Raw genomic sequence first — 64603 nt, 5'->3', positions numbered from 1 at the left:
AAAAGTGAGCAAACAGAGCAGGTGTAGTGTTTTAAATTTTATCCATTGAAACATAAATATCAGTGGAAGTATACATGCACACTTTGTATAGTGATAAATATATATCAAGTTGATTCCAAAGAGAATCTCTTAACTGTAATCACAAAGGGATATGCTTGATATTGTCAGTACAACACTTAATATTTTACATAATATGAGGTAAAGCCAATTTTGTAAATTATTTAGTTAAACAGGTTTTTAGTATTATTTCAATATAAGGAGCTATGAATGAATATGTACCCATGCTTTTTACCTGTGTTAGTATACAAAAAGCCTTTCAATTTAAACAATGTAAAAGGGTTTGTCCTGCAAATTTATTCTATTTGGATTTATTTTATTCCATTAAGAAATGGTGCCTTACAGTGTTCCAAAATGAATACAGTGGAATAAAGAACCAGTGTAAGTTATTGTTATTGCTAATGCTCCTATACCATGGAGGAGAAGGTGTGGAGAAGGCAGTCCGTCTCCTATGTTTCTGAATTCTGCCAGCAAAGCAGAGTACTAGAGGGTCAAGAATATTTATTTTGGACCTTAGCTAAAGATACTAAGTTTACATACATACAAATATAAAGATGTCCTGAAAATTGCTTGATTACATACACAAACTTTTGTGTAAAGGATTGCATGACTGTAGTAACTGGGACCTGGAAGTCAATAAGTAGAAACTAGTGAGACCGTTAGATCAGAGGTGCATAATATGCCATGAGAATAGTGTGAGGAGATGCTGAGTAATTTGCAGTAAGCTAAATATATATCTCAGTGATTAAGCTTTAATTTATGAATGTAATAGCAGTTCCATGTTTCTTTTAGCAAAATCTTTTACATGAACTATAAATACATCTGCTTTGATAAAATATTTTCTCGGTTGGCACCTCTCTCCACCTTAGGCTACTTTTCTCCTTTGAGAAGGGAGGGAAGGAAGTGTGTTCGCGACTCTTCTTACAGTCATGCCTGCAGGGCCAAGCTCTCTTCCTCAAGTCAACTAGAAAAGCATTAGTGGGAATTTTCCCCTACCCTTCACCTTCTGACATGGGCTCGCTGTCTCAGTTTGCTGTTGATAGGACCTTCTATTTCTCAGCTTGGAAACAGTTTGCTGAATGAGTTTTGCTGCTTTTTGCTGCAGCTTTTTGCAATCTAAATATGGCCATATTCAACACACAGTTGAAGGGAAAGACGTAAGCCTTGCTTGCATTTGGGACAGCAAGGTATGCCTCTGAAAGATGTGAAGATGTGAAAAAACAATGAATGTGCTCATAAGCAGAAATTTGTAAAAGGGTAATTGGCCTAAATTGCCAAATTGCTGCTACTTGACTGAATGTCAGCCATGTACATCAAGGTCCCTCCTGAGCCATGCAACCCTGTGGCACTTGGTAAGAGACATGCAGATTTTGAGGTTATGGGGTTTAGATTTCGATGTTTAAACGCCATTGTATTCACAAAAGTTTTGTTTTGCTTTGGGTAGGGATTTTTTTCACATCTGGCTCTGGTCTGTATAGATATCAATAGATGGAGCAAAAAAAACATTGAATCTTGCAGTGTTCTTTTTAAATCAGCAATCTTAAACACAAGGAACAATTATTCATAACAATCTTTTGGGTAATTCTGAGAAAAGACTTGAATGTGTTCATAATGTTTTCATTAATTTTTTTGACTATCACCACTTCAGATACCCTCATAAAATCTGCTTAAAATAGGGAACTTGCTCACTCAAAAGTACAAGAAAGACTGTACTTTCTTGTCTTGTTCTAGCATGAAGCCAGATTTAGGACATCTTGAATATATTTGCAACTGAGATGTTTGAATACAGTTTTAATTAGCTATTTAACTAGTGCATTTAGTTGAAATTGAGCACTAATTTGCAATATCATTGCAATCACATGTTCAGAGTGAAGATTAGCCTGTTTGTTTTCTATTGGAAGAAAGTAAAAAGCCATCTGCAACTTAATATTAAGGGTCTGCTCTGCAAATACAAGCATGAAGACATAGTGCCACTGTTTTGTTATGTACTGTGCAGTTTCTTTATTGGAATTTGTTCTTCTGCTTAAGTTGAGTGGGTGTTTAAAATTTCAGTTGGCAAGCTGTCAGGTTTGCCAGCAGCATTATAACTGTGAATATCATGACATCTGTATACATAAATTTTCAACCAAAATATTTGTTTAGCAACTTCAGTGCTGAAATAAGTGTATGAAAAAAACCACTTCTTCATATACACTGTGAAAAAAATGTTGACACAGTTCAGATCACCATGTATTTACCTTGACTACAAGATGTTTTGTTAAAGTAAATGCTTAATTCATTTTCTTGATGAGACTTTGAGATACCTCAGTAAGAAGAAAGTTACTTAGAATATCTTGCAGCATTTCACTCTGATAAGATTTAATATAGCCTAAGTGGATTTTAACAGAACTGTCTGAGGCATAAATATAGTTGAATTATAAAAAGCTGTCTATACAACAGCATTTGTAAGCTGCCTTTTAAATATTACCAAAGGTGGTAATAGAAATACACATGGAACATTCCTTGGGAATCAGAGAATGTTCTTGTCATCTAGTAAAAATATGGAAAAGACAAAATTAAGGAAATTGGAGGATTTGAGGATTCCTGAAGTGTTTGTGTAACTGGTTGTCCTGGGATACACAAAAGTTCTGATATCCACCTTTATTCTTTTCTCCAAATATGCCTTTTGGGCTTTTTGGTGTTCTGCCTTCTTTAAAGAGACTGAACTGCTGTGATTAATGACTCAAACATTCAACCACCTGCACTGATAATCCAGGTGCTGTAGGGGACTGTACTATTGGTGTTCATGGCTCAATCAGCAGTGTGCAGAGTGGCCACCCAGGCCAGGGGCTGAAGGTGTGCACATCCGACACCTCAGTCTACAAGCTGGGTGTTGAACAAGGTAAGAAAAGAGGCAAACTCTGTGATGTGGGGTGGTGTTTCTTTTTCCTTACCCAGATAAGTCAGCTGTGATAACTCCCTGGAACACTCCTGCTTAACCTGAAGATATTCATCTCTTGTTGATTAGCCATAATGGGCCATAGTGGACTGAGCTGCACTGACATAAGAGACAGCTGCAACACCTTGGAAGGTGTCAAAGACTCCCGAAGTATCCCGTGACTCACAGTGCTACATCATCCAGTGTAAAACTCCCCAGCTCAAGGGAGATATCTGAGGTGTTCCCACCTGAAACTGAGCATATGTAACTCTGAGTTTTGGGGCTTCCTCTATCACTCAAGGCTTCAGGGCTTCCACCACCTCAATGAATCTGGACTGCAACCACCACTTCAACCAACGAAGACCAAAATTGCAACAACCAAGTCTCATTGCTGGATCCAACAGGTGTCTTGCAGGTCCTTCTGGTCCCCTGGGGGGTCCACAGCCCTATTCCTACTGGCTGTATCAGCACCGCAGCCTCACTCCAGCACCACATAAGCATCTGCTGGTATTAAATCCCAGCTTATCTGCTGTTTCCTGCCAGTTCTGACTCTCCAATAGTTCCTGCCAGGTTTTCTGGGTGTGGGAGAGGCAAACCACACAGAAAGGCATCCGTCTTGTCTCTGTTCTCTGGCCACATGTGTTTTTTCCTGGGAGGGAGGCTGGCCACCGTCTCAATTTGGTCTGGTGAGTGGGGCTTGGGTAGTTCATCAGTTGGTTTAACCCAGTTTTATCGGTATTATTATTAGAATTCTTCTTGGTAAAGAGTTATTTTTTCACTTACATCCGAGCATATTTGGTTTCTCCCTCTGTATTGGAGAAACCACAGGTATTGAATCCAAGGGAGGAGACTTCTGTCTGAGGTCTCTGCCCCTCCAAATTGTCTCAAACTGAGACTCTGATAAGAGCAGAAACTTTCCCATAGGGATTTTGGAGCACATTTTCACAGAATCCCAGAATATGCTGAGTTGGAAGAGACCTACAAGGGTCATTGAGTCCAACTCCTGGCCCTGCACAGAACCATTCCCAAGAGTCACACCATGTGCCTGACAGTATCATCCAAACACTTCTTGAGCTCTAGCAGGCTTGGTGCTGTGACCACTTCCCTGGGGAGCCTGTTCCTCTGGGTGAAGAACCTTTTTCCTGATATCCAACCTAAAAATGCATCCTCTGACACAAGTTTGTGCCAAACGAATGGCATGAAGAATATACTCTTTCTCACTGGGCCCAGTGCAGTTTTCTATAAGATCACTGCAAAACTTTTTTAGCCATCCTTATTCCTCTATCCCTGAAATGGAAGGAAAGGAAAGACTCATCTTTAATATCTGCAGGTGTGCCAGGTCTCTCCTCCAGAAGTTTCCACTAATCAGAACATGACTTGCATATGCATTAGTGTCCATCCTTAGTTTCTCTGCCTCAAGCTTTTTGTGGTTGAGATCAGAAGATACTTACTGTATTTACTAAAATGCAGTTGCCAAACCACGTCTGAGACTGGAAACTGCATCTTCAGCTCTTCAGCACAGGTGACATACTAGGGCCTTACCAGGGCAGCCAACAGTGCCCTTGGGATGTACAGTCTTTGGCTGACGTTGGTGACTCCAACAAAGTTCTGTCCTTGCCTGGCAGCTCCAGCTAGCCCAGTCACACTGTTGGGATTACATGAGACACACGAAGATAGTTTCTGCCACAGTTGCAGGTTTACAGGTGTGAGTGTTTGGTAATGCCAGGCTTGAGGGTGCCTCAATTCCTGAGAGACATTTGCTGTCTGCAGAAATGCCTCCATTCCTTGCAGCCCACCCAAGACCTGAGCCACTTGCTGAGATGACATCTGTTGCAGTGGGCACCTCCGGGTTTTAGTACAGTGTTCAAGTGACAGAAGAGGAGAAAAAGGTTCTTGTCAGTCATTGTATTTACCTTGGTTTCCTGCTTTGGTTGGTGCCTGGTGGAGAAAATCTGATAATTTTAAGAGACATAGAGTTGTGCTGTAAAGGTAAGGCTGAATTAGAGAAACCTGTTTAACTCAATAATACTGTGCCACCCAGAGTGATCTCTCATTAGGCAGAGTAATACTGCTTTTTGCTATCTTAACTTTTGCTTCCCTTTCTTCTTCCTTGATATTTATCACATTTTATATATCTATCTAGTTAACAGCAGTCATCTGATAACCAAGAGCGTACACAGTAAACTCATGGGTTCTAATTTTAAAAGAATTTCCTGAGCAGTTTGTATTTTTACTCTGAAATCTCAATTATAAATTATTAAAAATGCAACATTGAGAAATGTTGCAGTGTTATATGATCAATTTATCTTTCTATTGCATCATTTTTCTTGGTTTATTTCACTGTTGGACATCTCACAAGACCATCAGAAAATTCCAGGTTGTGTTTTGGATTGTGTGGCGTTTTCATACATATAAATATATCTGCAATTTTCTGGACTGCTGAAAGAATAAGCAAGGCAGAAATAAAATGCTCTGACAACTCACAACACATCTTAGTCATTGGGGACATAACTGTTAATAGTCTTGGTGGATAATAGTCTTGATGGATCTGTTAAAAAAAGCACATAGTCTGAAAGCTTATCACAGGGAGTATGTGATAATGAAAAGAACCAGCAGATATGTAAACTCAATTAACCTGGTACAGTTGTGTGCAACCTATTTCTCGTTAAGCCAGAGCATAAGCAATGTTGACAGCCTGAGAAGTTCTGCAGCTTTATGGAAGAGCCATAGTCTAGTTCTTGGGATTTTCTTAATGTATTATATTCTAAATGTATTATATTCCAAACATTAATTCTATTCTTCATCTATAGCCATATTATATCGTGAAACTTATCTCTGTAAAGCTATGTTAAAAGTTTGCATCCAAGTCATTCTAGTCTAGAATACTACAGATTAAAGTGAATCTGATCTTTTCTTCCTTAGAAAGTTTCCCAGGAAGCATATGTGACTTGGTATTTTTTAAATTAGATTTTTGTTAAATACAGGAAACAGATTTTTCTTGACTGAAAGTATCTTTTCTTTACCTGCAAAAAAAAAAAAAAAAAATTCAAAAAAGAGATTTTTTAGCTTCTCAAGAAGAGAGTTCTATCTATATATCCCTGTATCCACTTGCAGTCAAAATTAACCCTTCTTTTCCGTGTCACTGGTTTCAGATGGCAGACTTCAGTTGCTTAGTGTGGGGATTATTTTGCCTCACTGTGCTGGTGTTTCTTGGCTGGCCCATAGGCATAGCCTTGTGTGCCCTCTATGGATTCCTTTCTCCTCTCACTGGTTTGATAGGACTTGATGAATTAAGAGAAGTGTTGCTGAAGGGCGTGTGTTTGGGGAGGCAGCGCACTTAGAATGCATACAATGGCAAGCTCCTGTGTTAGTCAATGGAGGCAGCTCTGCAACAGAAAAGCATTCAGCTCTATGCTGCTCTGGATTTCATATTTTACTCTGTTAATCCTAAACAAAGTTTTCTTAATTTTTAACTGTGTGAATTTCTCTTGAGCATGTCAGAGAAACCTTAACAATCCAGAGGTTGGTCTCCTAAAATATGCAATAAAAGTTGTAGCTATTGTTTTGAAAATGAGTAATGATAATGTACTTGGAGAAGGTAGATACGTACGCATTTCTCAGGCTTTCAACTTAATTTTAAAATCTAATTAAATGGAGAGGATTGAAAATGGGAGGATAGAACAGCCAGACACGGTTATATTGAGGAGCTGGACTTGACTGTGAGTAGGTTAAGAATGAGGTTGGAGGGCTGATAAGACATAGTCGAAAAACTTGGAGAAAACACACCCAGGAATGATATTTATCTTCAACACGCTTGTGGAAACCTATTACTCCTGTGAATGTAAAGACACCAGCCTGTTGCGGAAAATGCATGTTGTTATATGATGTTGCATCTGAATTTCAGCTTCCTTTTTTGTCTCCCTGAAATCTTTGGGCAAAGACAGTTCAGTGAAAGTATATCATGCTTGCAAAGTGAAGCACGCAAAGTCAGGAATGTTTCTATTACGGTAGCTGATTAAATAGAAATTAAATGATTGCATATGTTTTCTTCAGTAGGGGTCTTGGTATCATTCTGGGTACTACAGGGACATGCTCTGAGTGTGATATTTTGAATTTTAATTACAATCAAATCTATTCCAGAGCTTTTCATATGTGGATATTAATGTATCATCTTGTTCTACAGGACTCTTGGGAAACTCTGCGGTGAAGAAGGGCACAGTAAAATCCCTGAGGAAACCAGACAGTCCATCTTCTCTAGCCTACAGTTTAGAGAACAATGTCCAAGGCCAGTTTACAGAACTTATATAAGGCAGTTACTTGTTAAAATACTGAAAGGAAAGCATAGATAGAGAAGCAGCCCCCAAATATCTTTCATTTCCTCTTTTTGAGGACATATCTAATCATTAGCGTATAGTGAGAGATTCAGTCCTGTGTATATGTATCTATAATTATTCTTGTAATAGCTTCTGCCTAGAACTGCCTTGAACTTGGTTTTGCGAAGTAGAGATATGTGTTTCTACCACAGCCAGAACAGAAGAGGATTACATGTGCTATTTACCAATAAGCTACTGTACTTAAAAAGACTTTGTAAAATAAAGTTGGTCGTAACTGATGCATTTTTAGGTTGGATATGAGGAAAAAGGTTCTTCACTCAGAGGGTGGTTGGGCACTGGAACAGGCTCCCCAGGGTCACAGCACCAAGCCTGACAGAGTTCAAGAAACATTTGGACAATACTCTCAGGCACACGGTGCGATTCTTGGGGTGTCCTGTGTAGGGTCAGAAGTTGGACTCGATGATCCTTGTAGGTCCCTTCCAACTCAGCATATTCTGTGAATCTGTGATTCTCTGATTCTGTGATTTTTGAGCTCTTATAAAGCGATTTCATGCTGTGAATCTAGACTGGTAAGAAAGATCATCTAAGCTTTGAAGATCAATGTTATTTCGGAAATATCCTTGTCCTCATTTAGCCTCAATCTTGAAGCATCATCTTATGCTGAACTGGGTGATGATACACAGAAGAAGTTTAATATTTTAGAGGATAGGATCAGAGAAAACACAATGCTGACTGGGGTGATTCACTGGGAGTTTTTTGCTGATTCTGTTCTCTGAAACATTTAACTTCCCCTGTGTATTAACACTGAACTTGGGAGCTGTAAAATCTTCTAGGGTAGAGCAGGCAGATAAAACTTAGATATTAAACATTCATCTGACATTCATGTTAATATAAAAAAGTTTAAATATGAGATTTAGATTGGGCACAGTATGTGCTCTGGATATGGAAAATGAGAGAAATAAATGCACCCAAACTCAAACCCTAAAATTAGTGTGTGGTTCATGTGATGGACTCCCTATAGGGTAGCTTTTAAGTGCTGGAATGAAAGTGTATTTTTTGTTTAACTTATTCACCACAAACAGAATTATCTGGATAGTTTCTATTTTCTTCCTCTTTTATAGCTCCACAATAATCAAAGAGAATTGAAACAAATTTCTGAAAAATCAGATCTTTTGTTGAAAGCTGCTTTTGCAATATCTGTCTGTGGTAACTTTTTGTTCTGCATGGAAATACATTTTCTGAAATCAATGTTATAATTAGATTACCTTCTCAATCATAAATATTATTGTATGACTTCCAGCAGTGATTGTACTGGCTGTTAAAATGGAATATGAAATGTACAAACGTCTTTAAGTTACTGCTTAAGCCTAGCAGCTACATTCTGGGACTTTTGGAGTATTAGTTCGCTAGCTCTTTATTTCACTTCTGTTACATAACCAGTTGGTACCACAGGGTACCTGTTGTGTCCAGGCTGTATCTATGACGCCAAATCTCAGAGGGATTTGTTAGAGGTACACTGTGAGTTAGAATGTTGAGTGATCTCTATGAACACCTCTCTACTTTGCTCTTCCCTCTCCACCTCTCTCAAATTAAAAAGTAGTAGGTGATTGCTCAAATCCTTTTGTATTCCAATGAGTTTTGGAGCTCAGCAATCAAGACAGATATGAACGTCTGCCAGAACAGCCTCCATTCTTCCCTGTTTCCTTTCAATCTTAATCTAATTATTCACCTTTATTCTCCTTAACTCTTTCCTCTATTTTTTCCTATTTTTGTTGCTTTTTTGTTTAGTCCATTGTAATTTGCATCTTCTTTTTTTCCCTGTAAGATTTTTGATAATTTTTAATTTGAGGTTTCATGAATTAATTTTATTTTCCTTCATTATGTTTTCTACATTCCCCTTTAGCTACTTTACTTTGACGAATTTCCTTTTATATTTATAAAGTTGCTTTTATGCCTGACATAACAGTTGTAGAATTTGTTGTGCTGAGTATGTCTTAAGGGGCTATTGTGTTTTGGTTTTTTGCTGTTGTGTTTTGGATCACAGTCTGTTAAACCTTATGTTATTAAGTTTACTTGTTCAGCCATCCTTGATCACATTTTTTACTGTATCCTGCTGTTTATTATTTCCTTGTAGGAACGGACCTTCAGCAGTAAGTGTCCTTGACTGGTGGTCTCCAACCTTTTTTGATTGCACACACCTATCAGCAAAAAATGTTGGAACATGCACATCCAACCTATGTATATTTATTAATGTACAACTTATGTGTTATTACCACAGTAATAAAATATTCTGTACATTATGAAATATACAAAAAGACAAAATTGGAAAGTGAATGAGATAAAAATGAAACAAATACTATTTTTAAAATTTACAATTTTACAAATATATAATTTTATAATTTTATCTATTAATGGTATAAAAAATATTTTCCTCCTGCACCCCAGTGCATTGTCTTGTGCACACCCTTGGGTCCTTACCTCCCACTTGAAAACCACTGGTCTAAATATTCCTACAACAAGCATCGGTAGCCTCAAACACACTTCCTCCAAAGAGCACCTAACTTCCATAAGTATTCTTAATTTGTCATTATTTTTTCTGTAATTGAGAAAAGAAGGAGATTTTGTTACAGTTACAGAATATTTAACACAGCAGTAGAGTTAGTTGAAACAAAAATTTCTCTTCATTCATCTTTCTCTTCTCCATTTTTTTACCTTTCCTCTGTGTTTTTTGCCTATTCTTTTAATGTAAACAATGAAATACATTTACAAATCTGTCACCCTCTTACAGAAGCTCATATACAATTGTGCTACTAGGTTAGAAAGAATTCCTTTTATGTTCTAAACCAGGCCACAATTATTTCATTATTAAAAGTATAACAAAACTTCTTTTAACTTTATTCTGGCAGAACTTCTTAACCAGTTCTGTGGTAGTATTAGCACAGTGCTGGGACCACCGAATTTATGTTGAGCTATGATTTTCAACCCCCTTGTGTTCCTGTGTTCAAGATTGTATTTTTTTATTTTCATTTGAATACTGCAGAGATAATTTTCCTAAAGGTAGGGCCTCCAGTATTTAATTTCCTTTTGTTAATAATTGAACTCAGAATCTCACTACTCTGTGGCTTCAGGTGGGTATAACTGCTGAAACCAGCAGAGCTTTCTACAGCTTTCAAGCAGATCATCTTTGAATATATGGCTGAGCAAAGCAATTTCTTCATATTGACAACTATCTGTTTTTGTGAAAGTCATCTGTCAAACTGCATGCTCCAACACCCAGTAGAATGGGGTGATAAGTGGAAAATTTGAGGTGTACTGGAGCGGTTTTTTAGATTCATCAACAATTTCCTGTTTATCAGTTATAATCCGTACCTCATTGTCTCATGTATAGAAACCTCACAGGAATTCTAGGAGTTTAAAATTCACTAAGAAGCATGAGCATCTTCATTATAGCAAACTGGAAGACCTCTAAAGAGCTAGAAAACTACTGACTTTAGGACAGAGGTGGGTTGTTAGCTAGCCCAAGACTGTAATTACAGTGCATATTCCAGCTTTCTCTCTTAATGTTCAGGCTTTAAGGCCTCACTTGGTTTATATGCTTCCAGGCCAACTGTTCGAATTTTCAGAATATATTTAAACATGACATTTTCAGCATCCATCCTATTATTTATTTACCCTTGAATTTATTTTATGCTTGTATGGAAATTCACCTACTTCCTGGTGTTATAGAAATTGAGTCAACAAAATAATGTTTCAGTCACTTAGTTCAATATGACTAGTCCAGTTCCTGCTGGGCTTCAAACTCCTACAGTATGCTTTGAAGATGACAAATTAACAGGTTTGTAGGGTGCACAATGATTCATAATTCATGGTCAGAGGAAAAATGCTAGTTATAGTTCTACCAAATAAACATTAATTTATCCTTGTCATTTATACCTTTTATTTAACTATAAATATCTATTATCTCCTTCTTAATTTGATAGGAAACAATACACATAGACAACTCGTCTTGGGCTTATTCCAAAGCCTGTAAAGTCAATAAGAGTTTACTAAGATTTTTGGTGTGGTTTGTATCAACTCCTTAAACTTTCTTCTAAAAAATTTCTCTCAAACATATCATGTTTCTGAACTTGCTGTAGTTAATTCATTTTTCTTGCACTTGAGTACTTGAAACTCCCTGCATTCTAAGTGCAATAGTTTAATTCTTACAGCAGCCATTTAGATAATTTTCACTTGAGTTGTCATAGAGCCTTCACTGGGAACCAGCTTGACCACAAATGACATAAATATGAAATGTGCAGATGAGCTTCCTTTTCAGTTTCCAAAACTTTAGAAAAAAATTTACATTTCACGAGAGATTATGTATTTAAGGCCTTTACCTTTAAAATGATGTATTTTTTTTAAAGCATCATAGATTTTACTTGCTACTTTCAAAAAATATGGAGAGTGTGCTAAATGTAAGGTAGACTGAAGATACTGCAGTACCTAATTCTTAATTGCTTGTCACTCAGCAAGAATCTGGAGAATTGGCATAAGTGTGACAGTTCCACCTGTAATATGTGAGATGGCTTGGAAACCTCAGCAAGTAACTGTTCTTTTTTACTGATTGTTACTGAGTTATTTATCTTAGGGCCATTTTATCTCATTTTGAAAGTCAGTATGCTATCTTTGAAATTTTCTGCATGTCAAGTTATGTCGAATTTTAGTCTATCCAAGACATTTTGCACTGAGAAACAATTGCTTATCATGAGAGTCATTCCTCTGAGGGCAACCTTGTGGCCTGTAAGTTTTGATACTGTTTTGCAAAGTAGAAAAACATCTAGATTTTTATTGTGGTGACTGCTTTTGGTTGTATTGTGTGCATTATTTTGGAAAATATTTTATGGGGAAGTAATTTTTTCATGAACCATTGAATTGACATTTTTCTTTCCCTGAACATCTACTATGCTTAAGGCAACAGATTAAAACTGTATTTTCAGCAACATTTTCCCCAGTTGACTTAAATGATGAACTTTTCCCAATGAGATTTTACTGATGCCATCTGGTACTTTCTCTGATCTTGAATTATTGAGATTTTAGGTAGATTACCTGTTCCTTAAATATGCATCCTTTCAATTTTGACCCTTTTGATCAGAAGTTTTCCAGGGGTTTGTAACGGTTCAAACCCCACATGCAATGAATTATTGTTCCCAAGCTTAGGGTAGTTCCTTTCTGGCAATTCTTTACAGGTTGAATGACAATAACTAGAAATTTTACCTATGCTTTAGAGGTATTTTACCTTCCTTATTTATGGAAATATCTATTGCTGCTGCCCACAACTCTTATCTGCAGGATATGATGGACAACTTTATACAAAATGCTAATTGAAAATTGAATTTTAAACATCTTTGTATCAAGCATAAATAATTACTAAATTTGATGAGCCAGTAACAGGCCTTCCTATGTTAAGGATGACAGTATATGAAACAAAGTATTCCAGTACTTTGGAAATCCAGTAGTCTGTTCTACAGGCAACTCAGAAATGCCCTATTTTCTGTCATATTAATGAAACCTTAGTAAATGCTTATATAAAGTAAAGTCTTATATAAAACGGAGCCCTTTAACAAGAAAAATGAGGGAGACTGATTTATTTTTTCTGTAGTTAGAACTTTGGATTAATAAGTGACAAAATAAGTACTGGTAGAAAATATTTCCCATTGTCATTCTAGAACACTATTTAGAAAATTATTAAACCCTAGAACTAACCTCCTTTTAGTCTCCTGAAACTGTTTCCATCCCAAAGCATCCTGAATGGCTTAAAATGTGGTTTTGCTATTTTCATTTCAGTTGTACTCTTATTTTTCATTGTGGTATCCTTTTAGCCTGTATGCACATAACAGGAGTAGCTTAGTAAATGCTCTCTGAGATCTTAAAAGTCTGTCAGTACTGTTGTCATGTTACAAGTATATTTTATTGTTAAAATGAAAAATGTCAGTCTGGTATGGATCCTTATTAGTTGTACTGAATGCATCATGGGAATGCTGGGTTGAAATTAAGACACCATTACTGAATATAACTCATGGTAGGGTATTGATTTTGTAAATATTTGAGTATCCTTTATAAAACATACTATGCAACTAACTATTCATAAAAGCTAGTAAAAAAAATGTGCCTAGGCCATACCTGCACAAAAAAGGTACTCATATTATGAATTTCCTGTGAAAGTAAAATTCATCATCAGCTGACTGAAACTCCAGAAAATGGAACCCGTATTACATAACTATTCCTTCACTGGAAAGTCTAGATTTTTGAATTATGCTTACATTCTCTTTCTCTCTCTCTCTTTTGGCCATAAGGAGAAATGAATGACAGAAAGTGGATAAAATTTGCATTCATAACATGATACATAGTCACAATATATGAATTTATACTTTTAGTATGTTTTTTATATTACATAAACTCTGTTTATAAGGTAACTTTGTGAAAGCTTCTGCAACATTGTAGCCAATTGCTTAATTGCTTAATTGCTAATTGCTCAATTTTCAAGGGAATCTAATGATCACCAAGATTCCAGAACATTTTCATTTTGGTTATCACAGTTTTAGTTTTGATCTGTAAACTTTCATGTTTGAGATAATTTTCCATTTTTTGAAGAAGGTGAGATAAAAATATTTTTTCTATTTGTCTAAGGGGCAAAAATCCTGAAAATACTCAGAAACAAAATTTGGGAAAAAAATAGTTTCTATCAAATAAAATTTTTTCTTTGTAATTTCAATAGTGCTTTTCTGCAAAATAATGCTGTAGGTTTGTGGAGTTTTTCAACCTAAAGAAAATTAAATGACCTGACATGAGAGCATTCTTTGAAAAATGGAGTAGCAAACTTCTGGGGTAAAACATGTTTTGAAGAAGCTCTGTTTTTTTAGTAAGATAAATAATTTTTTCCAGAAAGTTCTGAGCCAGTGTCAGCATCCTCCAGTTCTGCTCTTGAATCCACTTACTGCAATGTTTTCTTTATATATCATGGTGCAGCTACACCCTTTGTTAATAATTGAGATGTTTTTATCTAAATCATCTTACAACTTCGCAAAATTGCATGTGGGAATCATCACATTTTTCTAAGACTCATCAAATATCTTTGTGTTCCTAATAGCATCAGTAGAATCCATTGGTCTTGTGATACAACATTTCTTCAGAAGGATATTGTGACAAAGCAAACTCTTTTTGTGTACACCACAGATTCAGAAAGCCTCATGTACTCGTATCTCAGAGCAATGGTGTGCTTCTTGCTTAATGGCGTGCTTCTGAAGCAGGATTCCATTCTTACATAAACTGTTAATTTCCAGTGTGACTTCAGTCAAGTCTCTTCGTTCTTCTGAACCTCAGCTTCTCATCTGTAAAGCAATACTTCCTTCTCACCTTGGTCTATGCAGATTAAGAATTGTTGCTCCTCCAGCTTTAACAAACAGTACAAGTAAATGCTTGAAGAGAGAGGTTAACAGAAAATCAAGTATTTGATAGTTTCCTTTGTTAAAAGTCAGTTCCTTAGCAAGAATGAAATTAAAATAGACTGCTTCCTTGTTGTTTTTCTTGTAATTATGAGGCGTCTGTCTCTGATTCTGGAAAACAAAAGGCAGCTGAGAAACAATCTGGATATTCTCACAGTACTTTGCAGCAGCTGGCAGATTCAGGTTCCTTTTGCTTCAAATTACTGAATCATTGAATCATAGAATGGCTTGCGTTGGGAGGGACCTTAAAGGCCATCCAGTTTCAACATCCCTGCCATGGGCAGGGATATCTTTCACTAGACCAAGTTGCTCAGATCACCATCCAACTTGGCATGTGACACTTCCAAGGATGGGGCACCCATGACTTCTCTGGACAACCTGTTCAGTGCCTCAGCACCTTCACTGTAAAGAATTTCTTCTTAATATCTAATCTAAACCTACTCTCAGTTTGAATCCGTTCCCCTTTGTGCTGTCACTATATGCCCTTGTAACAAGTCCCTCTCCATCCTTCTTGTGGGCTCCTCTCAGGCACTGGAAGGCTGCAATTAGGTCACCCCAAAGCCTTCTTTTTTCCAGGCTGAACAATCCCTATTCTCTTAGCCTTTCCTCATAGGAGAAGTAACCCATCCCTCTAACCAACCTGGTGGCCTGCCTCTGGATTCATTCCAACAGGTCAATGTCCTTCCTGTGTTGGAGACCCCAGAGGTGGATGCAGTATTCCAGGTGAGGTTTTATGAGACTGGAGTAGAAGGGCAGAATCCTGTCCCTTGACCTGCTGGCCACGCTGCTCTGGATGGCATCCCATCCTTAGGTGTGTCGACTGCACCACTCAGCTTGAACGTGGTGGTTGTGACTTAGAGACCTTGTAGAAGGACTTACAGTAGAGAACTAGACTACACTGGAAGGTTAAAGCAGTGTGCTGGAAACACCACCACTGGTAGTAGATTCGCGTCTGCTCATGGCACTGATCTGGTAGCACTTTGTGAAATGCTAAATTTGAAAAGCAATACATAGATAGGCTATGAAGTCCCGATCCCTTTCTATAGAACGTGACAGGTGCAGAATCTGTGGCAAAAAAATAAGAGCAGAATGAGCTTGGAGGAGGAGTGAGACATAAATCAGGATGAGGAAGTTCCTTTGGCTGCAAATTTTTGAGTCTATGTCTTGTGTTTTTTCTCTTTCTCGCTGTTCTCCTTTGTCATCTTTAAATATCTAGGTATTAATCTAAATAATGTATATAATAATTAAATATCTACTAAGATCCCATGTAATTTCATTACACTTCCTAGGTGACCATCCTGTTAATGTGAGCTTTTTACAGTCGCATATAAGAAGGAAATATAATTTAAATAAAAATGGTCACAAATTTTAGCCTTTAGCACTGATGGATTTTGGAAATATTCCTAATATAAGGTATTGTCCAATTCTCTTTAGTACATCTAGTAATTAGCAATTAGCCATTGCCTTTGGAATTTTTATGTGTTGACTCTGTGCTAGCAGCCAAATGATGATTGTGTGATACTAAACAAACACACACACAGTTATTTTTCAAGTTGTTTTTCATATTCCATTTTTTCTGATGTTTAGGTCAGATGTGTTTTCTAGATGGCAAAAACCCCCAACAACAGTAGAAATGAGATTTATAAATACTGATAGAAATACTGCACATTGGCTCTAATGTAGGGCAGGTATCTCTCAGAGACACTGCACAGGATGGGCAACCGAGATACATGCTGGCAACAGCCAAAGTGTTCTGAACATATTTCTGTTGTCTTGAACTACTCCTGTCCCTCTCTGCATAAAATAGCCTGAAGAGCCTAAATTACAGTGGTTTCCCTGAGCTACATTTTATTTCAGAGAAGACTGGTCTTCACACTATGAAATGCTGGAGTCCTACTCTGTCATGCCTGTCACACTGGCTGGTGAGAGATCCACAGCCATTCTGAAGCAAGACACTCTTCCTTCGCAGGCACACAGAATCTCCTGGCATGCTCTGAGCTCTCTTTCCCCTGCAAAAGGGTCATAATGGAAGTGAGAATCTCAACCTTTCTTTGTAAGTGACATGTGGTAAATAATACTTCTGGAGAGTCACAGACTTAAAAGCACAAATTTCTCTCGCTGCTACTCACCTCCACTTACACTGTCTGTGCCTAATTCTCTCAGCTTCATAACAAGATGTTTTAGCTGCATCTCTAACTCCCAGTGCGTACCTCATGATTCTATGCTTTCAGTGCACACTTAAGATGTTTTAGGTTAATTATAGATGTGCAGCAGTACATGAGTGAGTGAAAGACGCAGAGAGATGATAACAGCCTGCAACTATGTGAAGGGTTTAAATGCTGAGAAGACAAGGAATGTATTAACTATGAAACATGGGTTAGTACCAGGGTGAATGAGATATAACTAAGAAAGGGAAACACCCAAAGAATTCTCTGGAGAAGTTTGCCAGACAGCATGATTATTAAATTGGGAGGCTCTCCTCTAGGTGAAAGATTTCTCACTTGTGAGGTTCAAAACCTAACAGTTTAGTAGTTTCATAGGGAATAATTTCATACTGCTGCTGACTGCAGAACTGTCTTTTCTGGCTTCTCTTTATATGTCTGCATTTGCACACGTTCATAACTACACATGGAAAATATAGACATAGATATAGATAACCACATATGACTCCTTCATGACAGTGATTTTCATCATATATTGCATGTTTGGCATTTTCATTTCATCAGGATTCCTGCCCATCAGCAAGACTCTGCTGCAATGCTGCTTATATTTCTAAAGCCCATATAGCTCCAAACAGCTATCATGAGACACAAGAAAACCTGTCAGAGTGATATTTGCTTCTTATTCTTGAAAAAGTAAAATTTCTTCCAAACATTACACTGGCCTGAGGCTTAATAGAGGTAACATTTGGCTCTGTGCTAGGACAGATTTTATATGTCAACATCCATTGAATTTAGAAATAGCAGATTTTAAGTGAGAAGCTGTCTGCTCTAAAGCTTGCTAGGTCAGGGTATACTGCAATATTTTGGTGCATTATGTAAAATTTATTAATTTTATTGGAACATCTATAGGAAAAAAAATTTTGAATGCAATGTTAACTATTGTAAATGGTCTGAAGTCTGTTGTAATAAGTGTTCTATGCCTCAAAGATTTCAAAATCAAGGCTATATTTTTAAGCATTTTTTTTTTTTTAGTCTAATAGCAGTCATGAAGATTTCTGGGCATCATAAGATCACAATGTGATTTTTTTAATTCACATTTTTACCACACAGAGGTAAGAACTCATTCGGATTTTGGCTGCAGTCACAACAGTCTTGTTGGTTGAATAACACATCCAGTTTTGCCAATGTGCCTGTGTCTCATATATATATCTGTACACACACACACACACATTTTGCTCTCACATTAATAATTGTACACACTGAGGCTTCATTGAGGCTCCTGCGTGTTCAGACTGTTCTAGGGTACATGCAGATCACGCCCACTGCAGAGCTATCTGCTCTCCCAACAGCCTATACCGCCAGTGTTCCCTTTGTCTCTGGGGCCACTCCCAGAGACATGAGAAATGTACACAGCATGTGAGGACCCTGGTCAGTCAGATGCTAGTGTTTTTCCTCTAGATGACGTTGCATAACATACCTCAGTAGGTTTTTCTTCTTTGTTTGCTTATATGGTTTATTTGAGGTTGTAATAACACTTTATTGCAGAAAGCAAAATTATTTTGGCTAAAGGAGTGACTTTATCTGGGTAGTTTTCAAATGGCTACCAGGAAGCAAATGCGATTTTGGAATTCCATACTTTGTGTGGTGCCCTTTTCAATTGACCTTGTAATATATAGGAGTGTGTTGGTGTGTGGATTGGTGAGTTCTCAAGTGCATCGGGATCCTAGATATGAGTCCTGTTGGACTAGAAATTTAAAATTTGAGAAGATAGTAGAGAAAGCAAAAATTTAGTCAGAAAGTAAACAAGAAAATACAAACTGTTTTATTTAGATTTTGCAGTGAGGGTTGGCTCTGTCTCAGTGTCAGCAGTCTGTCTCTCTCTAGCCAAAGGGAATGTAGGATGTGACAGAGAGGGTCTGATTGAGGAGGAATTCAATGCAGCTATCAGCAGTGGTATTCTATGTAAATACTACAACACCTCTGAACCGAGGAACAGCTGAGATAACACTGTAAACTAATCTCTAGTGCTGGAGAAGCTGGCCAATCCCCTACAATACATGGTTTCTGTAGAAAAGATGTGCTAGGGAAAAAAAGAAGCAGATTTAAATTACATATAGCAACTTACCATGGAGTAAAATATGCTGACTGTTTAAAATTGAAAGCAGAATACAGTAAAGTATCTTTGTCTTCGAAATGGTGCTCTATGCCAGGGTGTATATGCTTATAAATCCTTGTATATATATGAATTCTTATATAAATACACAACAGCACTATCACTAAAATATTTCCAATTCTCTGTTACCTGAGCCTAATTAATTTAGATAAATATATACTCATTTGGGGGTTCTTATTCCACCATTATTGATTTTGGTCGATTTTCCACCAATACAAAGCAAACAAAGAGGCAAAGTTTGTCCAAAGAAGAGGCGCTGAAGCACCATGTTTTGCTGTTTTGACCTTTCATATTTCACAGACCTACACAGCCTTTCTTAGGTAGCTAAGAAAAAAAAAACAACAATATATACATATGTATATATACCCAGATATATACATGCATATAATATATATACTTATATATACTCACATATTAATTATACATACCTAACTCCATACACAAATAGTGTCTCACCTGTAACATGTTCTCTTTCATCAAGGCATTTAAAGAAAAGCAGGAGCTATCAATGGCCAAAAAGTTTGTTGCTACCATCTGTTTCAGAGTTGTGCTCATAATTGGGCACAACCCCAAGATAAACTGGGGTTGGGTGGAGCTAACCACATTATTAATTGTGCTAGAAACAAAGTAACAGATCCCACTATCTCCAATTTCAGAAGAAATTAAAGTCTGAGGGTCTCTGACGCCCCCTTTGGATACCGTTTAGAAATAAATAGTCAGTGATTTCAAGTTGTCGCACACTTTGTCAGAGCCAAACCACAGTGCAAAGGTCGCTCTTACACCAACACCCCTCAAAGCCCCCAGACTGCAAGTTGGGTTGCATTCACAGGCTCTTTCCTTCTACCTAATTTGTGATGTAGATAGCCATGTGACACCAGCCCTTGTATGGCACCTAATAAACTGGACCTGTGTTTAAGCAGTTGATCCATTTGAGTGTTCCCCTCTTCATCTTTGCATCTCACCATTCCCTTCCGTCTCAAACCTTAATTCTTCCTCCTTCTTCCCACATTGTGTCAGAGGCAGACATGGGGCAGCTTACAAGACGAGCTCCTGAAGGACACTGTACTCTGTGTTATAATGAGTTTCTCTGGGACACAAGTTGACAATCTCTGCCTTCACATACCAGGGCAAACCCACACAAAGGATGCTTCTCCAGTCATTCTATTTTTAACAACAACAAAAAAAGTCCTGAAGACACATGGATTTTGTAGGTTCCACCACTGGAACAAATTATCAATGTGGATGTTTCAACAACTGAGCAGGAAAACAACTGTCACATTACATTAATACCATAGCTGTTTTTTGTCCAAGCTCTCATCCTCCACCCTAGACATATCACTATCTGTTACTGATCCGGTGTGCATTAAAAGAGCAAAAATGGAGAGTTTAAGTATATGCGTATTAACATAAATGAGCATATTAACATAAATGAGGAGATTCCATTTTGTGCTATAGATGTCAGCCAAAAGTGGAGAAAAGGACATTTTTTGCTGCATGTGCTCATCAAAGTTTAAAAGAAATTGAGTGTGCACTGCTCTTTCCTAAGGCAATACAGGCAGCATCTGCTGCCTCCATGCAGAAGAGGAGCCTCAGTTGTTGGCACTGAAGTAACCTCATGGCTCGTTGATTAAATAGGAGCTGGAATGGCTTTTTTTTTGGTGGAAAAATGAAAAGCCGGGGTAGAAAACACCCGTGAGGCTTCCCTCGCACCCTCCACCAAGCCCGAGCATCAAGAGTTTAAGGCTCTGCGTTCCCGGCTGCACCTGAGCCGGTACTCGGCGGGCGCTGACCCCGCGGGGCTCTCGACGGGGCCGGGGCCGAGCCGGGCTGCGGGAGCGGCCGGGAGGGCGGCCTGGGAGGCACCTCCCTACTCCGGTCCCGGAGGCGCTGACCCCCGGGGGCTGCGCGGGGCTCCCTATTTGGCCATGCGGCGGGCCGGGGGCGCGCTGCCCCGCGCTGCCTTACATGGGTCGGGCGGCCGGGGCTGGCCGGGCTCCATTCATGGCTGCGCGGCCGCTCAATGGCGCGGAGCCGACCAAATAAGGAGAAGGTGGCTGCCCCGTCCCGCGGCGGCCCTCGCCTACGCTGACCCTCGGGGGGGTATAAATTGGGGTGTCTCCGCCGACCCAGCACCTCGGGTCTCCTCTGCAGCCCCCCCGCCGCCGGTGCTGGTCTGGTGAGTACCGCGACAGCAGCGGGGCGGGCAGGGAGGGACTGGATGGGACGGGAGGGGACAGGATGGAAAATATGGATGGGAGGCACTGCCGGGCGGCGAATGCCGGTCGTGCAGGTGCAGCCGGGCCTCGGCCCGTGCACCTCGCGGCTCCACGTTGTTTTTGCCGGGGGCACCGCCTGCCCCGTTCCCGGCCGCGCCCTGCGCAGCATCGACCGCCGCGGTCCGACGGGGCGCGACGCTTCGCCGCCGGCGAAGTGTTCTGGGCAGGATAGATCTTTTCGATTTATTTTCTCCCGTTTCTTTGTGAGGCCCGAGGGTACCGCTAATGACGCCCTAATTGAATGTCCTGCAAGCTGGGGCGGCTTTTAAAGCCCGGAGAAGAAAGCAGTCGATTCACTACGTTTAGAGCTCTACCCACGAGCATGACTGAGCCATCGAGCATCCTCCCTAGACGAGTCAAATTTCCCGCTCCCTCCGGAGCAATCCGTGTGCCGCCGCCGCCGGTGGTGCCCTCCGGGATGTCGGACGGGAGAGCGCCGAGAAGCCGCCTGAGGGCTCGTCGGGGCCCGGCGGCAGCGCCGGGGTCTGAACTAGCCACCGTGCTATTTTTCAGGTCCGTGCTTTCTTCCGAAGATGTGTGACGACGAGGAGACCACCGCACTGGTGTGCGACAATGGCTCGGGGCTGGTCAAGGCGGGCTTTGCCGGAGACGATGCCCCCAGGGCCGTTTTCCCGTCCATCGTCGGCCGCCCGAGGCACCAGGTAAAATACAGAGGCAAGACCGGGGCAAGACAGACCCTTCCCCCTCTCTCCAGACGTCGCCTCCCCTTGCCCCTTCCCTCCCTAGTTCTTCTGTCCTGTCCCAAATACCCTGCCCTTTCATCTGCTCACCTCTGCGATAATACTAGGAACACATTTCCAGGTCTCTCCAGCACTTCCCTCAACTTCCCTGTTTGACTGTCCCATATCTCCTTTTTCTTCTATAATTTCTATGGTAAAAAGTTCATAAACTTCATAATGCTTTTTTCTTTTTTCTTTTTTTTTTTTTTGTAATTAAAACATTTGCAATTTATATTTTATCATGAATAAATTACAGCTAAGGTTCCATAGTAATATGGAGTATCTTCCTTCATAGGATCCGAATTTCCCTCTGTATCTTCCTTTTTACAAACTCTATTTGTATCTTTTCCTGCTCGTGATATTGTGCATTTTATTTTCAGTCAAAATTTTGGACCAGAAAGAAGCAATTGAAAATAAGATGTGTATTAAAAAATGGGGGAAAATCCTTTCATCTGATGGAAGGAAAAAATATTTTATGAGAAAACATAAAATTCTGTTGACTTAATATTTTAATAATGTTAATTTCTTTTCCAAAACAACTTTCTGGTTGTATGACTGTTTGTACCTTTCTTGAAAATAGCATAGTTAGAATTATAGAATCACAGAATATCTTGAGTTGGAAAGAACCGACAGGGATCATTGAAGTCCAACTCTTGGCCCTGCACAGGACAGCCCCAAGAATCACACTGTGGGCCTGAGAGTGTTGTCAAAATGCTTCTTGAATTCTGTCAGGCTTGGTGCTGTGACCACTGCCCTGGTGAGCCTGTTCCAGTGCCCAACCACCCTCAGAGTGAAAAACCTTTTCCTAACACCCAACCTAAACCTTCCCTGACACAACTTCATGTCAGTTTTCTGCAAGGTAGTTGTTTGACCTCTGTGATGTTGTCTTCCTCCTACAATGCTTTTCCGTATTTTCTTCTCTTAGGGTGTTATGGTTGGTATGGGTCAAAAAGATTCCTATGTGGGTGATGAAGCTCAGAGCAAAAGAGGTATCCTTACTTTGAAATATCCAATTGAACACGGCATCATCACCAACTGGGATGACATGGAAAAGATCTGGCACCACACTTTCTACAATGAACTCCGTGTTGCCCCTGAGGAACACCCTACTTTGCTCACAGAAGCCCCCTTGAACCCTAAAGCTAATCGTGAAAAGATGACCCAGATAATGTTTGAGACCTTCAACGTACCTGCTATGTATGTGGCAATCCAAGCTGTCCTGTCCCTGTATGCCTCTGGTCGTACAACAGGTAAAATAAACAAATAAACACTACTTAGATATTTCCTTTCAGGAACTCTTCTTCCTTCCCACTCCAAAAAGGAAGAAAACACACTGTAATTCATTCAATTTTACAGAAAAATAGGTATTTTTAGTTTGTAGTAATTGATGTTAACAGTGGCAGAAAAGCCAGTACCAAATAATCTGTGGAAAGAACAATGTGGACCTATCTGCATTGCTTTTGAAGAGGCACCCTGGAACTGACTCTGCCACTGCTTGTTGTGGCACAAATGAGGAGAACTCCCTGTGGAGATACTGCAGTTACAACAAGTGTTACACCAGGTTAAGGGTTTAAACTGGGTCAAAGGATGCCCATTATTGGATCAAGACAGTGACTATTGCAAATATTCTTACTGCTCAGTGTAGTAGCAGTGGAAGACTTCTCATATGGATTAGCTTAAAATATGTACGGATCAAGTGTTTTGTGGGAAAATTCACACCAAACAGGAATGTACAGGCAAGAAAAGGCAGAAGGAATTAGAAAGATCTTTATGACTAAAATAGAATGATGCTCCTTCATGTTGCCTGAAAAATCCCCAATTTTGTTGTGTTTGTTGCTACATACTGTGCCTAAGGGTTCTAAGCATTTGCTAGGTGATTCCAGCTGCTCTCTGAAATTTCTCTCCCAGGTATTGTTCTTGATTCTGGTGATGGCGTCACCCACAATGTACCTATTTATGAAGGTTATGCTTTGCCTCATGCTATCATGCGTCTGGATCTGGCTGGCAGGGATCTGACTGACTACCTCATGAAGATCCTCACGGAGCGTGGCTACTCCTTTGTGACAACAGGTCAGTCCTTCAGCTTTTCTCTGCTATGAAAATCCTCATTCTCTCTTGGTCTATTGTCTTTCCCTAGTATTTTGTTTATCCAAAGTTTGATTTGATTCCCATATATCTGCAGCTGAACGGGAGATTGTTCGTGATATCAAAGAGAAATTGTGCTATGTCGCACTGGACTTTGAGAATGAAATGGCCACTGCTGCCTCTTCCTCCTCTCTGGAAAAGAGCTATGAATTACCTGATGGTCAAGTGATCACGATTGGTAATGAACGTTTCCGCTGCCCTGAAACCTTGTTCCAGCCATCCTTTATTGGTAAGTGTTCCCAGGAAATTCTCCTTTCTGTAGGGGGTACAAATGAATCAGAAGATTTAGAAGGTGCCCCAATCCTCTTCCTGATTATCTAAATTTGGCACAGAATTAAACACAAATAAATAATTATTTAGATTCTTTGGTCCCTGTAAGATGTGCTTGATGTGAGCTCATCTGGTAATTAGCTGAGTTCTGGGCTTTTGTTGCAAGTTTTGAATCAGGTTTTAGGGTCACAATTTTTTACTGATAAAACATACAGTTAGTATATCATCATTAGGGAGTTGAATTCCATCATCTTTATGGGTATTTTCCAACTCAAGACATTCTATGATTCCGTGTCACTGATGACAAGAATACGTTTCAGTGCTGTATTTGTAAGGCTTACACTCAAACCAGTATCTGACTCCATGAAGTAATGTGCCAGAGAGGGGAAGAAAACGGAACGAAGGTGTGTGTATATTTATATGCACTGTAATTAAACATTGCCATGGTCAAGATGATAAGCTTTGCTGTTTGTGCGTGCAGCTGACGGATACAGCAAATGTTTATACTCTGAAGTCCTGAGCAATGCATGCAGTTGTTCGTCAGCTGACATCTTTCTGTGGATCCAATGTCAGCCCTTTCAGGAAGCACCTGTTGAAATTAATAAGTTGGAATGCAACCTACAAACACTTGCTTCTTGTTTCTTTTTCCTTACTGTCAAGTGCTATTATCTTATTCCATGTCATGGTTATGTCTTGCTTTGACATTTCTAAGCAAAATAGACTGTATTTTGAGTTGACTGAAAAAGAAATGAAATTACTATTGTCTTCTTTAGTTCTAATTCAACTGTTCTCATTGTCTTTATTGCTTTCTTTACTATATTCACCTAATGCTTTTTAGTGAGACTAACATAACCTGATACTCATGTTCTCTTCTATATAACCTTCCATTGCCATATATCAAATGAGTTTATCTCATGTGTCTACTTCTTCTCCTACTGTATATTTTGTGTACCTTGTCTTTACACAAGCATTATGATTCTTACCTTTTCTAACAAATAATTTTCATTTTCTAAGTCAGTTCTGTAGTTCTATTTCTTGTATTTTTCTATAATACTTAATAATCAGTAAATAATTTTACAACAAAAATTCACAGAAGTTCATATTAGTGATGAAGAGAAATGCTGAGATTTCTTTTCATGAAGGCCTCTTGTACAATTTACTGACCTGCTGTATTATTTTTTTCTCAAGGTATGGAATCTGCTGGTATCCATGAAACTACCTACAACAGTATCATGAAGTGTGATATTGATATTCGTAAGGACCTGTATGCTAACAACGTCCTCTCAGGTGGTACAACAATGTACCCTGGCATTGCTGATCGCATGCAGAAAGAAATCACTGCTCTTGCTCCTAGTACTATGAAGATCAAGGTAAGGAATTTGACTCTGTACTTTGAAACGTGGATAAAGATGGAGAAAATGTCCACATCATTAAACTGGGATATAAGAATAACTCAGAAGTAAGATCAACAGCTGATGGACAAATGAGCAGAAATTCCATTTAAACAGAATAATTATATTGGTTAGAAGCAGATGTTAAAAAAACCCAACAGTTATATATTTTCTTAAGGAACATTACATGTATTGTAACAGCTGCTGAAGATCAATACTATTATAATTGCAAAGTTCTTTACTTACTTAAGAAAATATCTAGTGGTTTGTAGCATTGGTGATTTGGGTTCATTGTTCAGAAACGAGGATTTTGTTGCTTTTCTTTATCCTAGATCATTGCCCCACCTGAACGCAAGTACTCTGTCTGGATTGGTGGCTCCATTCTAGCATCTCTGTCCACCTTCCAGCAAATGTGGATCAGTAAACAGGAGTATGATGAAGCTGGTCCATCCATTGTACACCGCAAGTGCTTCTAAGCACTTTTCCCCTCAATTTACTTCCCACTCAGGATGACGACAATGTGCTTCTTGGAGTCTTCTGGCAAACCTTCCTGAACTCTTCAGTCATTGTACAGTTTGTTTACACACCCGTGCAATTTATTTGTGCTTCTAATATTTATTGCTTTATAAATAAACGAGATCTGGGACTTGCAACCTACAAATTATTGTCTTTTGTTTTATTTTAATTATTTTTTTGGTCAAAAAAAGGAGACTAAACACCTGGGATTTGGAAACTCCCATTAGACCTATGGATTTTTTTACTGCATCCGTGTCCTAACTGATATAGGCATATTAGGTCATGGTTTTCTATTAGTAAGAATTTATATTTTATCATTTTAATTTTGAAACCTGAAACAAAAGGAGCATTATATATCAAGGCTTATAAAAAACTAGCCTTGAGGGTAGACCCAGAAAGTGGAACAAGTGAAAAGAAACCTCTCATATTCACTCATTCAGTTTAGAAAGATTTTTCTGTTGCATTTATTGTAATCCAGACATTTTAATGTTTATTTATTAAAAGCCAAAGCTTCTATAAAGAATTATGTTAATACATTTAGGATCTGATTTATAAATATTTAGCTCAATCCTAAAGAGTCATAAAATTGTTGTCTGTGGGCTATCAATATTTATGACAAAACATTAATTAAAACTGACAGCTTACTCATTTTCTCCCATATTTTCAAAGCCAGAAATAAAGAAGTCTTTATTTTACTAATACACAAGAATCAAACTCTTGCTGCATAATTACAGCAAATTGTTATAATCACAGTTCTTTTCACATCATCATTCATATGTCTTAGGCAATTTGTAATCCTTAATCTTTGCTATCCCTTCTTGCTATTTGACCCAGATACTAAAATCATAAACAGCATACTTCCCATGGGCTTTTGTGTTCCTCGTGGTGGCTTTTTATGACTGGGCTCTTCAATTTTTCTAAAAAGTAGTAACTAAAAGGTAAGGTACAGAATGATCTAGGACATTTTCATAGAAGTAATGTAACTAGTCTGTGTCATAGTTTGAACTATGTACACACTGGAGTTTACCTAGTTTTATTTTGGAAACCAATTAAAACATTTATCAAACTGTGTATGTAGTTAGTTAGGCAAGTGTCATTGGAGCTGTTTGAAAAGATAAGATTTTATACTCCAGTGCTAACTTAAAAAAAAAAAGGCAGTTTACACATTTGCAGGGAAACTTTCTGTTCCTCTTACCTCATATTTTCTTGAAAGGCATTAAAAATTGACATTAGATGTGGTCTGTGATTAAGTAGAATTCATTTTTCTCTTTTAACACAGGAAGGTGTATTTAGTGTTTATTTCCAATTTACTTATTGTTAGAAGACAATTTACTGGGGTGTGGTGCCACTGTAATTGCCTACCATCCACTTGGAACTGAAATACTCAGGATGGAGTTGTCAAATAAAAATAAAACACATTTTACAGTCTAAACATACATTTAAGTATTTTAGACAAACATAAAAATGAAATTACAATGGTGTGAAAATTTAAACATGAATATGAATTACTCATTCTCACACTGCACACAGTATTACGGAATTGTTGCAGCAAATAGGCCGTTTCACAATAAAATACAAGTTCATTAACTTGTGAATCTGTTAAGGCAGGTCAACAGCCTACACTGTTCTCAAGAAGGTTCCAGGGAAGGGAGTTACTCTGAAGTTCACATAAAATGGAGAAATTTTGTATGTCTTGAAAACGTGGGAACTTTTCCAGATTTTTGGATAACAAAAATTTAATTGCTCACATTTAATGATGTTTGCCAATGACTTTTGCATATTGTTGTTCAGAACCATTGCACTTTTTTTGCTTGGTCTTGCTTGCTAATTTGGAAGATTTATCTGGGCAGAAAGGTTATCTCATGTATTAGTGTGAATTAATACTGGACATAAATTGCAACTAATTGGAGCTTAAAATGTTAAGCAAGTATGCAAAAGGGCATGCTAAGTCAGGCCCAGTGAATGCCTGACTTGGCTGACTCTGATAGGTCAGGAATGGCAGGCAACAGCTGGCACCACATTCACAGCTCTGATCAGGGATTCACTATTGAGCATGTGGGCATGAGGAGAGAATTGAAGGAAGCCACTGATTGAAAAAATTCCTTCCATAGACATTCTGGGGTTTGTAATTCGCAGTTTATGAAAATGGATATGAGCAGCAAGGATTGTGCAAAATAGTGGTGTGCTTGCATATAGATAGGACAGGACTACAAAGTAACAATGCCTTAAACTTTTTCTCTTCTTCCTGCATTTTTCCAGATGTATTACTTTCTAATGCAACAGTACACATTTTGCCATTGAAAATTACATATTCCTACTCAGTGCAGTGAAAACTAGTAATTCAGTGGGATGGGAGTTATGATAACTATTTATGGAAACAAAACTAGATCTAATTTGATTGAGAGGAATTTGACTGTTAAGTCACTTAAGCTAGGATTCAAAACACTGATGAGAGATGCCACTGCTAAACTTTACCCTCTGTTTACATTTTGCAACAAACCTTAATGAAGATGGTGGAATGGGATGCAGAAAATAACTGCAGAACACCTGTATGAAAAGCAGTAAAACTATTTCCAATATTTCCTTGAGAAAGGTATATTAAAAACCATCTGTACCCAAACCTAGTTGTGATCATCAGTCTTCACCTCTGAAACACCTCAGGTAGTGAAGACATTGACACAAATGTGAAGACTAAAGTATCACAGCTAACCTTTGCTGCTTTTGATAAGATTCTCTTTCAATGGAAGAAGGAAACTTGATGTTTAGCCAGATTGTAGATTCAACACACACATTTTGAAAAGCAGTGTGGATATATGGCAAAAGATCTGTCTACCACACTGAAGGGTGTTCTGTTATTTGACTTTGCAGCTCCTTATTACTCTGTACATACTATGGAGTGGAAGAAATTCTGTGGAAGTCAGTCTGACGTGATTTTTAAGCTACATAAAGAAGCTTTATTCAATAAGAAGGGCTAAATAGTATTAAGAAATACTGACATACATCAGTAAGAGCTGAGACAAAATCTTATTGCAGCCAGAACAACACTGCCCAGTACTCCTGCTTTTGACTGAAGGGCATTGAGGTATTACCACTGCTACCTGACCCTCAGATATTACAGAAAACTTTCTTTGTAGTTTAAGAAGCATGTTAGAGGTTGAGGAGTATTGAGAATTATGATCAAAACACAATGGTTGCAATATCTACATGAAGTATGTGCTAAGGATCTGAAAATACTGTGATTCTGCTTAAAAAGATGGATTTTTTTTTTAAGGGAAATAAGGAGATGTTTCAGAATTCACTTGTTAATGCTTTTTCCTTAAAATATTGGTAGGAGGGTCATAAATTTGATAGAGTTGTCTACTTTGCACTAATTGTCTCTTAAAAGGCTGTTTTAGCTAAAGCTTTAAAAAAGTCACCCTGAGGCAAAGCACTAATATAAAAGTTTTTGGCTTGAATAATTGAATTCTGTAGAGGGATAATTTTTTAAATGTAGAATAAGAGTGTTTTATATTTATAGCATTAGGTGACTCTAAATGTATGTGACAGTCAGAATAATCTACAATACTAACACTACTTTAGGAAACAAATAGATAAAACCTGCTGGTTGGATAAATTGTGTGTAAGGCTGAGGCAGAGATTGATGCTTGCTTCCAGTAACAGCTGAACTCTGAAGCATCCTGTAACACAAGTCTCTGTCATTATCAAGACACAGGAAAACGAAAAAACTTATAAAATTGAGCGATTAGTAAATCTCACTCATTACACTTCAGAAAGAAGCAATTCAGGCAGTTAATATACTACCAGTTACCTTTGCTTTTTCTCCTGAGGATGGCTATGATTGCTGAAACTTAAAAAGTCACCATACAGAAATGTTAATAATTGGAAAAATTTAATTATGCTGCTATATAATTAAAGAATGGATTTATTTATGCGTAAGCTGTCCTGTGTGACTAATGTTGTTGAAATCAAACAACAGGTATTAGCAGAAGTTAATGTACCTGGTGGTAATTTTATGTCTCATCATAAAGAAAGAATTTACAAAACACAATATATGTTGTCTACCAAATACAAGGTAGTATGCTCTTGCAGAGGAGATGAATTGTCTTTTATAAACATTCTTTTATCAGGAGATGTATGTACATACAGAGAAAAAAGTGGATGAGGAATAGCATAAAGCTTTATTGACATAGATTTACATAGCATGTAAATGATATAATAAGTCTGGGAAGGTACCAGACAAGATGAAGGTAGCAAGCAAGTAAGGAAGAGCTTAAAGATTAGTTCTGAGTCTCTAAGACTCTCTGGTTTACATCACCAGAAAGGGAGATTAACATTATAATTGACATTATCGTTGTCAATGATAATGAGGACTACATGAGCTTTGTTTGCAAAGGGTCCCAAAAGCCTTATGAGCTACACCATGGCTTTTGGGCATGCTTTTGCAAAAAGGCAGTGTCCAAAGGGAAATTGTGGAGCTCCTGGATGTTAGAAAGGGCTTGTAACTCCTGCTCTTCTAGAGAGTGAGTGAAAATGGGAGAGTGGAAATGCAGTAGCACAGCAACTCCTGCCGTGCATTCATCCCCTTCTCCCACCTATTTGTAGCTGGTTGCGGCTGCCTCAGCTGACGTGAGGAAGCAAACAGGTGAAAAATGTAGTTAACTGCTGTCTGGGGGGCACATATTGCTAGGCCAGTAGATGTGGGGAGATCTTCCACAGCATCCAGAAACACTGGGATTTTACAGTAACTGCTATCAAGGAAAGAAGAAAAATTTAGCAAATACAAGCCATATCCTCATGTTTATGTAACGGATGAGTTTTGACACGAAATTTCACATTAATTCTTATTCATTTCTTTTTTTTGTATATGTAAATTATTTTCTAGACACAGACTTCTGCATTCAAAACCTGTCTCTGTTTTATATTAAAAAAAACAAACCAAAAGACAAACCCAAAGAGAATAAAAAACATTAACCTTAAGAAAATCATCTGCTTTGGGTCTGTGTGTATGTCTGTGTTTGTGTGTGTGTTTACAATGCTCTAATTTTCGGATTAGCTAGAAGGGAGAAGAATTCTTGCAGAAATAGAAATCTCAGCAGATTTTAAAGACAAACCTCTGAACAAGTAATAAGAAAAAAAATTTTACTCTTTACTTCTTTAGCAAGAATTATGCCTTGAATTTAGAATGCAAAATGAGTGTTCCTTCCTTCTCAAGAAACACCACCTACAGGAAACCATGGTTTTCCACTAGTTAAATCAAGGTCATTACCTGTCTGTGGCATTATTTTGGGTAAAAGATTAAAAGAAATCATCTCTTCCTCAGTATTCTATTACGGGAAACACCTTCTTGTTCTAAACTTCTGACTTCGTTATCTAGCATTTCAGTTTGACAATTTGAGTAACTGATTATTGAGATTAATATCATTAACCAATTGAGTTACTAATTCAACACTGGTTGTGAATTCAAGTTCATTATGACACTGTTTCATTCATATTTAAAACTCTAGGTTCATAGAAGACAGTCTCTTTGTATATATACAAATATGAGTTGTGTAAAATACAATTAGTGGTTTTATTCTTACAAACATTAATGGTTTCTTTGATCTGTATTTAAAAAGCCATACGTATTTGCAGGGATGAATATATAGTAGGTATTTACTAAATGTCGCAATCCATCATGAGATACTGCAAAATGCCCAGATACTCTTTTAACTTGTAGTGTAAGATATTGCAAAAAACAGAACCTTTAATACGTGATGCACTTGTTTACAAAAATGATCTCAGGCCTTACTAGTTGTACTGGTGTGGAAATAATTTCAGATTTATTTTTGATTGAATTCAAGCTGTCTTGTGCAGCTCAGTTCTGTATGGAAACCAGACAAATCACAGTAATGCAGTAGCTTTTGATCTTTTACCCTTATATTTTGGCAGCTAAGCTGAATAGACTTTGAAAGAGACTTACATGGAACTGATATCTTCACTGTATGTAGGAAAATGATTTATGCGATATTTTCTCTTGCATTTGTTTCTGGATTCTCCAAAGTGTTTCTTGTAATAACATATTGTAGTGGTTTAAACCTTGTTTTCCCCCAGAGGCTAAAAAAATGGTAAAACCCCAAGGGGTGGAAACCCCTGGAAGTTTTGAAGTCTTGTCCAATGAGCGCTCCTGCAAAATGTAAACATACCACAAGCAAACGGAAGAGAAGAGTGGTAATTTTGGTAGTAGTAGAAAGTAACCATGTTCTGACTGCCACGAGGAAAGGGGCACGGAGTCCCTTGGGCCTTCTGGGGCCGCCCCCCCACCCCAGGCTGGGGGAGCTGCAGGGACCTGGAACAGCATAAAGCTGGGCTACGTGCCTGTAGTTATGCCGGGAGATGTTTTCTCCACCATGGGCAGCAGAGACAGAGCAGCAACAGCAGCAGCAGAAGCAACACTGGCTGGAGAAGGTGGCAGAGAGCCAGGACAGATAAGAACTGAACTAAACAGCAAACGGCATGCACTGCAGAGAGGACTCCTGGAAGGAGACAGAGAGCCAAGAGAGAGCCAACAGCAGCAGATGAGAGCAGAACTAGCTCTACAGAGAGAGAGCTGGGGTAAGAACTGAACCAAAAGACCCCAGACTCCTTTGAGATCCCTCCAAAAATGGAGGGGGTGGACTCTTACTGATTAGAAGTCCTAGATGGAGTATAGGAGCTGAGAAGCTCAAAAGTGTCCTGAAGCTGGACCAGGACGGAGAAGGAATGTGGGGGGGAAGTTGACCTTGGCCCCCGCCCCCCTGCTGCTGGCAAGCCTGGCAGCCTGAGACGGAGCACAGGAGCTCTGGTAGAACTCTTGAGGCAAAGGCTTGCAACTGAATGCTGCCCAAGATATTCTGACTCAGGGGTGAACCCCTGAGGAAGGGACTTTCACGAAGATGCCCCTGCATTTCATGATATACCTGTGGTGAAGCGAGTCTTGTCCCTGCTGGTAGTCCACAGGTGAGGCCTTCGCTTGGAGTCGAAGGAGAGCTGAGGGGCTTGGAGACCCCCTTGTGTGTACTGAAAAGAGATCCAGCTACAACAACCCAGTTGCAACTGCTGCATGGAAGACAGATGAGAAGAACCTGCTGCCTTAGAAGAGACTCCTGCTTTGAGACTGGAAGGGATCTGTTCTTCTTCCCTCTTGGACTTTTATTTGGAGGGGAGAAGAGATCTGATCCATTGTAAATACTATATGTCATGGTAGAGAGAGTTGTGATCATGTGTATAATGTATTATGATATTTATTTGTACAGTCATTGTAATATATTCCCTTTCCCCCATTCTGAGTCTGGCGTGTTTTGTCTGGAAAGAATCACCCCACATTAAGTTGAGATGTGGGAGGGGGACTAGGACTAGGGAATTAGGATTTTGGGGTATCTCAAACCATGACACATATATACACAGAAATATATTTACACATATGTATGCATATATAGGCATACAAATACTATCCCTAAACCTTCTCTTTGATTTTGCAATGGAAGAACATCCCTGACTTGGTAAGAAGTTTCAGAAACCATGTGTGTACCTCACAGAAAGAGTCCTCCCCCCCCAGAGAATTAGGATAGTTAAAGTTGGAAGAGCAGGTATTTCTGGTCAGAAACATCACAGATGTATTTGACTAAGATAAAACTGTGGATATTTTGAGGCCCTGTTCCTAAGACAGAAGTTAATTCCTGATTTAGTTTTGTGGTCGGACAAAAACCTCAGAATTTTGGAATTTTGAGATCAGAACTTAAGCAATTTTACTGATAATGTGAAATACTCCTTCCTTCTTACAAGCTACAGTCAAAAAGTGCCACACAGGGATGATTTTCAGACATAGTCTGAATACATCACATACTGCTTAAAGTGTAAAAAGTGCCCAAAGAAAATAAGTTTACAGTGTCTGGTGTCACATTCTGTATTTTAATGGCTGCAGCATAGTTTTCTAGACTTTTCCTTCTGATCAAACATAACGTCAGTTGTTGTCATCAAATTTTTTTCTACTCTTTCATTTCAACTGAGGTAATGAATTCTTCACGTTATGCTGGCACCTAACAGAAATAGGAAACTACCTTCCGACCTTATTTTTGCAAATAAAAAGCGTATTAAATCATCAAGAATAGTATCCTGCAGGCTCTTCTTTCTGCAAGAAACATACAAAGGGTTCCATTGCTCATTCTGTCTCTATATATTATACAAAGCAAATATATTGCCATTGAAAATGCTCTAAAGACTATTTCTTGTATAAGTAATGATACAGAGATAGTGATTGTGCAATCTCCAAATAAGGTCATGTGGTGACAGAGGGACAGTGGGTGCTATTAAAAGCTTGACATTTATCACTGACAGTGTTTAAATTTATCGTGGAATTTGTGGCATTTGCCAATCTAAGTATAGAGAATGCCACAAATACCACAGAACAGATAAATACCAGATAAATACTGCTATGCAAAACCCAACAAATTGCTCGTAGTGCTTCACTAAACCTACAGCACTCTACATTCTGGAAATTCATTACAGGTGCTACTGGCTGGAATTTCTCAGTATGAAAAATCAAAAAATGTTTGTTATGCTTTTCTTTTGCTTTATTTTGACTATTTAGACCAAAAGGTCTTTTGTATAGGAAAATTTCCAATATAACCTCCAGAACAAAGGAATCTCTACCAAAGTTTAAGTCTCCTAAAGCTAATAAAAACCAGATCATGGAGTAGCACGTGTTATGGTTTAGTGGGCATGGTGGTATTCAGAAAAAGGTCAGACTTGATGATCTTGGAGGCATTTTCCAACCTTTATGATTCTGTGATTCTATGGCATGTCATTCACACAGAGAAAATGGAGTCTGTCAGTACATAAAGTTTACAAAATATTCTATTGGAAAATATGCCATGTAACTTGTGACAAACAACCCACTGTGAAATTCTTGTTGGAAAAAATGACTTTTCAGCAGAAAGTTTTTCTCTAGAACTCTGAGCTCTGGAGCTCTGTCTAAATCCTGAAGGACAGAATGGATATAACCAATCCAATTGTACACTTGCTCTGAGAAACACAGAAAACTCGTCATTATTTTCTTTGTAATAACTACAGGAAAGATATTAAGATAACAGAGGGCATAATGGAACTATATTTTCTTCACCTAATAAGCAAATTTAATGATAGAGGAGATAAGGGCTTTGCCATTGTCTTACAGGTTTGGGGGTTTGGAGGCTAGGCACCCAAATCCCATTCGTACTTCGGAAAATATTGTTTCTTGACTTCTCTTCCCCAGGTTCACCAGGGAAATGGATATCTGCTCTCAGGTCATAGCCACAGATGCAGTTCTGTCCCTTCGTGACTGGAGGAGGTGCTGTGGTGCTAAAGCAACAGTTCTCACAGGTGTAAATTGTGTAAAGGGTAATTTACTATGGTTTAAGAAAGTGAGACAAAAAGTGGAAAGAATTTGTCCATAGTTGTGATCAAGTTCTTCATCTTTGGCAATGATGTGACCTTGATTCCTTAACGGGATTCTGACCTTGTAGGACAGACCTAAGCCTAGAGTTAGATAATGTCCCTGCCATGAAGCTATTGAAACTAACTGTTTGATTATCTTTTAAGGTTTTAAATGCATCTGGTTACAGCAGATGGCACTGAAGAGTATATAATGAAATTATATACTCTGTTGACAAAACCTGTGTGTCACAAGTCAGTCCTGTTGTCAGTGCATAACATGAACTCTTCACATTCATTTGCCATTCTCTCCCAAATTCCCTACTCTTTCCACAAACACAGTTTGTCTGGTGAAAGCAATGGAGGGAAGTAGGCTAGGGAAAGAGGGCACTGTATCCAACTTCAGTAATTTCTGTAATAACTTCAAATTCACACAAAGCATAGGTAAGTTGACCTCTTAAAAATCTCTTAAACAGCAGAATGTATTTTGTTTCAGTGAGTATTATTTTGGAAGGCTGGAACTTGAGATATAACTTAAATGAAGAACAAAATAGCTGCACTATATTCTTAGGTCTATAAAAAAAAATAAAAAAGGGCCAAATTCTCAGGTCAGGTAAATCTCAACATTGTTCTTGTTTTGAAGCCAATGATACTAGTGGAGATGTCTGAAGTAGGTGAGGGTGAGGCTATTTTACACACAGATTATTTTTTCTCCCTGTGCTGTAAAACTCCAGTGCATGCTTCTAATTAACCACTGAATATAGCAGCTAAAAAAAGTCAAGGAAAGATACCCTTTGAATTTGGCTTTGTGAAAAGGCACTTAATGTGGATTTTTTAAGCTGTGTGTCTCAATCTAGATTCTAGAACAACCTGCTGCAGGCACAGAGAGTTAAATGCTGTTCTGTGCAACTTTTGAATTTGTGGTGGTTTGACCCTAGATGGATGACAGGTGCCCACCAAAGCTGCTCTATCACTCCCCTCCCAACTGGACAGGGGAGAGAAAATATAACAAAAGGCTCATGGGTTGAATAAGAACTGGGAGAGAACACTCACCAGTTACTGTCATGGGCAAAACAGGCTCAAATTGGGAAAAAAAATAATTTATTACCAGTTGAGTTAGAGTCAGGTAATGAGAAATAAAACAAAATCTTAAAACCAGCTTCCCCTAGATGTACAGGGGGATGGGGGATGGGGGATGAGGACTGCAGTCATGTTGTTTCTGCCACTCCTTCCTCCTCAGGGGGAGGACTCCTCACACTCTTCCGCTTCTCCAACATGAGGTCCCTCCCGTGAGCTGCAGGGCAACTGCCTTCCTCATTATGGTCTACACTGTGAGCTGTGGGGGAATCTCTACTCTGGCACTTGGAGTACCTCTTTCCTCTCCTTCTTCACTGACCTTGGTATCTGCAGAGTTGTTGCTTACATATTGTCATTTCCCTCTCCTACTGGTGTTTTACATGCTTTTTTCCCTTTCTTAACTACATTATCCCAGAAGTGCTACCACCATCACTGACGGGCTCAGCCTTGACCTGTGGTAGGTCTGTCCTGGAGCCGCCTGGCATTGGCTCTGAAGGACGTGGGCGAAGCTGCTGGCAGCTTCTCACAGAAGCTACCCCTGTAGGTCCCCACTACCAAAGCTTTACCATGTAAACCCAGTAGGTATGTTCCATGCAAACCTGATACATATTCTCAATAAAAGGCTGGAGATTTATGTGTTGAAAACAAGTATATACCTCTGAATATACTTTCTGACTTCTGAGAAAATTATTTTCATAATAAATATCAAATCTAAAAAATATTTTTTTGTGCTCTTAAGTAAGAATGCGATAATACTCAGTCACAGAAGACCACTTAGAGTTAGGGTCATGTACTACTTTAACTTTTCTGTCAAGGTTTCTGTGTTATGATTTGTTTTCCTTATTTACACATTCAATTAGCTAAAAATAAAAATATTTTAATAAGATAATTATAGCCATTGTAGTAGTGTGCTTGATTTGTTCCAGAGGCAGCTGTGATAGATTATACTACCTCTGCAGGATAATCATTATTGCCCTGTGATGCAAGTATGTTGGTATTTCCTAGTTCTGGAAAGATTGTTTTTCCCTGCTGCCATAGAAAAGAACAGTTAAATATCTTTTTTTCAATTCTTTTGATATATTCACTTGATATACTTCTCTGACCAATTCTCCAAGTGGAAAGAATGCATAGCTCTTATTTATGATGCCAAAACCAATGTCTTGTTTTACATTGTATTTTTTTCCTGACACCAACCTTCTCCAAAACTGAAGAAAACCACATTATTGAGAAGAGTTAAACACCAGAAAAGAAACATTATAAAAGCAGAAACTCAGACCCTTCTCCCTGTTTGAGGATGCTTCTATGACTATGGTGCAGGTAGGAGGCTTACCATGCAATTTAGTTTATTTTGTTAGCCTCATTGTCTTTCAGAGTGAAACATGCTGCATTAAGTGTATTTTCCATTCAACAGGAGCTCTGCCCACACCCTGTGTATGACTCATCCACCTGTCTAGTTGGTGTTCTTTGGATTAATTGATTTATCTTTGAGCTCATGTTTTCTCTCATGCCTTGTTTGCCTTTGTGGCAGTCATATTTGGATTTCACACATTTATTTTTGCTGTGCATAGTTCCTTCAAGCCCAAGGAACAGTTTGCTCTGACATTTCAGGTAGCATGACATTGGACTTTGATAACTAGTTAGTGTAATTAAACAAAATATGCTTCATAAATACTTATTAAAACCCTGTGTGATTGGCTGTCATTTTTTTCTCTCCCCCCATTGTACTAGCTTTCCTACAAACCTTTTCTCTTTATAATACAGTTTTTGTCCCCAAGGTTGATTCTCTAAGAAAACAGGTCAAATAATGAAATATATCAAAAACCACTAATGAAACAGATCAATAATATATCCATACTTTTTTGACATACTACTGATTGAAATATTTTTTTAAACAGATCAAGCCTTTAAGTGCTTATCAGCAAATATTTGAATCCCCTTGCCTGTTTTTTGTCTGTTAAAACTATAGAATGAATATACTCATACAGTGAAATCCAGGGCTGGAAATTGGTTGATTTTTATTTCTCAAGATCAGAAGAGGTTTGGTTTTCAGAAAACACTGGGGAGCTCATCTCAACATGATGCCTTGAAACTCCCGTCTGGAAATGCTCTGTGTGTAATTTTAATCTGTTTAAAGCATGCAAAAATCTTTACTGAAGCTAAAGTGTAGTAACCCTGGTCCTTCTGGTTTTTTGATTTGCTGTAATCCCTCTTTTCTTTTTAGGCAAGAGGAAGCCTCTAGGATGAGACAAGTCCTTCACAGATCTGCTCTTAGAAGTTTCCACCAGGAAGAATGTGTTTCATCATACCTCATGCCTCTGTGCTGAAAAAGGAAAATGACAGTAAATCAGAATGGGGAAAGGGAGGATTACTATCCTGTGTCAGGAGGTATGACCTGCATATGGATTTGAATACAGCCTGAGTGAGTCTGTCATGAAGAATTTCTATGTAAAATGGAAATACTCTGCAAAGGGTGATTGAAGAAAATAAAATGGTGCATTTTTTTTTATTATGTTCCTGGCAGATACAGACACATACAAATGTAAGAGATGCTGAAAATAAAAAACCAGAAAACGCAGGTAAAACCTGATTCAGTATTTGCAATACATCTTAGTAACTGATAAAAAACAACAGTTTATAAAAAACTATAAAATATTTACCCATTTGCATGTAAATGTAAACATAGGATATCATCCACACCCTGTTGCAGCCTTTGCAGTTCAACTGACAAACATTTTAAATGGTAGATTCTATAGTTCACACTGTTGTAGGTATTTAGCCTCACAAGAGGTGAGTAATGGAGCCTTTCGGTTTCCCTTGATCCTCAGCAAGATATAGAGCTGGGCAAGCACTAGTGGGAAAAGTACCCAGGGATGAGTCAAACAGCTGCTTGGCACTACTGATAATGTGAGCCAGCCTGCCCACACCAGGCCCACAGCTCCTGGGAATGTTTTAAAGATGTGGATAGGGTAATGGAAGGTACATCTTTCCATACTGTTTCCCACTTGTAGGACAGACATTGCTTTGAATTAATAAATGTCACAGGGCAAGGTACCATGAAAAATTTTCTTTTTTTTTTTTTCCTCTAAATCACTGATAGCTTAGTTAAGTTTATCACAAGAAAACAGTCCACACTGATTTACAGAAAAGTGTGAAAGAGGTTGCAAACACTATAAAGCAGAATTTCTATATCTAAAATACCAAGTAAATATCTGATTTAAATGAGGACAGATTTGCATAAGATGCGCGAATCAAGGTCACCCTTGAGCAACTCTGACCTGTGTGAGAAATTATGTGGATTTCGCCATTATCTAGAAAAATAAACTCTAACTTCCAATACCATAGCAACATTACACATAATGCTGATTTGTCTTTTTCTTAAAAACAAAGAAATAGTTCAAACACGTTTACAGCTGTCCTACAATGTTTTATGAATGATTGAATTTTTCTTTTTCTACTGTTGCGTTGCAAATTCCTGCAGTATAGTAGAAAATACAGTGTCTCTTATGAATTCTCAAAATAAAGTTATGAATTGATTATTTCAGAACATGAAAATTTTTTGAAAAATTTACAGATAACTGTTTCAATTTTCTCTGGGATAAAAGAAATTGATAAACTGAATTGGATTTTGCTCCATTTTGAAATGGAAAGATTACAAAAATTTAATGAAATGGTCATCCTGGAAATCTTTTTCTTTAGGAAAGATTAACTAAAGTTGTTATGAAAACAAAGCTTGTTGCACAGCACTGAGCAGATGCTGTTTGTTAGTAACAGTTGTGGAACTCACAATAATGCCAGTTTAAATCACCACCTGCAGAATTTCAGATGTGCATGATTGGAATTGTTCTGGAAAACTGTTCTGGGTCTATAAATTTGTAATCTCCAGTAAAAGTGTGTAGAACTATAGACTAGATTAAAGATTCTAGACTAAAAAATGGATACTATCGAATATTTATAAAACTTAAATTCATTTGAAGATTATTTTAAAAAATTATTTAATGAACTCCACAAAATATATCAGATTCTTCTCTCAAACCCATGACTATATATTCTTTATCCACATGCACTAATGTCACTGAAAAGCTGAAACTCAGTAGATTTTACCCAGGATATTACCTGGGACAAAGTCTAAAATCTTGTGAAATTTAAATATATTTTCCCCCCACAAGCCATTTAAATCTCATTAGCAATCTTACAGAAGAGGATGCCTAGAGAATAGGAATTCCTATTAAATTCTCTATTAAATATTTTTTCATATGTCTTTTTTTCAGTCTGTGATGTAAATAGACTTTAATTATAAAACACATTGTCATGGTTTAGGAATTCTCCAATTTAGGTATTCTCCAATTTAGTCTTCCCACTGAAACCACTGCAAGCCACGTACCACTCTTCCCCTTCTCTGTGGCAGGATGCAGAGGAGAATTGGAGGCACAAAAGGTAAAAATCACAGGTTCAGATAAGAACAAGTTACTGCAAACAGCAATGAGATAAGAAAACAAACAGTAGCAGCAACAGGATTGACAGAGGATATAAGAAAAGAAACATTGCTCATCATGGAACCCCCTGAAAATGGAAAATATTTGACCGCTTCCTCCACCATGTTACCATCACCTTTCCCTCCAGCTTGGAACTGGCATTACCACATCGCTTCCTCTACCACTCCTACTCAACCAGAAGGGACCCCTTCTCCTCAGAAAAAACTCCCTTCCTTCTGCCCCCAGCAATGGTATGAAGTGGTATAGAATAACCTCCAGGTCCTAGCCATGCCCCGTCCTGGCTACTGCAAAAATTAACCCTGTCCTGGTTGAAACTAGGACATTATCCACCCCTTATTCTGTACCATCTGTGTCATGTCCAGATCCTACACCTTCCAATTATATACATATATATACATATATATATATATATAATACACACACATCTTTTCCATAGTCAGTGGTGGTCCCTCCAAGATGTCTGCTGAGTTCATTTAGTCCATTTAGTCCATGACTATGGGTTCTATACATCCTAGATATCTTCCAGGAAGGCTGGTGTGCTGTTGGGTGGTTGTGAGATGCATCAGGAGCTCATGGCTGGTGTATCTGGAACAGTCCATCCTCATTGTTCATGGTAGTTATGAACAGTGTCAATCAGTGTCAATCATCAATCAGTACTATACAATTCAACATTCTCACTCAAAAATCAAATCCCCTTGAGGTACACATCATGTTTCCCCATCCCTCTGCATTACCCACTGAGTGCGTCCAGGTCCTCGAGCAAAAACAATCCCACAGAGGGGTTTTCATTTGCTTGAGACAGGACTAATCCAAACTGTCTTCCCTAACACATTCCTCATATGCACCATGGGGACTTTATGCCCTTGTACAGTACACGGAGGTTTTGATTGGGCAGGGCCAGCTCAATTGGTGGGGTCTCTAGTGTTAATTAATGAGGTGGCCTTTGGTAAATGTAGATCCCAATGTTTGAAGGTCCCACTACCCATTGTTATCAATGTGGTTTTTAACAATTCGTTGTACCATTCAATTTTCCCAGAGTCTGGTGCGTAGTAGAGAATAGGATATACCCACTCAGTACCGTGCTCCCTGCCCCAGGTGTCTATGAGGCTATTTTTGAAAAGAGTTCTGTTGTCTGACAATTCTCTCTGGGGTACCATGTCTCCACAGGACTTGATTTTCAAGGCCCAGAGTGGTGTTCTGGGCAGTGGTGTGAGGCGTGGGGCACGTCTCCAGCCATCCAGTAGTTGTTTCCACCATTTACAGCAGGTAACGCTTGCCTTGGTGGGTTTGGGGCACTGTGATGTAATCAGTCTGCTAGGCCTCCCAATATTTATATTTTGACCATCATCCACCATACCACAGAGGCTTTACCTGCTTGGCCTGCTTGACTGCAGTGCATGTTTCACAGTTGTGGATAGTGTCCATGGGTAAGTCCACCCCTCAATCGTGAGCCCATCTGTATGTTGAATCTCTTCCCTGATGACCTCAGGTGTCATGGACCCACTGAGCCAGAAATAACTCACCCTTATGTTGCCAGTCCAAATCCACCTGAGACACTTTAATCCAGGCAGCTCGATCCACCTGTGTGTTGTTGTGATGTTCTTCAGTAGCCTGATTCTTGGGTACATGTACATCTACATGACCCGCTTTTATAACCAACTTATTTACCCGGGCAGTGATGTCTCAGCAGCCTAGATGGATTTACCCCTGTGCTGCCAGTTGGCCTTTTTCTATTTGTCCAGCCAACCCCCACAGAGCATCTGCCACCATTCACAAGTCAGTGTAGAGGTAGAGTGCAGGCCATTTCTCTCATTCAGTGATATCTTAAACCAGCTGGGTGGCTTTCAGCTCTGCAACCTGACTTGACCCACCTTGTCTGTCAAAAGCTTCTGCAACCCGCTGCGTAGGACTTTCCAGCCAGGACACACATGCATAAATACATACATTTGCACACTGATGTGTACGCCTCATATATCTGTACAGGAATTAATATCAAATATATTTCACAAATTCTAACTGCAACTGTAGAATCTTTGAATGACAGAGGGATAAAAACCTTCTTACTGAGCTCCCGCTTTTCACTGCTGCTGGCTGACATAGTTTACTTTCAAATCAATCACTTGACTGCCCTAGTTATTTCAAGGGATTGTTTCAGCCTGGCCTCTGAAGGGAAGCTTTAATGTAATGTAAATTCCCTTCTGTGACTGGTGAGATGGGGAGGGAGAGGACAAGAGTGAGGGGCACCAGGAATACTGAAGACATATGGTGGTGTAACAATCAACACAAAGGAAAACAGCTCTGCTGTAAATCACGTCACTGAACTGAAAGCAGCTGGGAGTACAGAGATTCAGCATTTGGTAGAAGACAAATGTAAGCAAGACACAGATAAGCAATAGGCCTAAAAAAAGTGCTTGATGTAATGCATTCATGCTGATATACTGAAGCATGATTTCTCATATTTTTTTTTCTATATGGAATAGGAGAATCAAAATGTTGCTAAGAGTTCCAATACAGAGGACTCTTTTCTTATTATTTCATCTTATTTTTTTGTTGCTCTGGGTATTTCGAAGCACTCACTAACTTTCTCACAACTTGTATTCTGCCATTATAAATTTTAAGATATTCTGGTGCAAATAAGATCTTCAAGGCTTTTAAATTCTGACTCAACTAAAGCCAGTGGGAATTGCCATTAGTATAATAAAAATTTACTACCTTATTATAATCAAATTTAATTATGTTTCTTCTGATGACAAATTGTAACTACTTTTGATTTATAAGGAGAATAGAAAATAAGGTTTGCCAAACTGAGTCTCACAATATTCTGTTTTGATTCTGGCATAGTGGCTGTATAATTGGTTGGTATTTTACCATAATGCCCTAATCAGTTATATAGTGATACCTATATTTTGTAATATGTATCTTTGAAAGAATAGACTCTAGGAATAAAATAATTTTTTCAATGGTGAAAGATCATTTTCACTTCCATATTAAATTAATTGTTATATTAGTATGTACCTATTTATTTGCATCCTTACGATGTGCACTAAATCTGATTATACTGGAATCCTTTGTATTCTTTCATGTCCAAGGTATTTTTGAAAGGCTTTTTCTTTGCTGAATATGGAACCTTAAAGTAGACTGCAATGGGAATCCACGTAAGATTTGCTCACAAATCTACACTTAAGCAATCATAGTCCATGAAGCTGCATTAATGGATGCTTTAGCACAATGTGAGTGCACTTTGAGACTAGTGAAAGTTAGAAGGGAAAATCAAGAGACTGGTAGTGGATGATCTGGCCACTGGAATATTTTACTTCTTTTGTATTTCTTTCCAGAGCCTGTCAATTCATAAGGATTTGATTCAATGAAATTTTCCTTCCTCTAGCTACAGCCTATCTGCAGATAAATCTGAGTTTACTCTCAGGAGTTTTCAAGAAGTATAAACCCTGTTGCACTAGGAGTTGTATATATGCTAGAAGTATAAGCAATTGTAATTCAGTATGTAAGTCCAAATTATTTCCTAGAAAATTATTTTGAGCTGTTAATTTGTGCATAAGAGGATCCCCGTGGACAGCTGACAGGACCTCCATAAAACCTGGGTGATGTTTTCTGTTAGGGAATAAAATATTCTGTAACTAGAAAAGTATGATATTTAAATTTTTTTTCTAGTTAAAGCAGTTACATTTACATACTTTAAATTTCCTTCATTCAGAAGATTGTGGAATATTTACTTAGTACCTGCCCCCCTCATGAATATTTCCTGTGTAATTCCCTCCCTTGTAAGAACAGTTATGGAAATTCAACATGACTTATGAGCTCTCACTTTAAAAGCTCATGACTATTCGTAGTTTATTCCTTCTTTACTATCACATTCATTGTTTTCCTGATTAAATCTCCATTTATAGCAATCTTCCTTTGTAGATATGGACCTGTGATGCATAATAGAGTCTTAATTTGAGTATTAGGGTGAATGTTTTGTCTGCTCATGCATAACAGAAAGCCCTGAATTCTGTGCATTCGACACCTTCCTACTGTCAAGCATGAAGTGTAAAAATGCAGGCTATATTCTGTCCTCACAACAAGGACGACAAACTTGCCTCACTATTGACAACTTTGACACAAACACTGTTGATCAGATGGGAAGAGTGTACTACCTATTTCTTGGCACTAAAATGCAGGTTCTTGCAATGTTGGTTTCTCTTGTGAAGGACTGAGGTCATTAGTACATCTAGATCTTGTATCTTTTGGGAAGTCATTACTTTTCAAACTGCAGAAAAAATAAACTTTTGGTATTGTGATACATTTAAGTTGTCTTTTGAGGGAATTTCATTTGAGAAAAAGACACAGAGAGGAACTTATTGAGAACTACATATAGCAATTAATGGCAGATAGAATTGTACTCATACAGTGGGGAGAGAATATACACACAAATGGTCATTTTAATGAGAGAGAAAGTGTATGTAGAAGCAGATGACCTAGATGATTTTATGAATAAAAGATTTAATCTGATGCAATCATTTCATTAATACACACATGGCACCAAATGAAAACAGAGCATAGCAGATGGCTTTGAGAGGTCTTAAAAAGGCATTTTCAGTTTAGTAGCTAATGACTTAGATTTCATGGACTACCCCAAATACTATCAGAAATGAAGCGTTTGTGGTAACTGTCTTCCAAAGGAAGTTCTACTGCTTTGTGAAAATAATGATGAAAAATCTCTCTTTCGTGACATTAGCTAGAAAATGCAGTCACAAAACAGATATGGGGCAACCTGATTTTTTCACAAAAACTACTGAAAGAAAAATCCATAATTTTCTTTATTAATAGCTTGCATATTTTTAATTAAAACTCTTTCTTTGCTTTCATTTTGCTACAATTGCTGAAAACAGTGATTTGCAATATAATAATGAACTACAGTCATTTGTCAAGCAATTTTAGAATCTAAATAAGACATTCATTTGCTGCAATTATGGATCCATTGCAAACAATTGCAAAAAAAAGATCATTGAGGAAGATTGTTGGCATAGTACTAACAATTTATTAGATTTATTTTAAGACAAAATGTTTGGAATAAATTTATAATGAATGTATAACTTTAAAAGGAGATAGTAAGTGGGGAAGGCTCGTGTAAGATCTGTGTTGTGCTTTTACATCAGTAAACCTCATAATAGAAAGAAATGAAGCAGGAGAATACTGTTATTCAGCACACTGTCTGACAGTAGGTATGGCACTAGCCATGCGACTACTTCATCCTGCCTGAGTCATGTCATCCATGTCCAGGTTGCAGGGGGTCTGACAGACTAGCCAAATGTGTCAGCTCTGCTCCCAGTCTGTTCTGCTCCATACTGGAGGAATGTACAGCCTGAAAGATTTGATTGCTCTCCAGACCTTTTACAAAACCAGATCAGGGCAAAAGGGCTGGATTTCTTAGAGAGAATCTGGCCTACAGCTTCTTACAGACAGATTAACCTCAGTTTGGCTTCAAACTGAGGACACATACAGTCTCATTCTTCAGACCTAATTCAAGATCAACTTAGTCTATATTATTTCATCAGAAATTAATATTGCAGCACTGGCAATTTTGAACACATGCAGACTGAATTTTCTTTTTGCAAAGCTTGTTGAGATCCTGTTAGGAATGACAGAGTTTACCCTGAATTTTGATTGTGTAAGAATACTCATTCTCTTTGGATGCAAAGCAAGAGAAACAAAAATACACCCTACCACACAAAAGCCTATGTGTGGAATAGGAAGCTGATTTTTTTTTCCTTAGTATGCAACAGATAAAAGTATTGAACAAGACAGGCTCGGCCCTGTTGCAAGCTGTTATTGCTTCTTCATCAGCAAGTGGTTCTTTGTAAGCTTTGCAAGCAGTAGACATAAAGTTTTTATAAACCTGAATGCTTGTGAATGAAATGCAGTCATGGTTTTCTAATCCGAATACCATACACTGTGCAGTATACATTCACAGCATCCTTGGCAGCCTGCTGCTCTGCAAATCCTGGCTTTACCATAGGCTGAAGCATTCAGGAAAAAGGTGTAAAAACTAAGATGAACCTCTAGAAGCTGAAAATCTTCTTATGTCTACAACTTACAATCATGACTATACATCGTTTGAGCACTTTGTGATTTAGACAACTTGTCATATAAGTCCAGAGGTTGCTGTTATACTTATAATGGATGATGGAAGTGCAGCTAGTTACATTCTTCATACATCTTTCACTATTGTGTTAAACACTCAGAGAACATCATATTGATTCTGATTACTTCTATTTTGACAGCAAATCAGGCCTCAAATTAAGGACAGAAAGTTAAAGCTTCAGAAATCATACACATAAGTTTGAGATGTAACAAACTCCTTTGAGTTTTCCAGTCACTTAAAATGAATGTTGGTATTGTGAAAGAGACACTCACTGAAATGACTTTTTTTTCCCAAACTCACCAGAGGCTGAAGCTCTGTAAACTTTCTCAAGTCTAAGGCCAAGTATACTGTATCTGAATATGGCTGGGGGAATCGCATATGAGGATGCTGTTAAGAAAGGAGAGAATTTCAGAATGAGAATGTATTTCAGAATGAGAAGTACCTCTTCAGAATGAGAAGACCTGCAAGTGAAGGTCTGAAAGTATTTATCATTAAACCATAATTAAATCAAAAGTAATTTAATAACAATGTTTATATGTTTGTAGCATTCATTTACAATATTTCACCTCATTATCTTCACAGCTGGGTTGTCAGTAGCACAGCAAACACTGACTAACTGTTCATTAATAGACCAGTGTTTGGTATGATCAGAATGTAATTCCTTTTCATTTACTGGTCTTAAAAGTTCAGATAAATGAGTTTTCTTTCCCAGTGCTAGGGGACCACTTTCCTTTGTAGAAATTCTCTTATTTTTCTATGGACTGAAATCTTCTCTCTTCAGTAACTTCAATCATGGGCTTTCCCTCTCTGTTTGGTTGTTAAGTAGGATTATCATCATTAACTTCTTAGCATATTCTCTACCCTCTCTCCTTCTACAAATGCATTCCTGCTTCCCTTACTGCTTTGATTTCTCTCATTTTCAGATCCACTTTCAAACAAATACTTTGGATCCATATGAGACACTCAGTTGTCAGGGCACTTGATAGATACCACAGTCCTCTTAAACCAAACCAAACCAAACCAAACCCCAACCTCTTCCTTTTAGTTTTTGTGTTGCTGCAGCAGCAAGTTTTAGAAACTATACACAAAAAGCAAATGCATGAATGGTGTGAACTGGCTTTCAAGAAGAATGAAGTCATATTTTAAAGAAAAAAGCTGATTATTCAGTCTTCCTAGTAATTCCTAACAGTGTGGAAAGGAAACACTCCAGATTATTGAATGCTTCTTCACAGACTCTTGATTGGGAGAGAAGAAAAGTCTACCAATGTCTGTGCAGAGGTATTCACTAATCTTTTCCTATTTGATACTTTCCTAATTCGAAGATTTGGGGATCCGATCAGGCAACTGACCCAATATCATGTGAAACAGGGACCATCTACTTAGTCAAATGAAAAGACAACAAACCTTCGTGTGTCTAAAGAGTACAGATGCCCTCTTGCACAGATGAAACATGGTCCCATCTATTCAGAAAATATTTAACATCTTTGGTATAACATGGGATTGCTTCATGAGAGAGCTTCGAAGAAAAAAAGGGACTAAAACATTTACAATAGCCTGTGCAGTTCTACTTTAGAAAGGTTGATTTTACCGAGTTTGACAGTAAGAGTATTATGATAAGACTGACAAGAAATTTTCCTATGTTGTTTTTTAATGAGATTAGTTGAGCAAAAGGAACAGCAGGTATGAAGCTTTACTTGATTTTTGTGTAAATATACGGAATATATTTTATGCTTCTTCACCAGAGAACTCAATTCCAATTGGTGCCAATATTTTTTGTTGAAATGTTTGGTGATGTCTGTAAGCGTATCTGTAAAAAGAAAAAAATATTTTAAGTACAGTATAGTAGTTTATGGGAATAAAATATGTGGACTTATTACAAGAGATTTATTCAAGATACTTTTTTCTTGTACTGTTTAGAGATGCTTTCTGTGAAGGTTTGGTGTTTTTCCTAGCATAAATACAATCATCTCAATCTCAGAATTCTCTGAAATGCCTATATATGAGTTTCATTTCTACACAGTGATTCTTATAACTGTATTCAGGGGAGAAAGAAGACTCAGTTGTAAGTCCAATATCTTCCAAGGGTCAGCAGTTCTAACAGGTAACATACTGCTGTATGACACTGCTGTTTTGATCCCTGGGAGAGAACCAAACCCCTGGGGACCCCCCAGCAACACCTGGGGACCCCCCGGCCACGCACCCGTGGCTGGAAGGGTCACTGTGTCACACTCCCGCCCTAGAGCATCGTTTCTAACCAGCAGCCGAGGGCAGCGCCCGGCGCTGGCGGGGCTGCGCTCCCGAGCGGAGCGCGGGATGTGCCAGCGGGCGGGGGCGGCGGGGCAACTGGGGCCCAGCCGGGTTGCTCCGGCAAGGAGGTACTGGGCTGCACAATGAGCCTCATGCCTGATGGGGCAGATCTTCCTCCGCCCTCTCTCCTCCTCCTCCGTTTATTTATTTCATTTATTTTTTATTGCATTTATTTATTTGTATTCACTGGAATAATAAAAATGAGAAAATCCGAGCACTGCTTTTGGCTGCTCTCCAACAACCTGTCAGTGACGCAAGCGGAGACTACTTAAAGGCAGATTAGAGGCAGCAAGATATTAAAGCCAACCTTCCTCCCTCCACGCCGCCGGTCCGCCCGCCGCGCCGCGCCACGAGCCGAGCGGGCCGGGCCGGTGGCGGCCACCGAGTGACCCCGAGCCGAGCGCAGCCCAGCTGAGCCCAGCCGGGAATCCTCGGCAGGACTGCTGCCGCCAGCCGCACTCCCGCCACCGGACTGCGGGAGGTGGAGAAACTGCTTGTTTTCCCTCCCTCTGAAAAAAAAAAATCCAACAAACCACCAACCAAAAATAGGAGGGGTGAAAAGAAGAAGACAGAAGTGAAGAGATCCCCTCCGTTTGCCAAAGTCTTTGTCTCCGGATGAACAGCGATGGGGGAATGGACTATTCTAGAGAGGCTACTGGAAGCTGCCGTGCAGCAGCATTCTACTATGATAGGGAGGTAAGGGTTGCGGGTGCGCTACGGGGGAACAGCGGGGGATCCCCTTCTGTCCGGGCGTACCGGCCGGCTGGTCGACCGGGCACGGGGGGTCTCGGCCGTGCCGTACCCTTCGGCCGGGCTCTTGCGGGGTGTGCCTGGAGCGCCCGTGTGTGTGCAGTGGTGTGTGGGGGGGTGGTATGCGGCACAGGGCGCCGAGGCGCGGGGACATCGCAAACGCCGCCGTCCTTGTCCGCAAGGAGCCAAGGGGCAGCGGACGGTCAGCATGGAGACCCCACTGACATCGAGATCCCGCTGCCACCCCGACCCCGTGCCGCTCCCGGCCGCGCTCTGGGGGCCCCCCACGGCTCGTGTGATCGCTTGTTCTCCAAGGGGGCCGGGCGGGGGGCAGCGCTGACCGCTGCCCGGGGTCTTTGGCGCCCGGCCACGTCGAGATGATGCCGCGCAGGCTGCACGTCCCAGCGCGGAAGCGGGGCCGGGCGCGGGTGCCGGTGCCGGTCGGTGGCAGGGCCGGGGCCGCGGGCAGGGCCCGGTCAGCACTGGACAGCTCCCGGCCGCGCGGCGGCGGCGCGCACTGACCGGCTTCTCTGTTGCAGGATCCTGCTGACCGTGGTGGTGATCTTCAGAATTCTCATTGTGGCCATTGTAGGGGAGACGGTGTACGATGATGAGCAAACGATGTTTGTCTGTAACACGCTGCAGCCAGGCTGCAACCAGGCTTGTTACGACCAGGCTTTCCCCATTTCTCACATAAGGTACTGGGTGTTCCAGATCATCATGGTGTGCACTCCCAGCCTATGCTTTATAACGTACTCCGTTCACCAGTCTGCTAAACAAAGGGAACGGAGGTACTCCACTGTCTTCCTTACCTTGGAAAGGGACCAGGATTCAATGAAGCGTGAGGACAGTAAGAAAATCAAGAACACTATTGTCAATGGGGTGCTGCAGAACACTGAGAACTCCACCAAAGAGGCAGAACCAGACTGCTTAGAAGTGAAGGAAATCCCCAATCCTGCTATCAGAACTACAAAGTCAAAGATGAGGAGGCAAGAAGGCATTTCTCGATTTTATATCATCCAAGTGGTCTTTCGAAATGCCCTAGAGATTGGATTCTTAGTGGGACAGTATTTTCTGTATGGATTCAATGTCCCTTCCATGTATGAATGTGACAGATATCCTTGCATTAAAGAAGTAGAGTGCTATGTCTCTAGACCCACTGAGAAGACTGTGTTCTTGGTGTTCATGTTTGCTGTCAGTGGGATTTGTGTGGTGCTTAATTTGGCAGAACTGAACCATTTGGGCTGGAGAAAGATCAAAATGGCAGTGAGAGGAGTACAGGCAAAAAGGAAATCCATATACGAAATCAGAAATAAGGACCTGCCAAGAATGAGCATGCCTAACTTTGGCAGGACTCAGTCAAGTGACTCAGCTTATGTGTGAGGCTGTGACAGAACTGAAGCATTGTGCCAGGTGGAACAGACCCAGATACCATTAGAGAAAGGTACATTGCTTAGGCAAGCATTTTATCAATCCACCAAGAAAGCCATTAAGGTATTGGATCTGCACTTACTGAACTAGCTGCAAAATGCAGCACTATGTAAAAGACTGAAAAAAACAGCTATAAAACCATGCTTGATCTAGCCTTACAGTACAGCTACTACTATTCCTACTTTTCTTTCTAATGATTGGGTGTTATCTGTCAGTGAAGCAGCTTTTTGGTTGTCATTAGGATGTTTACAGTTTGAATTGTCTGATTAATTGTTGTAAATGTATAGAATGTTCATATCAAAACTCTGCAAGGATACTCTATATGGGGTGGGATGGGGTGGGATGCAATGTGCAGACATAAGCATGTTTTAAAGGAGGGGAAGAGCACTGTAAGGAAACCTAACCACAGCTCAGTCAGGATATCTGTGTTCACGTATCTCACAGATGTCTTATATTATTTTGTTTGTCTAAATCACAGACTTTATTCCTGGTGTGTATTACTAGCTATTTCCTATCATGGTTTGTGCATCAATTAGTTATGCTAAACAATAAATGCTGAATATAATTTTACCATTTTTTGTTTGCCTGTCCACACACACACACCAGAGACCTTAATCATCTTAATTAGTTGTGATCTGCAAAATTTATTGGTACATTTTAACTGATTCCCTAATATGTGCATGAATAAGATGGAGTTGGTTCATGCTAGCCACATTATGTATTTACCTACAATCACCTGTGATGACATACATACCAAAGGAAGAGAGTTCATTGCGTTTAACTGTGAATATATCACCTTCTCTCTGCTCTTATTTAATATAAGTGCCATACTTGAAACATCTAACTCTGTATTTAGTCAAAAGGTTGTCTTGGGATACCAGCTTGAGTAAAATGATTTTATACTCCCCTTTTTTTATTTTATGCTATTTGTTTAGTCATTGCAATGGTAAAAAGCAGCTGAACTATCTATTGATAAATAAAGTACTTGCCTTTTTTTTTTTTTTTTTGTAAGCCAGAGAGATTTGTTCTTCTGTATTCTTGTATACAATTGTAAAAAATATACAGGGTCAAAATAATTAACTTACAATAATTATTCTTCAGGGTTCAAAATGTCATGTTGGTATTCTAAACTCCAAGAGACAAAACCTGAGAAGTCTGGACTATTTTTTATGTCTGTTTTCCTCCTTAAGCAAGCTTCCTCTGTCTTTAAATCCTGATCCAAAGCCCACTGACACCAACAGCCTTCCTTCTGCTGACACTAAGGGCAACACAGTTGGCTGCCAAGGTCACTCTAGGAATAGCCAGAATACATTTACCTATAGATGAAACAATTGCAGTTTTTAATCAGGGAATCCAGATATTAACCTCAGCTTTTCTGCCTTACAGCTGGTTTAAAAAATATACTGTTCGTGTCCCATCAGCTTACTGGTAAGCCACTGGGGCAGTCACAAATGAATCTCTGTTAACAGCAATCATTTTAGTAGAGGATACTAAGTTTTACTTAAAGAACTTTTAAATTTTTTTTTAATTCCTATTAAATTCAATGGAAAATATTCCTCTGGCAACAGTAGGAGTTGGATCAGGACTAAAAAAACATACAAGTGCATTTCTAACTAAATAGTATCTGCCCTTTAAAGAAAAGGGCCAAAATGGTGCTGGAAAATTTAGGGGTACTTTATAACATAAGAAGGAGACATGGGCTCCGAGTCACAAATGGCCTTTTGATTGTATTTTATTTCAAGCCTGAAAATGGATTTTATTGTATATTGGTTTGGAGATGATACATATAAATCTTTTCCTCTTGGCTTACAATAAACACCTTAACATTCCATTCTTGTGGTTTGCCAGCATTGTCACTTTAAAAAATGTTGATTAATTCTCAGATAGTCTATCCATTATCACATTCATCTATGGTCTTTTGTCTTCCACTGTGAAACATAAGAGGACTTTGAGATGTATCATGTTTTTAAAGATTTAAAAAATATTTTTCCTTATATATAAAATTAAGAGTTTTCTCCATTTGATTACAGAAACCTTTAAAGATGGATTTATCAAATGATTCTTTGTGATAAAAGTGCACACTGATATTGCTAGATGACTGCATGCTCACTGGAAAACTGCATGTTATTTTTAGAAGGACAACATGGCAGCTAAAATCTCCATCTGCAAAATAACAAGCTTCTGAAGATTATTATTTGATACACAAATTCAAGTCTGATTTTCATTTTTCAGAGTCCTGGGATAGTTTTCAAAATCTCTTTTTGAATAGAAAGGAAAAATATTTTTTGACAATCGTAGGCATCGCTTTAATGTCAAAGAAATGGGAGATCGTGTGCAAGGAGCTTGATCCAATGCAAATTAAAGTTGAAACAACAAAACTTATACTGAATTCACCGGACTTTGATTCATATTTGGCATAATTTCCTGTTAGGCAGAAGCCCTAATGCAATTTTTTTCCAGTGACTGCATAGCAGTGTTCAGTCAAACTCAAGTGAAGGGCATGTCTTGAAAGCTGTAAGATTTTAATACCTTAAAATTCTTTAGGTAAAATTTAGAAAGTATCTGTTTATATTAGTCAATGCAAATGACTGAGTTAATTTAATTATTTTTATGTAGTTGCACATTTGTACTCCAGTAAGTTGTAATTCTTCAGAATTATTCAATGAGAAATATATCAGGAAATATAAATGCTAATTTAATCAACAGGATCAGTGATAAAGTAGGTGAAGACTTATATTTTGACCAACAGAAATGTCATTCTAGATATTTGGAATATTGTTTTTCCCATTTCAGAGGAGAAATGAAATGGCGTCAAGAGATCAGTTGTTCTAACCTTCCTTTTAAATTGTTATTTTTCATTTCTTACCAACCACTCACGGACAAGGGAAATATAGCAAGCACTTTTTTTGTCAATGTGTGTGAGAGTCATATGATTAATGCTAATGGACTGTTTGCATGAAAGTTGACTATTCATTTACAGAATAAATGCTTTAAAATTGTAACAGCAATGGAAAAGTGTGTTAACTGAACAGCACTGAGTGAACACGAAGTTGAAGGACACGTTACTGGCTACTTAGGTCTTGCTCCTGCCATAGTGAAATAAATTGTCTCACCATTGACATCTGTAAGAATCAGGCATTAAATATGAAAATTGAGTTAATGTTTGGTTTGTTTGTTGTATAAATTGCTTTGCTCTGGTGGACAATATTATGTGCCATCCTATGTGCAAACATGAAAATTATGTTCACTAAGCTTTTATGGAAAACTGCAATAGAATCTAACACGCTATTGGTTTAATGAAATTTTAAAATTTACATGAAATAATTATATTATTTCATTTTTACATAGACTTCTCTTACCTGCGTGAATTTCAAAAACTATTTACATACGAGTTTTGAACCATTTCACCAGATATGTATAATATGCAATGAGATTCTATTAAAAGATTTAAAAAAATAAGATTTTTTTTAATAATGAAAACTAGATAAATTTTTACATGGGGAAGTTGAATTGACTATTCCCATGAAGAATTTAGTTTTAGAGACCTTTGACTTTGAAGAAATATAAGGATTTTCATCTTTCTCAAGGGAAAACAGATGAACAAAGAGATCAACTGAGATGAATGAATCACAGAAGTAGTGAGATGAATTGTAGTTTGTTTTGCGCTAGAGAAGTCAGGAACACTCAGAATCTCCAAAGTGGATGTTGTGCTTGTTCTGCATTATACCTAATAGGATAGGACATAGCTGCTGCTACACAGAACCATGAGAAAAGCTGTGCATGAAATGTTAAATGTGACGAAGAATTATTTTCATCCATATGTAAAAGAATACATTTGTTTCAAGGCAAGAGGATGGATCAGGTGGACACTGTCCTGGCAGCCTTCTGGCTTTATTTTGCTTGAATATAAATGTTCCACCTTACTTCTTCAGCAAAACAGGTTAGAAAGTTTTGTTTGGTGTTCGAGTATAGAAATGGGAACTAAAAAATTGGGATACATCTGGAGAACACAGGCATATGTTTTCATCACTTAGGGTCTGGTCTTGTTCTTCATGAATTTAATAGTAAGACTTTGTTTTCTATGGGACCAAGTCAATTCCTAGTCGGGTGAAATTAAGTTCATCTATTTCATGAGATTAATAGGAGAGATCACACTATTCCTGTATTGCATATCCATCCCTGGAAATTTTGGGAAACTTTTTCCAGAAATTCTATTTTATTGTAAGCTTTCAGAAAACATACTGGGTTATTATCAGCTACTAATACTAGATTCTAAACACCATCATCCTCTCAATGAAACTAGTATCTCCAAAAATAACATCTCTATGCTACTAGGAAGTGCTTCATATTATATCTATTAAGATATATTAAGAAGACAATCAAGAGTCAGCAGCCCATTAGATAAGTGTAGATATGGAGAATTCCATAGCCCTGCATTACAAGTAAACCATGCATACACATGTTATATAACATTAAATCTATGAAAGATTGTTAAAAATTTTATCTAAATTGCATTACTCTGTTACAGATTGAATTTCAGATATGGATACAGAAGTCATGTATCCAGAGACAGTTAGAAACTGTGCAAGCAATGAACAGGCATATCGTCTTGCAACTACATGCAATGACCTGACCAGATATTTAATATGTAAAAAACTCCAACAATGACCCTTTTCCTGTGACTTCTGAGGTTATGGGCTATACCAGTCACTTTAGAGAGTTTAACTGAGCAGACTTGTGTCTAAGTTATAGCTTAAAAGGGCCTTGTCTTCACTGCATTAAAACCTGTCGGCTTTTTCATGGTGATGTCTGAAATATAGGATGAATCAGATGTCTAGGTTGTGGAGACCAACATAAAAATTGACTCTCTGATATTCCTTCAAAGTGAGAATTACTCTTGCATTCAACAGAATATGAAAATAAGGTAATTTGCTACTAATCCACGTCTTTTTGTGTATGCGGTGTGGCTAGAAAGGACACAAAAAGGTTACGAGTACCTGGATAATGATTAATACATCCTAAAGTGATTAAGTAACTCTGGACTTCTGTTTCTTCCACTGAAAATATTTGTTGTGTATGATTTGTCTATAAATATATTTAATGGTATATTACTAAATGTAACTTTCATTTTTAAAATATTTTATGAAGTTTCCAATGAAATCATGATCAGTATTTTCATATTTATTTTTCAGAGAAAAGTTAAAAAATTGCAACATTGCTTATGGAAGAGATGGATTCCTTTTCAATGACAAGCTTTATTTGTCCAATCTATTTTTTTAAATTTACATTGAACAGAGACTTTTTTAACATATTAGAACTATATATTATAAAGAGATAATTTTGAGGAAGTATATGTAACAGCAAAATTTGAAAGAAAGGAAAGATTTGTAGGTATTAAAGAAAAGCAGGTATGCTATGGGACTTACTTTTCCCTACTAATTACATATTTTAGGGATAAAAGCATATTCAGAACACATTCCTGAGCAAATACACAAGATTCCTTGCATTATCTCTTATGTAAGCAAAATATTTCTAGAAATTATTTCTAACTATTTCACCATTTTTCTTTGAAGAATCTAAATGATACATTACATTCTCCAAAGCTATCACAAATACTGATGTCACTAGTTTCATCCCTAGCTTTAGTGAATTTTTAGGGGTATTTTGAAATGTGTCACTGGTCTGTAGTGAAAACCACTCTGCCATCAGAAAATTTGCCCATGAGAAAACGTGGTATTTGGCATTGATATCTAGCAGACTTTAATGGAACAATCAGGCTTTAAACTTCACATAAAAGTGTGACTTGTGATGAAGATGCATTATGAATGGAGTTACTGCATGGTCAAAAGAACTTAAATAAAGGGACTTTTGCATTTGCATTGCATGTGACATACTAGAGACTCAGGTATCCTGAAGAAAGATAATGACCATAGGAATTTCTTTACTTTCTCCTTTGAAAAAAGAACCTCTTCTAACAACGTTCTTTGCATAAGAACATGTATAATTCTACATATGTACAACTCAGAGATGAGTTCACATGTGACATGGTTAAACGGCCACAAGTAAGTGTAATTGAGCAATATTTAGTTTACACGTATGGAGAGATAATGTGTTCAACTCTTTCCCACCATTTTCTCACATGCAAGTGGGAACACAATTTGTAAGAGCAAGGAAATAGTTTGTTGCATCTGCTATATATTTGTACCAATTTCCCTAAGTAAATACTTCATATTTATATCTCATGAAATTACATGAAACTATGGAGGTTTCTCTGTTTGAAAAGGGGTAGAAGCACACCTTTACATCAACTTCACAACTTGGTTTTTTTAAATATATAATTCTGAGTGGTGTAAATTTTCCTTATGTATTCTTCCATTTAATATTCTGGTTATTGTTTGGATTGTGTTTCCAGGGAATTGCAATTTTTTTTTAAACTATATTTATTAACTCAGATTCTGCACATATGTTAAGGTATTGTAATTCTCAAAGACTGCCAGCAAATATAGCTTTTTTTAAAAATTTGCACACAGCAGCCCAATTATCTATCATTTGAACTGTGAGGGTTTGTTTTCAAAAAAAACCAAACAAACCATAAACCAGAAGGCTTTCATGGATAACTTTAATTATTATTCCATTTAAAGAAATTATATCTCCTGCATTTATTAATGCAATTTGTATGTAAGTAGAGACTGAAAATTTTGTCTGCCTTCAGCTATGTGGTTGGCAGCTCAAATTTCAGCTTACTTTAAACCAATAGGACCACAGTGCATGAACAATCAAGAGAATCACAATGCTTAGTGGGACACATCAAAAAAGAAGTGAATTTTAGAGTGATGTTGATCTCATAAGTAACATATATTGAATTAAATCAGTCTTTATAGTCTAATCACACATAAGTGAATAGATTATCATTGTATACCGTTGGGAGTCATACTAAGAAAAAGGCAGTGTTAATTACTAACAGGAGGATTTCTTTTAAAAAATCATTAAATTTTTAAATTTCTTGGTTGGTAGTTTAAAAATCCCTTAACATGATGCAAAGATTGAAATGTAACCGTGAAATTGGCCCATCTTAAGTTACTGAAGCACTTCTCAAATTACTGAAATGATAAATATATCTTTGTTGATAAAATACTTCATAGAATCATAGAATCATAAATATGCTGAGTTGGAAGGGACCTATTACGTTGAGTACAACTCCTGACCCTGTGTAGGACAGCCCAAGAGTCACACCGAGTGACTGAGAATGTTGTCCAAATGCTTCTTGAGCTCTGTCAGGCTTGGTGCTGTGATCACTTCTCCGGGGAGCCTGTTCCAGTGCTCAACCAGCCTCTGGTTGAAAGTCGTTTTCCTGATATCCAACTGAATGCCATTTCCTCGAGTACTGTCACTGGTCATGAGAGTGAAGAGATCAGTACCTGCCCCTTCCCTTCCCCTCACAAGGAAGTTGTAGACTTCAATGAGGTCTCACCTAAGTCTCCTCTTTCCAGGCTGAACAGACCAAGTGATCTCAGACGCTCCTCATACGGCTTCCTCTCAAGGCCCTTCACCATCCTTGTGGCCCTCTTTTGGACGCTCTCTAAAAGCTTAGTGTCTTTTTTATATTGTGGTGCCCAAAACTGCACACAGTACTCAAGGTGAGGCCACACCAATGCAGAGTAGTACTTCTTTCTCATATATGTGTACTCTTCAACTCTGCTTAGGTGGCAGTCAAAAGAGAAGGGTCTTTAATTGTATAAGGTTTATGAGACTGCAGTAAGAGAAGAGACAGATAAAACATTTGTAGTATGATTTTTGAATTTGGTAGCATGACTCCTATTAACATTAATGGAAGTCATACAGCTGAGTCTTAGAGTATTACGTAGAAAATATGAAAATATCCATCCCTGCTGTTTGCTTAGCAATTTGAACTTTCTACTGTAAATTAATACAATATTTTGGATTCACTTTAAACTAATTAAACTTTGAGGCCCTCCTGTACTCTTTCATGAAAACACAGATCAGGGAGAAGCTAGCTTGTCAGCATGAGCATACAGTTATCTAAATTTAGCCTAATTTATTGAAAAGGTGTCAAATTTGATACATTGAAACTCTTGCACCATTGGAATAGCAGCTTACACTTTGCAGTATTACAGAGTTTACAGTGAGAAACTGTGCCAAAAAACTATGCAGCATTGGATATTTGATTCCTCTCAGTACTGAAAAGCCTATGAATTCCTTCCTCATTTGTTTCAATGACCTTCTGCTTTGAATAAAGGAGAAAGAAAGGAATACTGTCAATATTATGGTCAGGAGGTCTGGCTGTGCTCAAGTCTCTGCCCATGCTGTCTCCTTAGCAAATATGTGAGCTTCTAAAACAAAAATATAAAAATGGAACTGTGTTAGACTGTCAGTCCTAGTCAAACAGGACTTTTGCTCAGAAATGTCCCCTGCTAGACTATGAATGTTATTATAGGGCTGTGACAGCTACCATAAGGCTGCTGCAAACATGTGTGCAAATATTTAATTGTGACTACCACCTACATGGCCAGTGGTCAAGTGTCTGTCTTGAAGATACTGTATGGCTTTCATAACTGTTAAAAAGAGCTAAATCCTCTAACTTGTTCTGGTCAACATCTCTCCATGCAACCACCTACCAAGAAGCAAAACTCTCATTCAAGCAACTGTGTTTTCTCAAATTGTATCCTAGGACAGTGGATCATATTCTCACAGGAACTAAAGAACACAAAACTGGCTCCAGTCTGTTCAGCAGCATAAGCAAAACCACGGGGGAGGGAGGGAGAGGGAACAGAAAGGGCTGGCTTTGCCAGTTTTCTGCTACTAAGGAGAAGTGGGAAGGAAAGCTGTGATTACTGCTTGTCCTTGTCTTCACCCCTGTCCTTACTTCTCAGAGGTGTCTGTCACCTCGCATGTGTGACCATTTCCTGGACCCAGCAGCTGTGGCGAGCTCTATGATTGTATCTACTGGTTTCTTCTGACTGCTGGTGCCTTTGCAGGGGCTGTAATGGGCCCAAAAACTGAAAGACCCTGGCAGTTGCTAGTTCTCACTTCTCCAGGAATGCTTTCACTGTCCTTCAGAAAGACATCAAGCATTCTTCTTGTGCAAGACAGCGGCCTGTAATATCATGCCCAAGGCAACTCTTGATAATTCATGTATTCACTCCATATTGCAAAAAAAAAAAAAGGCTTTAATAAACATGAGAGTTTAAAAATGAAATTAAGTCTGTAATTTCTCAGTTGCTAAGAGATATACACAGCAAAATTTCTTGTGTTGAAACATTCATCCAGAAATGCTGACTCATTACAGAATGAATGGATATTTCAGGTTAAATTCTAACTGAGAAAATGTGATGATATGCCTGTCAATACCAATTAGAAATCCTTATACTTTTCTGAAAAAGAGCATAATATCACATGCTAATTAGAGAGAAGAGTAAAAAACAATGAAGTTAGTATTTTCTAAAAGTTCCCTTCTATTTATAAAAAAATCCACTACAAACAAACAAAAAGCCCACAAAACGTCCTTCTTTACTTCTGATGAGCTTAATACATGATCTTCCTCTTGATATTTTTTTTAAAACCTTTTTGGAACACTTTTTTCTGGCACTCAGCATACTCAGAGCATCAGAATAGTTCAACATTGAAGAGGAAAATACTTAAACACATAAATATTCTCGAGTTCAAAAAGTCTTCCAAAGAAAAAAAATATAATTGGCTGTACTTTCTAGAAATAATTCGAACTGTTTTTTAAAACAGAATTTATCAAGACAATAATTAAACAAATGCCAGAGGAGACTAACCTAAAATGTTTAAAAAGTTGGGGAAGTGAATTACGATAGTCACTAAAAACTATTTAACATACTGTGTCGCGAATATACACTTTGCTGGATCTGATAGCCCCGAAATGGATGAGGTCTCCATAGCTCCAAGCCCCAGGTCCAACCAGTAGCAAGACTGAACATGCATTCCCAGGAGGGACCATACAGACATACAGATGTGTATATACACATGTACATCTTGGATCCCTCCAGAAGCCCAGGTCAGATGCTCTGCCTGCACAGCAGCTGCTCCTGGATCCCCCTCTCCCCAGTTGCTGTCACCTGGACATAGTAGCCCCTGTGGCTGCAGCCCCGTTGCAGTTGCTGGTGCAGACCCTGCACTCACACAGACACACACACACAGGTACACACACCCAAAGCTGGCACTGGGCTTCACTCACTTGGATCTCTCCAATCGCTGCCACTCAGGCACATGGAATTACTGACCCCAAGGTCTGACTGCAGTTGCTGACACCCAGACCCCAAAACAGGCACTCGGGAAAGTCCTTTACTCAGGTAAGAGTTATAAAGGAATTTGAAAAGAAGATAAAACAGGGTGAGCTGGTCAGGTGCAGCCTATGGACAGAGAAGCATACCAAGGAACAAACTGCACCTGGTTTGCCTTTGTCTTCCCTTATCCTCACACTTGTTCCTCTCCAATTGTCTAGAGCCCTTCCTTTCCCCACCTTTGGCTGGTCTACTAAACATCCCAGAGTCAATCTGTAAATGCATTTCCCTCACATCTGTATCCCTAGGCACATTTCCCCACTTCAACTAGGATAAAAACTATCAAATGGTGCTGTAGGCATAACTCATGTTGATGAGATTAATACTCATATTCTGGTGCTGAGGCTCTACTGGGGCAGCCCTGAGAGAAGCCTGGATAGAACAACCTTTCCTTTGAGTCTTTAATTTGCAATCCCTTCTTGCTTTTGTATCCCTGCACTTCTCTGGGCTTGTGGAGATGAATCTTTTATGGGCTGATGGCTCCTGTGAGGGGTGTGGCAGTAATTGGGAAGGGTACCACCTGAGCCCCTCTACCATTGTCTCTCTGTCCTCTTTTGTGGATGTGCAGATGAGCTTCGATCACATAAAAATCTTTTATTGGGTACAAATGCAGATTTTAGAAGCTTTCCTGTGATTGTCTGAGAACTTATAGCAGAAATACCTGATAGAAAAATTTTGAAATGGCCACAGCTGTATCTGTGTCAGATCTTGTACACCTTTTAAACTGCTGATGGAGTTTTAACTAACATGGTCAACTTTGTAAAGAACTGTGCAAATGTGGAATTTTTATTCTGCCTATTTTGAAAAGGTAGTCAATTACTTTCTGTCACTTCTTTCCTCAACTAAGTGAAAGAATTCCACAATAACTTGAGTGAAAGTTGGATTCATATTTGCTAAAGAATTCCAGCCTGTGGAGTCTCCTGCAGAGAAGAGGAACTGAGAGCTGGGGACACTGACTTCTTAAAACATCTTGGCTGGTTCTCCAATACCTGTCAGCACTCTCAGATCCCATTCTCAGTTAAAAAAGGAGCTTCTATCCTTCAAAGCCATGTGCTAAATTGCTTTCTTAGATTGAGACATTAAGCTCTACAGCCAAATCAACAGGAAGAATTCCACAGCTTCTGTACAGGCAGCAGGATTTCTAAGCATTTAGGGTAATTTGCATCCAAAGTTAAAGGTGAAAAAAGTTAATCTTTTATCTATAATTTAGTTTCCATGATTCTATTCTTGTTGACAACTCTGTTATTATAGTACATAGCAAAAATTTAAATCTGGAAAATTTTGACAATCTCTTATTTACACTGTCCTAAAACCATGAAGGGATAGATAGGGCTGTTTTGTTGTCTTTTTTCTGGTTTCAATAATTTTATTAATCTGGTTATTTCAGATGATAAACTGTATCTCAGCCCTTGCTTTTGTAACTCAGTCCCTATTTTTCAGCTTGATGGCTGTTGGCAGGCACAGAAGAAAGTATTTCAGAGTATACAAAATGTCTCTCATGAATGTTCTGTTAGAATCCCAGCAATCATCTACCTGAATAATTTTGCACTGTTCTATTTCAGATGGCAGGTCTGAGTTCACTGTGGAACAGACTGAAGTTCATTGCCTGCCCACTTGCAAGGGTAGTGCAGTAAATGCAGCACACATGGAAAAAATATGAGGATGCAAACAGGCAAATAAAAAAGAATGTGCACAAATCTTTGCAGTACAGGTTGTCCATTTTGGTCTGGACACCTTTCACCAGCGTACGGAGGGAATAACTCCATGGAGATTTGTAGACTGTGCAAACTCACATTTTCACCACGTCAAGAGAGAACCAAATCTGGCACTGTTTTTACAAGTAATGTTATAAAAATATAGTTCACGTTATTCTGTTTTGCAATTGTTAGAGCTTTTTGTCAATATGAACTGTATGACACCTCAAAATTAGAAAAACAATTTTTTAAAATTATTATTCTGGTCACATTTTTTGTCAGCTTGCTAGTTCTCCATTAAACTCACATATGTGTCAAAATATTTATATATATATATGTATTGTGGGGATATGAGGTTGTACTGACTTCATCTGTGTTTAAGCTGTCCTTTCAATCCTAACAAAAGGAAACATTATGAAAGATCCTGTTCATTGCACAGGCATCTTAGGCCTTCCACGTGCACTGTTCTTTGACAGCTGCTTAGCCATGGGCTTCT

General features: G+C 38.5%; 2 protein-coding genes across 2 annotated transcripts; both read left to right on the top strand.

Moving 5' to 3' along the window:
• The first annotated feature begins 21252 nt into the window (after positions 1-21252).
• ACTC1 (actin, alpha, cardiac muscle 1) lies at positions 21253-26607 on the top strand. The gene is made up of 7 exons (XM_027638023.1): positions 21253-21300; positions 21914-22062; positions 23066-23390; positions 24049-24210; positions 24323-24514; positions 25744-25925; positions 26279-26607. Exons 2-7 carry the CDS (start codon positions 21934-21936, stop codon positions 26420-26422), a joined length of 1134 nt encoding a protein of 377 aa, XP_027493824.1. The 5' UTR covers positions 21253-21300; positions 21914-21933; the 3' UTR covers positions 26423-26607.
• Positions 26608-50207: 23600 nt separating this feature from the next.
• On the top strand, positions 50208-53917 carry GJD2 (gap junction protein delta 2). Its single transcript, XM_027638024.1, has 2 exons — positions 50208-50603; positions 51197-53917. Exons 1-2 carry the CDS (start codon positions 50533-50535, stop codon positions 52038-52040), a joined length of 915 nt encoding a protein of 304 aa, XP_027493825.1. The 5' UTR covers positions 50208-50532; the 3' UTR covers positions 52041-53917.
• The last annotated feature ends 10686 nt before the right edge of the window (positions 53918-64603 follow it).

Source organism: Corapipo altera, unplaced genomic scaffold (genome assembly GCF_003945725.1).
Source record: "Corapipo altera isolate COAL_440 unplaced genomic scaffold, ASM394572v1 23, whole genome shotgun sequence".
Taxonomy (NCBI): domain Eukaryota; kingdom Metazoa; phylum Chordata; class Aves; order Passeriformes; family Pipridae; genus Corapipo; species Corapipo altera.
The sequence above is the reverse complement of the archived record's forward strand: the minus strand, read 5'-3'. Positions and strand labels throughout refer to the sequence as shown.

What these genes read in the sequence shown, in the direction of transcription:
- ACTC1 (XM_027638023.1), top strand. Translation starts at nt 21,934, where the DNA reads ATGTGTGACGACGAGGAGACCACCGCACTGGTGTGCGACAATGGCTCG. An exon ending in CTACTCCTTTGTGACAACAG is followed by an intron (nt 24,211 to 24,322) that starts GTCAGTCCTTCA and finishes ATATATCTGCAG; the next exon opens with CTGAACGGGAGATTGTTCGT. An exon ending in GTTCCAGCCATCCTTTATTG is followed by an intron (nt 24,515 to 25,743) that starts GTAAGTGTTCCC and finishes TTTTTTCTCAAG; the next exon opens with GTATGGAATCTGCTGGTATC.
- GJD2 (XM_027638024.1), top strand. Translation starts at nt 50,533, where the DNA reads ATGGGGGAATGGACTATTCTAGAGAGGCTACTGGAAGCTGCCGTGCAG. An exon ending in CATTCTACTATGATAGGGAG is followed by an intron (nt 50,604 to 51,196) that starts GTAAGGGTTGCG and finishes TCTCTGTTGCAG; the next exon opens with GATCCTGCTGACCGTGGTGG.